This window comes from Colossoma macropomum, unplaced genomic scaffold (genome assembly GCF_904425465.1).
Source record: "Colossoma macropomum unplaced genomic scaffold, Colossoma_macropomum, whole genome shotgun sequence".
Taxonomy (NCBI): domain Eukaryota; kingdom Metazoa; phylum Chordata; class Actinopteri; order Characiformes; family Serrasalmidae; genus Colossoma; species Colossoma macropomum.
This window is the reverse complement of record NW_023494808.1, coordinates 5,585,072-5,646,019: the sequence shown is the minus strand read 5'-3', so window position 1 is coordinate 5,646,019 and position 60,948 is coordinate 5,585,072. Positions and strand designations below refer to the sequence as shown.

The following is a 60,948-nucleotide window of genomic DNA, read 5'->3' as shown; positions in this document are numbered from 1 at the left end:
ATATTCATTTATTAAACTAGATTTTCAAGAACTCGAGGAAATAATGATCAATTAATGTAATCCTTTTTTTTTTTTACTGGTAAAAATCTTCTCTTCTGACTGACCTCTGATGGAGCTGCCGCCTCTCGACTTCCATCCACTCTTCCGTCTATCTGTGGAATCGAGGGATATAAAACTGTGTGATCACCTTTTCACACAAAGCTGAAGCTTCTTGGTTGAATTTTCCACCTCAAATGCTGCAGCAGTTTCATTCTGGCGCCTCACGGCGGGAAAATTCGAACAAGAGTCTGGAGAACAGGAAGCTAATTCAGTCTCGTTCCCTTTTACTGACATTAACTTAGTTTAAACAGCAACATTTGACAAAAGAGAAATCTGAAAACAAAGACGGTAAAGAGCTGTCAGTGACGTTATTTCTGTCCCTCTTGTTTGTTTACACTCTCGCACTCACTATGAAGTGAGGTTAAACTAGCTTGTCAGCTAGTTTGCTAACGTTAGCGTTAGCCTAGCCTCGTTTATTTACCTCACTTAAACCCAAAGCTAACTAAAGTTAGCTAGACAGAGTTAACAGCCGTGTAAAACGCAGACATGCTGACCATAATGTGCCACAGATCCGCACTGTAGGTGGAGATATTCACTGTTTTACGCTGTTTCACTCCGTATATTACAGATTTTGAATAAAGTCTAAAGTTTATTTTAGCGCTTTTAGCCCAAAATCCTCTCTACAGCTCGACTAACGGTCACTTTGCAGTGCGTGGACAGAGCCCCGCCCCCAGGTCTGATATGATTGGCTTACAGCGTATGAGGTCTGATGTGACTGGCTGAACGTTACGTTTGTCAATTTCTGGTAGTTCAGTAGAGGCAGCGCCTCCTTCAGGTTGCACCCTGCTATTAGAAGGACGTTTGCCTTTTTAAAGTCAAAAAAGCAGTGAATTCAAAGCGAAGAATTTCAGAAAGAAAACATTCAAATATTCATAGTAAATAAATGAAGTCCTTCCACCTAATTCTATGCATAGTATTGATTAAATCAATGAAATGTAGCCTATTTCAGGTCACAGTGGCAAAGGAGAGAAACAAGACAGAGACACAGAATAACAGACGCAGAGAGAGAGAGAGAGAGAGAGAGAGAGAGAGAGAGAGAGAGAGAGAGAGAGAGACCATCAGACCAAACCACATTATAACACTCCAAAAACAAAACTACATCACCCACTGAAACACAGACACACACAGAGCACAATGCAGTGCTATCTGGCCCTAAAACGTCAGTACACTGTAGCGGAGTACCTGAACACAGTGACTGACACTAAACACAGAACCACGCTGACAAAGTACAGACTCAGTGACCACAGCCTGGCCGTGCAGACCGGCCGCTATAAGAGATCCTGGCTGCCTAAAGAGCAGAGACTCTGCCAGCAGTGCAACAGTAACACTGTAGAGACAGAGCTGCACTTCCTCACTGAGTGTAACAAATACAAACAATACGGAAAATATACTTTAATAAATTTGAGAAAATTCACCCCCAATTTAGCCCCTCAGCAATGATGAGAAGCTGCCCATCCTGCTAGGAGAGAGGAGAGAGAGCAGCGCCTTAGCAGCACAATATATATCTGCCTGCCACAATATGAGGGACAGTGAGTGACCCACCCAAACACACACACACACACAAAAACACAGACACACACACACACACACACACACACCACACACACACACACACACACACACAATATCAAAAACTGCCCTGTTTGTAATCTTTATGTATCTATTTAAATTTCTAATATTTATTTATTAATTTTCTTGTTTTGTTTTTTTTGTTTTTTGTTTTTTTTTCTTTTCCTCTGAATTTCTTTACAACTTAATTCCAAACGACTATCTTTACTGTTCTTTTATGTGATTCTTTCATAATTATTTTTACATCAAATGAAATTAAGAGTTTGTATCCTCTGTTCTAAATGTTCATTTTTCTTGTTCTTTTTTGATGATGCTTTGGCAATACTGTAACTAAATATGGTCATGCCAATAAAGCTTATTGAACTGAACTGAACTGAGAGAAAGAGAGAGAGAGAGAGAGAGAGAGAGAGAGAGAGAGAGGGGGGGGTGGAGAGACAGAGAGAGAGGGAGAGAGAGAGAGGGAGAGAGAGAGACAGAGAGAGAGGGAGAGAGAGAGGGAGAGAGAGAGAGAGAGAGAGAGAGAGAGAGGCGAAGACTCGTAGTTACTGACCTGAGAAGTTTTAAATGCATGAATTAAGGAGCTGTTTCAAAAGCACGACAAAATCCAGGGCTGTACATTTTTGTGTAGAAAGAAAACATCTATGAAAAAAACATGAAATCGAAATCATGTTTTGTTACGTCTTTTGAAATATTTCACTTACCAAAAAAAAATAAATAAATAAATAAAATAAATTAAAAATAAATAAATAAATGAAACAAAACAAAATAAAATAAATAAATAAAACTGTACTGTAGTAATAAGAAACTCTGTATAATATTCCTGTAATGCTGTCTTATTCTTGTGTAGTATCATGTGGTCGTGTTACTAGAGGACTTTTTTTCCTATGCAGTGGAATCACTTTTCACAATGTGTGTCAGGTTTGTAATATATTTTCATATGTGTTTCACATATAAATGAAAATTAAAGTCTTCTCTGATGAAAAATTATTGCATACCATTTATGCACATATTTTTAAAAAAACTACATATTTTTGCATATATTTAAATATTCAGAAACGTCACAGTTAAATATAGTTAAATACATACATGTATTTTAAATATCACATATAGAGCACATATTATTTTTAAATATGAAAATATATACAGAGTTTTTCTTTCATTCTAATCACCTTGACAGCTTTTTTGTGAAAAAAAATAATAAAAATATTTCTGGATTCATTTTTAAAGCTTTTGCTTTATTTAGTTTTGTGTTTTTACTGCTTTGAGACTTTTAGTCATATTTTCCTAAAATATCTGAGTGCCAACGCAACTGGATGGATCGAGCTTCCGGCTACATCAACCCTCCTCCAATGACGACGCCGTCTTCTTCTGACGGATAGCTGTGTTGGCCAATGGCCGCGCGCGTTCGGCTGAAGAGGGCGGGGTTTGTGAGAGTCAGTGTCGGTCGCCTGACCGGATAGAAGTTGTTTCTGTTTTTTCGCTCCGTCCAGCCGCGTTAGTGTTTCAGAGTAAATTAGCTGGCTGATTTATCTCCGTTCAGCTCGGGACAGACATGATAAACTCCCGCTGAACAGCCGCTCCTTCATAACGGAGCTCTATACCGGACTTTAACCGCGTCGGTTTGGGTGTGAACCGCCCGTCGTTGGCTGGTTTAACGGCTCTGTTGTTGTGGTTAATCTGCGTTACTGGACACCGGCTGGGGGTCTAACTGCACCTTCTATCAGGTCAGTCTGTTTAAAACCCACATTTAAGGTGTTGTTCTGTATTTAAACCATTTAAAGAGTATTTCCATGCCTCAGTAACGCTGAATAGTCGATCTTACGCTGTGTTTTCAGACAAACACTCAAGAATTTGGGACTAAAAGTGAAGATAAACGTTTCTAAATCATCACCGGTGAGTTTTGGTTTGTTTACAATAAGCGATGTTGTGTAACTTCCGATATACTGTAGTGTTTTCATTGTTTTTTGGGGATTTTTATTCATAGGAAGTGATTCCCATATCCTCCACCGCAGCAAACACTCCCTGATGGGACCCAGGCAGGGCTAGGGGTGCACGATGATATCGATATCATATCAGTATCGGCCGATAAAACATTATCGATATCAGACAGATGGTTGTATTTGAGCCATATGTCAAATCAGTCTCTGATGATGTGTTTATTGAACTCATAAAGAGCTGAGTGTTTAGCTGACGCTGGGTTACTGTGCTAAAATATCTAAAATATCTGCATTTATTAATTTTACTACATTTGTAATCCTTTACAAATGAATATCTCTCTGAAATGGTGATCCAGATGGATTTAGTGCCAGTTTCTACACTTCTATAAATGCATATCGTTGCAAAGAAAAACAAATGTCTCCAAAACAATAAGTTTACAGTAGAGGGCGTAAACGTTCTTTAATTTTAATGTAAGTTAATATAAAGATATTTTATTCCCAGTGCTTTTGGAGCTTTTCTATTGGTCCAATCATTATGAAATTCCCACACAGTGTAAAGGACATCTGCTGCACCCCAATGACATGGAAAATGATTTCAGACCTGTGAGAAACACTGTAGAGATATGATATTTTTCATGCACATATCCTCACCGATACATATTGTTGCTGTCCAAGGAGAATGAATGAATGAAATGAACCTTTTAGCCAATTAGAATTAGACCTCTGCATTTAAACCCATCCGTGCAGTGAAACCACATACACACTAGTGAACCCACACACTAGGGGGCAGTGAGCACACTTGCCCGGAGTGGTGGGCAGCCCTATCCCGCGGCGCCCGGGGAGCAGTTGGGGGTTAGGTGTCTTGCTCAAGGGCCCTTCAGTCACGTACTGTCAGCTGAGGGGATCAAACCGGCGACCCTTCCGGTCACAAGGCTCGTTCCCTAACCTCCTTTTTTCGTTTTTCAGGGCGTGGGCGAAAAATATTGTAATATACGGATATCCATTTCGTATTACGCAAAGTGTGGCGCTATTTATTCACACCAGAATAAATATTTGTTTGGAAATTGTTCAAATGGAACCAAAAATGTTGTGGATTCCGGTCAGTTTTCTTGGTGGGGCAGCCCAGCTGTAGTCTGTATGTGGGGAAACAGTGTCATCATCAGCACACGATTCCCTTATTGGTGCATTTTCGATGACAGTAGTGCTGAAATTTAAAATAAGAAAATTTTCCCCAAACAGATTTTTCCCATTTGACCATGGCAGCCATATATTTCACACTGTATGAAAACGTAATGATGAATGGACCAATAGAAGAATGATGAATGGACCAATAGAAAACGCTCCAAAATTCACTCTGAATAAAATTACCTTGGATTAGGCTGCGGAGGTTTTTGCCTTCTCTTGTAAAGATACCATTTTGGAGATGCTTGTCTTTTTCAGGACAGTGATGGTATTTAAGATAATGAGTCAGTGTGTCTTGAGTACTGCTGTGCTACACATGACCATGACCTGATGCAGCTTGTTTTGATTAGACTGTTTTGTTCTCTGCAGAATGACTCTAAAGGAACGTTACACAATGCTGTAAATGCTAATCAGACAGAACTCACAGCTACAGAACAGCTGCTTACTGTTTATTTACTCATTCTTTTTCATGTGTTTTACTAAACTGATTCAAGACGATCTGAAGTTTTACGATCTGAACATTATGTATGTATGTATGTGTATATATAGGTATGTGTGTAAAAAAAAATACAAAAATAAAAAAATAAAATATATATATATGTATGTATGTGTATATATATATATATATATATACACACACATAAGTATATGTATTGCTGCTGTGCAGTCGGAACAAAACCTTGTATCCCCACTTTGTCGTTTTTCAGTTTTGACATAATTTGAAAATGTCTGTTTTTCTTTATATTGTGTGTAAATTTCATGATCAATGACTTGGAAAAATGTCTGGTTCCATTGACTTACATTAAAAGTGAAGTATGTTTTTTCCTTCTACCTACCATTTTGGAGATACGAGGTTTTGTTCCGACAGCGTATGTATATATATATATATATATATATATATATATATATGTGTGTGTGTACGTATCTCAATCACAATCACTTTATTAGCCATAACACATACATGTAAGACAAACTGCTAAAATATCTAATTGCGATTTTTCTGGTCAGCGTTGTGACTGATTTAAACTGCGACTACTGTCTTTTTGGTTGTATTTAAATTGAGGTTCGTGTCTGTTATTTTGGCAACGGCGACCAGAATATCCACGTTTTCTAGCTCGAGGCTTGATTGCTGCTTGTTTGGTTGTGATGTCACTGCACGTGGGTCTTTGGCTGCTTCTGATTGGTCGGACTTGTAAAACAGGCAGCTCACAGGTTCTGTGTTATAGGGTTAAATTTCCTCACTTAAACCCAAAGACTAAAGGATGTACAAAGAGAAAATTAATCTGTTTGACTTCTGTTTTCAGATTTGTGCTCAGAGACAAAACAGCTGTAGTTAGGAAATGTAAACAGTCCAAGTCAACAGTGTTGATAATGCAGTATATAAAATGTGTTTAAAATCACAGCTGTCGCAGCTCTTGCACTCTCGTATTTAACCTTTGACCTAAAACAATTGGTCCCACTTTATATTAAGCGTCTCTAATAAGTGTGTAGTTACATGTGAACAACATACTAATGATTTAGACACTGTTACAGATGGATTACAGACATACACCTCATGTAGTTACACAAGTGTATTGTAACAGCCTATTCTCTCTCATGTAATTACACAATGGTAATAACATGAATATAATTACAGTTGTAATCAGACTGGACCAGCAGTTTAATACACATATAACCACTCCATTATTACACAGTACCTATATAACTGTCCTTGTGTAATTACATGAGGCAAAACTGAAGTTGATACACATGTGTAATTACATAGGCTGTACTTCTGTAATCCATCTGTAACAGTGACTAAATATCAGTAGTTACAGTGTTGTTGCATATGTTATTCATGTGTAACTACACAGTTATTAGAGACACTTAATATAAAGTGGGACGGCACAATTCATATTATACTTTTAACTATGATGGTTTTGGACATTTCTTCACTGCTTATTCATGTGTTTTTCTCCTCTCCAGCAGTCATGGGGAACCGGGGAATGGAGGAGCTCATCCCTTTAATCAATAAGCTGCAGGACGCGTTCAGCTCCATCGGGCAGAGCTGTAACCTGGACCTGCCTCAGATCGCCGTGGTGGGCGGACAGAGTGCAGGGAAGAGCTCTGTACTGGAGAACTTCGTGGGCAGGTAACAGCACCAACTATCCTCGCTGTAGTTTTATATCATTCACTGTATATTGTTAATATAAGACATAAGAGATTTCATCATCTGTGGACCTGAACGTGGGGAATGTGTAGATGCTGCCACGTCAGTTTGTTTTGAAAAGTTCTAGAGAAAAGGGCAGAACCATACTACCATTTTCTAGAATTGTGACTATTGGTTCTAGAGTCACCCCAGGTTTTGTTCGTAAGACGTGAGTAAAACATGACCAAACTGAGCCTGAAACTCGCACAAACATCTCAGCACGTCAGGCCTTCAGTGTGTTGAGATTTTTGTACACAGCAGTGGGAATAACTTCACTGAACAGGAAGGGAGGATCTGAAACGGTTCATCTTTCATGTTTCACTTCCTCTCTCTGTAGAGGATGTCATTGTCCTATTAGTCTCAGTCCGGTGGTCCAGTTTAGAGCTCCACTTGTCCGAACCTGACGTTCACATCTGATTCAGCCAGTGTCTGTTAAAAATGTCCGTCCAGACCAGACTGATGTCCGTCCTCAAGTCCATTTAGCATCAGACACGGTAACCACACCAGCCGCAATACACTCCTTTATTAATCAGGGTAGCCTTTCACACTGGCACCGCAGTGGGAAACTGCGCAGTACGCTCCTATATTAATCAGGGTAGCCTTTCACACTGGCACCGCAGTGGGAAACTGTGCAGTACGCTCCTGTATTAATCAGGGTAGCCTTTCACACTGGCACCGCAGTGGGAAACTGTGCAGTACGCTCCTGTATTAATCAGGGTAGCCTTTCACACTGGCACCGCAGTGGGAAACTGTGCAGTACGCTCCTTTATTAATCAGTGTAGCCTTTTCCACTGGCACCGCGGTGGGAAACTGCGCAGTATGCTCCTATATTAAATTATGTAGCATTTCACACTGGCACCGCAGTGGGAAACTACGCAGTACGCTCCTTTATTAATCAGTGTAGCCTTTCACACTGACACCGCAGTGGGAAACTGCGCAGTACGCTCCTTTTATTAAATTATGTAGCCTTTCACACTGGCACCGCGGTGGCAACTGCGCAGTACACTCTGATATTAATCAATGTAGCCTTTCACACTGACACTGCACAGTACGCTCCTTTATTAATCAGTGTAGCCTTTCACACCGGCACCGCAGTGGGAAACTGCACAGTACGCTCCTAAATTAAATTATGCTGCCTTTTACACTGGCACCGTGGCGGTAACTGCGCAGTACACTGCTATCTTAATCAGTGTAGTTTTTCACATTGGCACCATGGCGGTAGCCATGCAGTACACTCTCACATTAATCAGTGTAGTCTGTCAAATTAGCACTATTAATCAGTGTAGCCTTTCACACGGGCACAGTGGCAGTAGCTGCGCAGTATGCTCCAATACTAATCACTGTAGCCTTTCACACTGGCACTGTGGCGGTAACTGCGCAGTACGCTCCTATATTAATCAGTGTAGTCTTTCACACTGGCACCGCAGTGGTAACCATGCAGTACACTCCTATATTAATCAGTGTAGCCTTTTCACACTGGCACGTGCATGTAACTGCGCAGTATGTTTCTATATTAATCAGTGTAGTCTTTCACACTGGCACCGCAGTGGTAACCATGCAGTACACTCCTATATTAATCAGTGTAGCCTTTTACCCTGGCACTGCGTTGATAACTGCGCAGTATGCTCCTATATTAATCAGTGTAGTCTTTCACACTGGCACTGCAGCGGTAACTGCGCAGTACGCTCCTATATTATCCAGTGTAGTCTTTCACACCGGCACCGTGATGGTAACCATGCAGTACGCTCCTATATTAATCAGTGTAGCCTTTTACCCTGGCACTGCATTGATAACTGCGCAGTATGTTCCTATATTAATCAGTGTAGTCTTTCATACTGGCACCGCGGTGGTAACCACACAGTACGCTCCTATATTAATCACTGTAGCCTTCACACTGGCACTGTAGTGGTAACTGCGCAGTACGCTCCCATATAATCAGTATAGCCTTTTACACTGGCACTGCAGTGGTAACTGCGCGGTATGCTCCTGTATCAATCAGTGTAGTCTTTCACACCGACACCGAGGTGGTAACTGCGCAGTATGCTCCTATATTAATCAGTGTAGTGTTTCACATTGGCACTGCGGTGGTAACTGCGCAGTACGCTCCTATATTGATCACTGTAGTGTTTCGCATTGGCACCGTGGTGGTAGCTGCGCAGTATGCTCCTATATTATTCAGTGTAGGCTTTCACACTGGCACCGTGGCGGTAGCTGCGCAGTATGCTCCTATATTATTCAGTGTAGGCTTTCACACTGGCACAGCGGCGGTAACTGTGCAGTACACTCCTATATTTATCAGTGTAGCATTGCCCACTGGCACTGCAGCAGTAATTGCACAGTATGCTCCTATATAATCAGTATAGCTTTTCACACTGGCACTGCATTGCACATTTTTTATAGATTGAGGTTCAGGCCTGTTTGATTTTGGCCAAGAAGACAAGAATATCAAACTTTTTTGGCTTCAGGCTCGACCCCTGAACGTATTGTCCAAACTGCCAGTAAGCTGTGGTTGTGATGTCACAACACATGGAGGTTTGCTTGCCTCTGATTTGTCTAACTCATCTACAAGCATTTCACAAAGTCTTATTAGGTTCAATTTCTACTGTGACAAGAACATCATAACAATGGCAGAACCCTTTTTGGTGCTATATAGAACCCCTTTCAAAAAGGTGCTGTATATATAACCGTATACAGCACATTCTCCACCATTTCTACACCATGCAAAGAACCATTTAAGCATACAAAGACTCCTTTGAGTAGTTATGGTTCTACATAGAATGATTGTCTTTACTAAAGAACCATCTTTTTTAAGAACCTTGAAGAACCTCTGAAGATTGTAGGCTATAATTAAACAAAATTGCAGCTCTTGCGATTTGGAAATTGCCATTTGGTCTTAAACTGCGATTTCTTTATGAAACCGATTGATCTTCCAGCCCTCCTGATCTCTCTGTCTCTCTCTCTCTCTCTCTCTCTCTCTCTCTCTCTCTCTCTCTCTCTCGTGTGTTTCAGGGATTTTCTCCCCCGCGGTTCAGGAATCGTCACTCGCAGACCCCTCATCCTCCAGCTGATCAACAACAAAGCAGGTACAGACATACACGCTGCGCCACACTCGCATCGCTGTGTACTGTCAGATGTCGGCCGCGAAGTAAACCAGCATCGGCCACATATGGGGACTTGTTAGTTTCAAAATAAAAGTAAGAAAAAGTCTCTATAAGTAATTGCAAATGAATCAGTGTTTCCATCAGCTACAGCTATATAATTCCATAAGATTCCATAGCGACACGCCAGCGATAAACACTGAGAGATGAGCGGCGCTCCATTTATCCACCGCAGTAACAGCAGAGAAACCCGTTTAAGCATCGGCAGCACTTAAACCACATCTTAGGTAAACCGTTGCGTAGCCAGTCAGCAGTTAAAACGAATGTCACCTTCAGGTGTCATCCCTAACCCCTTAGAACTGAGTTACAGGGGTAGTGGTTGAGATCTTCCCTCTGAAATGGGACAAACCTCAAATAAAAAGAGCATCACTTCATTAACAGCTACCAGCGCTGCTGCCAGTCTGCAGTGACAGCAGAGGAGGGTGAAGTTCAGCTCCTCACTGCTGGGCTTTAGTTACATTTAGGGAATCATATATCATATCTTCAAAGAGGGGGGCAATTATTTATTATTGCCTACCCCTAATTCTTCAGTGATATGAAGGATGTGACATTAAGATAAAACAGTGGTTATCGGAATAATTTAACAGAAAATTCTCACATTTGTGGGTTTCTTTGGTCTCTTGTTCTCCATCTTGCCGGTCTTTTCTTTTTTTCTCATAACTCTCTGTTTGGAGTCTCTGAAAAACCTCCGTTTGGAGGGTCATGCAGCCCCAACACTTCATCCTACCCTTCTATCTCAACAACAGTCAGGACACCCTACCCCTAGACGTGAACGCGCAAAACAGAGGGCTAAGGGTAAAGTGGTAGGGGCGAGGGGTGAGATGGGCCAGAGAGTCTGGGTTTACAGAGTGGAGAGATATTTAACAGGGACGAACATAAAAACAGGCGATGCTTCTGAGACAAAACAAAGCAAGAGACGGTACTCAACCAAAAACCGAGTCAAGATGATACGACGCAGCCTGTCTTGGTCTCGGGTTCACAGTGAATGTGGTGGGAGATGAGGAGAGACCAGTGTGTGTTTGATGTGGGTGTTCAGCTTCCCTTCGCCACGTCCTTCAGTGGTGCTCGAAAGTCTGTGAAGCCTTTAGAATTTTCTATATTTCTGTATAAATGTGGCCTAAAACTTCATCAGAATTCCTAAAAGTAGAGAAAGAGAACCAAATTAGACAAATGAGACACAAATATTGATAAATAATAATCGGTCCTGACTCGGACTCGGCCGCTACAGAGTCTCGGGCCTGACTCTGATTCAGGGTGTCTGTGTGATCTGGACTGCTAATATCAGCACTTGTTTAGAATATTGTGACATTTGCTCCAGTCTAACTTATATCACTGTTTATAAAATGACACTGTTCTCTCTCTCCCTCTCTCTCTCTCTCTCTCTCTCTCCCTCTCTCTCGCTCTCTCTCCCTCTCTCTCTCTCTCTCTCTCTCTAGAATACGCGGAGTTCCTTCACTGTAAAGGAAAGAAGTTTGTTGATTTTGACGAGGTTCGGTTGGAGATCGAGGCCGAAACGGACCGTATCACAGGATCTAATAAAGGAATCTCTCCCATTCCCATCAACCTGCGGGTCTACTCCCCTCATGGTAACACACTCGTCTCAGACTGTGTTCAGCATCTCTGGAGACCTGATTCTGTGGTTTCTGTGGTTTCTGACCCTGTGTGACTCACTGTTATCTATAAACATGGACTAGATTCAAGACGACTGCTGCTGTTTTTAGCTGTGCTGTGTACTTTTGTTCCTGTGTGTTGATATATGCAGTTGTTAATTAATGGGTATAAGCTTGCATTACCTGTTAGCTGCTTGGGCCTCATATAGACAGGGTAAAAAAAAAAACCTAAAATTAAAAGCTATTTTTTTATTATATTTATTTAATGTATTGAATAAGTGAACAATTCTGTTGTTTTCAAATGATTAAATAATCAAATTTAGCAAATTCTGAATTTTTTTTTTTAAATAATCAAATTTGGCACATTTTCAGATGTTTAAATAGCACTTTTTAGCATATAAATAATCACATTTACTACATTTTGAATTATTGAATGCTAGAGCATGCTAGCTAGTTAGCATGCTTTTGGACTGCACTTGGCCTGAAGACTAAATTTGTTGTCTCATATTAGAGCACTGAAACACATATTTACCAAATGTGTCCTTCATTCATTATACTGTCAGAAAATGGTTCAAGTTTTATATGAATTATTTTAATGTTTTCACTGAGTTGTTCAGTCTCTCTAGTAGACTTGATTATGTGGGTTTTGACACTGTATGACTCACTGTTATCTATAAACATTATTCAGCTGCTGTTTTTAGCTGTGGGATGTTCATTTGTGAATGCTGCCTCTGGAATGCACAGCCAGTCAGCATTTTATAAATGAGTATGTTTGGAGTAGCAGTGGGTACTGGATAAGTTAGATTTTTTTTTGTAAGCTTTAAGGGCTAATAAAACCTTTGGTAGTAGAGATACAGCATTAAATAGGCCTTAAATCAGACCGGTTTAGTTGCAGTTCTCAGCTATGGGGTTCAGTTCGGTTCTTTTTTTGTGAAATGATTTATGGACGTTGTTTACCATCAGTTACCATCAGTTAAACTACACCATCAAACTGCAGACAACTACGAAACACCCTGGTTATTGAACCTGATTCTGGTTATTGGAACTGATTCTAATTAGCAGCTTTTGCCAAAGCAACAAAAAGAATGCACACACAGAGGGTGTTAACTTAAGGCTGTTACAGACCGAGTGTCACAGAAATGCGAAATATTTGGGCACTTTTTTTTAGGAATTTTGGCCAAATTGTATCTCAAATATCTCACATATTCTCACATGTTAATATGGCACATTATTTTAATTTATACGTGATGTCACCAGCAGGGCTTCATAGATTTTGGAGATTCCACTCCACAGAAAAAACAGACTGAATGTCTCCAAGTGCAAGTTAGATCTCCTTTGCTTCCCACAGGACAAGCAAACAGTGACACTGGGCTAAGGTCCATTTTGGGAAAGTGAGAGTGTGGAGAGTCTCATTGCTTCAGTCAGAAGCTGAAACTCTGAGTGCTTCCACACAGGCTGTAACTGAATATTTGAGCCCAGTTTGAGCTTCATTTGAGCAGCTTTGGAGATTCTGATCCTTTTAGCATTTGTGAAAAAGTTCTTTTTGCAGGAACACAGCTGCTGTTTCATCTTGGTTGTCGCCATGCCAACACCAGAGATGATTGTGATTGGTCAAACAGTCAGTGTCACTAGAGAACGTTCTCAAAAATCATACAGAGGGTGTATAAAATAACGTTGCCTTTTTGCTGTGTGAAAAATCACATTTAATTTGCAAGATTTTAGTTAAAGACATGCTGAAGTTAGTTTACTGTTGTCTGAATTAGCCACATGAACGACTCACGACTGGTGTGTAAAGACCTTTACTGTCATTTAGAAAACAAAATGTTAGCTGTTCATATGACTGTGTAACGTCAGTAATATTGATCGTTGTAAACTTAAATTTTCATTGTAAACATAATGCTTAATAATTCATTCTCTCTCTCTCTCTCTCTCTCTCTCTCTCTCTCTCTCTCTCAGTGCTGAATCTGACTCTCATTGATCTTCCTGGCATGACGAAGGTGGCGGTGGGGGACCAGCCCCCCGATATAGAGTTCCAGATCAGGTGATTGGTTCATTCTGAGGTGTTCTCTCATAGGGTTGGTTAAGTCAAAGTGGGTCTGTGAGCTGATTGGTTTAGATGGAGTGTTTAACCCGGATTCAGAAACCGTCATAGTCCATGTTTTTTAATTTGGTGCCGCTCCAGTGCTGAAAGCCCTTTGTCCTGAGTGAGCCGGTGTGTTTTTCTCTGTTGTGCTCAGGGACATGCTGCTGCAGTTCGTCACTAAGGAGAGTTGTCTGATTCTGGCCGTAACTCCAGCTAACACTGACCTGGCCAACTCGGATGCACTCAAAATCGCCAAGGAGGTCGACCCACAAGGTAAGGTCCTCAGACTGTATTAGGAGTTGCATGACTGTGAAGTTTCACTAGTCAACTGGTCACTCGAGTTGACTAGTCGTCATACCATGAGGCATTCTTTGTTAGCAGTTGGCTAATAGGGTCTGGGGCAGCAGATGCTGTGGTTTGCAGTGTGAGATTTTCAATGCAGAAGAGTTTTTGCTGTATTTCAGTGAGTTTCAGTCTCAGACACTCTGCACACAGAAATACACAGACTGTCTGATGTGAATGCTGATGCATACTAAAATCACCACAGCTCCCACAATCTCTCCTCTCACTAGCCATGTTTACCTGCAGCCTAATAATCCATTAATAATCAGACTAATAGCTCAATCGGAATAGAACACGTTCATGTTTACACCTCAATCCGACGAGTCCGACTGAGGCCGTTCATAATACAGTTTCTATCCGACTGATCGAGGTGGGTAATCCTGTAAATAATCAGTTAAATAGAAGAATAATATCTGTGTAAACGCCTGTATCTGATTACATTCCCTATCGGAAAGTTTAAGTCCGTTCTGATCATGTTCGTCACGTCATAGTGAGAGTTTATACCGTTCAACATGGCGGAGCAGAAACTGGTCTGCAGAGGAGAAGTTTATGCTCTGATCTTTAAAAGACGGCGGTGGGACGGACGTCCAGCTTATGTGGCTCAGAACACGACGTCTTCCCCTCGGCCTTCTTTAATAAGCACATGTGAAGGACGTTTTCCTGAGTCTGACATCATTTTAAAGTAATTAAAAACACAAGCGCTGCTCACTGCTGCTCATCTCACTCTGACTGGACTCACGTGATGCTGGTTGTCATAGTAACGTCTACACTAAGTGGTTCTCTACGCATGTGTGTAATTCTGGATCAGATTACTTGTAGTGAGCATGAAAATGGAGATTTTCATCAGGTTGTTGAGTAGAGTGAGAATAAACACCTCAGTCTCAATCTATAATGGGAATGTATTCAATCAGATTGGCAGAACTCTTTGCATGTCAGCACAGACAGTGAGAGTTTAAACTGGCTCTGGGTATCCGTGCACCTTTTTGCCAGCCTGTTGAGGAACAGAAAAATGTTTTTCAAGATAAATACTAGTAGCAGTCAGTTGCTTCTCCTATAGACGAGCTTTTCAGAGTGAGATGTAGTTGCTGACACAGGAAACATTCATGCTAGCCTGTTTTATGAAGTCGTTCCTGAATATAGTTTGAACCTGTTGGTAGCAGTAAGGCTGCATGATATTGACATAAAATGCGATGTTCGATAAAGCTGACGATATCACGAGGACGACTTGAGAAGCGATAAATTACGATTAAAATAATGTGTGTTTGTAAACGAGATATCCTTGTGCGTTTGCCAGCCAGTACTCCACAAAGGTTTCTCACGCTAAGCAGCCTGTGATTGGTTGTTGTACATGTCAATCAGACAGCCCTTTCCTATCAAAGGCAGGGGTTCTCGCTTACAAGCATGTATGATTTAGATTTTAAAGATTTTGCAGAGACCCTGAGTGACCGTAACCTCCTGATCTTCTCACCCGCAGGTCTGCGCACCATCGGTGTGATCACCAAACTGGACCTGATGGACGAAGGCACCGACGCCAGAGACATCCTGGAGAACAAGCTGCTGCCGCTGCGCCGAGGTGTGATACACGTACAGCTATGGTTGCTGTTTATTTAATGATGTACCGCGTTAAAAAACCCAAATATGATCATACGGTTTCAAAATCTAATGATCATCGATTCAGAAAAGTGCGGGTGGACGTAAACACAGCTCTACTGCTACGGTCTCCCTGAAAATCACACCACAACAACACATCAGTTAACAGTGTATTAGTAGTACAGCTGTGGTGACGTGCTTTCAGTGTCTGTTTTAAGGATTTACAGCTTATTTTAAAAGAACCATATTCTGAGTTTTACTTATAGTTTCCTGTTGAGCTCTACTTATAACATCTGAGTGCCTTTATGATCCAAAAACAGTCTGGGCGCCCCTGGACAAATTCTATGTGTTGTTGATTTTCTAAAATGTAAATAAGTGAACACATTTTAATACACGATTACTTGCTGAATATAAAATAAATAAAATGTGGTCTGCGCAAAAGGTACGACACATTCTATATTTAGTGTTTTATTTTTTTCCAACATGTTTGTCCCCTGTAGAGGATGTCTTAACTTATTTTCACCTAGAAAATCAACAAAAACATGTAATTTGACCAGAAATGTTCAAACGTTTGTGTAGGACTGTGTGTAAATGTGACATCACAAAAACTGTGCTCAGTTTTTGCAGCTTACTTTCCGTATATGGGCTGTATAGACTTTAGAGTGAACAGTATGTTTTACTAAAAAAGCAATTTTCATGAAATGGGCCTGTGGCAGGCGCCCGTGGCCCGAGCCCCGATGTTGGCCTCGAGAGCCGGCAGGAAGGCAGGAGTGTGTACAATCCCGCACATCACTGAGGGACTTTGGAGTGATAATTAAAGTTAATGGCCACTGCAACCTTGAACCCTGCCTGCAGCGTCCTTCCTGAGCCTGGGGTAGCACAGGTTGTGCTACAGGGCCATTAAAAATACCATGATAATACCCAGTACTGTGATAGTTTTGGTCACTGATATTTGTGAATCTGCATAGCGTCCCTTCCCACTCTTTTATTCCAGTGACACAGTTTTCACCTTGACATGCTTTGAAAAAGTGTTTAAAAGTTATTGATTTGTTTGTGTCTGTGTTTGTGTAGGATATATCGGTGTAGTGAACCGCAGTCAGAAGGACATTGATGGTCGGAAGGACATCCGTGCTGCCCTGGCAGCCGAGAGGAAATTCTTCCTGTCCCATCCTGCTTACAGACACATGGCAGAAAGAATGGGGACACCTCACCTGCAAAAAACTCTCAACCAGGTACCACGACTGGACAGTCAGAGCTAATCTTATGTTTATATTGCACATTTTATACTCCAGTAGTTTAAAGCTGGGCCTACACTGCACGATTCTTTGCCAGGTTTTAACCCAGATTTGCCCTTTGCGACAAATTTTCACAATCTGAAGCAATTCTCCAGGTCGGGAGCTCAATCAGAAGCGACTGACTGTGCGGATGATCTGGTAGTGTGAGAGGAGAAACGAGTGAATCTTTAGCCCTCCAATCTGCTCTGGAGTGATTAGAGACCCTCCGATATTATCAAACATGTTTGCAGTCAAAATGTTCACGAGTCCTGCAGTGAGAGAAGGTCGGCGATTTACTCAACGAGTGATTCAAACAACAGCCAATCAGAGAGCTGGAAGAGTGGAGAAACAGGAGAAGAGACGCCTGAACAGCAGAGCGGAGACAGAGGAGCTGCGTGTAAAACACAGGCAGATAAGAGCCGATATCATGTTTATAATGTTGACCAGTCGTCAGGTCGCTGTCTTTACAGCTCAGCTGCCAGTTTATAGTGAAATATTTCTCCACCTCTCACTGAATCAGCGCTTCTCACCACATACTAATCCCCGGTTTGAGCTTTCACTGCGCATAAAAGCCCATACAGGTTCAGTAAGTTCAGCTCTGATTGTGTCGTGTGATCTGAGGAATTCTGGGAGTTTGAGTTCTTATTCGTAGCCCAAACTTATGTGTGTTATTCTCGCTCTTTGCCTTTTCGTCTAGTCTGAGCGCCTCACGACAAAGACAAGGAATTCTGCGACGTTAACTGACGTTAAGTTTGTGATGTTCTCCGTTTTAGAGACCTGTTAAGATTTTAAAAGTCGTGTAGTGACGCTCAGCCTTAGTTAAACAGTGTTTTACCTACTGATATGATGATCTGTTCTCAACTAGCAGTCTTATTAAACTCAAATGAACAACAGAAGTAATAAATAAATAAATAATAAAAAGAAAAGAAAAACAATGACAATCAAATGTTAAGAGATTTTTCCCAAGCAGTTTTGGACCATTTGGACCACTGTGAATAACAGCTAGTATTTTCAGATCATTTCGAAAAATGAAGATGTGGAAAAACACGGTTTTGTTCCGACAGTGATGATATGCGTGTATAAGATAAAGCCCAGTGTATGTTTACAGGGGAGTTTTAGTTTACAGTGAAGTTGCTCTGTTGCACATGACATTAAAACCATGCGTACACACAAATTCATTCTTGTGTTTTATTTCTCTTTTAATTCCAGCAACTGACCAACCACATCAGGGACACTCTGCCTGGACTCCGGTCCAAACTGCAGAGTCAGTTGCTGTCTCTGGAGAAGGAGGTGGAGGAGTACAAGAACTTCAAACCAGATGATCCTACACGCAAAACTAAAGCGCTGCTGCAGTGAGTACATGGACCTCAGGGTCAGTCTCTGTAAATATAAACTTAAAATGCCCATAACAAACTATGGGAGCATTTCACGGCTTATCAACGTCAGTTAAAGCACAATGATATCGGATTCATATCGGATATCATTTTGGGCAGATATTTGCATGAAAACAATATCGATCTTGTACAGACATTGAGATTTGGCTGATATTTCAAACTGACATTTGAGATGTGTTTGAACTCCAGAAGAGCAGAATGTTTGGGTTACTGCACTGAAATATCAGCGTTTTATTGATTTTATTTCTGTAATGCTGATCCGGGTGGATCTAGTCCCAATATCTGCGTTTAATAAAATGTTTATGTTTTGGCTTTAACCCCTTTGTTGCCGTATGAAGGCTAGAGCAGAGAGCTAATAGCAGCTTTTACAGTGATCTGGCTGTGTGTTTGAGTTGTATTTCTGGGTTGTGTGATATTGGAGCTGGTTTCTCTCACTCTGGCTAGTGAGGTCAGGTTCCTCTGAGTGTTCTGGTGTGTAAATCATGTCACTGTTTTTGACCTTGTTTATAATATGAAGGCTAAAAGCAGAGATGTAATATAACAGTAGTGAGTGGGGTTTGGGTGATTTTGGAGCTGGATCTCTGGCTGATGGACGGTCACAGGTGGATGAAAACACTCTGGATGGTGAGGCAGAGTCTGATGAGTGATCTGATGTGTAAATCATGCCGCTGTTTTAACCCTTTGTTGGAATTTGAAGGACAAAAATCTGAGCAATAATATCAGGATTTTAGGTGATTTTCCAAGTCAAATTGCTCACTGATGCTGACGTCACAGCTCAGTGACATCATGCTAGCTCGATCTGATCTGCTGAATGTTCTGATATGTGTATCATGTCTCTTAATTAAACCGTTCTGAAGTTATGAAGGCTAGAAGTCAACAACTTTGCGGGCAAAATGAGGGCTTGGGGTTCCAGGGGTTAACAGATATGTCATTAAAACATATCGAGAGATGAGCATCGGCCCACAAACACCGTATCGGTACATCCCTCATTTATTTTTCATGAAGTGGTCACAGCTGTTTCCAAATGGAAACGATCCGATAATAATTGTAATAATAATTATAATATAATTATATCAATATATATCAGTAAATAAATGATGTGATGACATTTTCTCAAAACAGCGCAGATTTGTCCCATTTGCAGAATGACGTCTCTGTGTCTGTTCAGGATGGTGCAGCAGTTCGGAGTGGATTTTGAGAAGCGAATCGAGGGGTCAGGTGATCAGGTGGACACTCTGGAACTTTCCGGAGGAGCTCGAATCAACCGCATCTTCCACGAGCGCTTCCCCTTCGAGCTGGTGAAGGTAATGACTAGGATTTGTTGTTTTGATAGAGAACAAACAGTTTGTGGAGTCAGGAGTTATTAATGTTATTCAGGTGTAATTACTTAACTGTATAATCACATAACTATTAAAAATTGCGTACCAAATAGCTACACATTTACATAATTAATTACATTTGATTATTATGTCCAAGCAGACTCATCCAAGGGCTGGTAAGTCAAAGTCACGTCATGGATTCCATGAAAACATTCAAGCAAAAACAGTAAAAAATAAATAAATAAATAAATATTAATAAATATTAATGTGGACGTTTATAGTTTGCTGGATAAGTTTGAGGGTTTCCATGCTAAAAAATGACAAACAGTAAAAATGAAAATTGTGTTTTTTTTTCTTTCCACAAAACAAGACTTTGCATACGACAGTAACGTTTCATCAGATTCTGTTGACAATAAAATAAAAAGTTTACCTTCACTTCTCAAACAATTTCTCCACCTGTTTCAATGAGCTACACATTTAAAAAGAGGTTCTTCAAGGGTTCTTTAGTAAAGAAAATGGTTTAGTATAGAACCATGAACACTCAGAGAACCCTTTGCATGATTTAAGCGTTCTTTGGCTTGTGAAAGTGATGCTCAGATTGATGGAGGATGTGCTGTAGATGGTTCTACATATGGAACCTTTATGAAGAGAGTTCTATATAGCACCAAAAAGGGTTCTTGTACTATTATGGTGTCAAGCTTGTAACAATAGAAGAACACTCTTTGGGTGCTGTATAGAACTCTACAGCACATTCTCCGTCGATCTGAAGAACACTTTCACGATGCAAAGAACCCTTAAATCATGCAAAGCGTTCTTCAGATTGATGCAGGATGTGCTGTGGATGGTCCTACATAGACATACATGTTACAATGTCAAGCTTGTAACAATAGAAGAACCCTCTACAGAGAACTCTTTTCAAAAAGGTTCTATATGTAAAACCATATACAGCACATTCTCCATCAATCTAAAGAACCATTGAACGATGCAAAAAACCCTTAAATCATGCAAAGGGTTCTTTGAGTGTTCATGGTTGTATATAGAACCATTTTCTTTACTGAAGAACCCTGAAGAGCCATCCTTTTTAAGAGTGTACGGATCAGAAATAATTCATATGAATCTAGAACGTGCTTTTGTTATCTCTGCAGAGACCTGCGGCCTCTAAACAAGCCTGTTTGTGTGTTTTTAGATGGAGTTTGATGAGAAGGAGCTGAGGAGGGAGATCAGCTATGCCATTAAGAACATACACGGCGTGAGGCAAGTAAACAGTGACTGACTGCTCTCAGTTAATCTCCTCAGTCTGTGTGATCATGTGCTGCTTTCAGGACGTGCTGAGCTCCATCCTCTCAGCCTGTACTGCGTTATCACTCCTAAATATCACTGTAGTTGTATTTTTGAATCATACATGGTGTCTCTTCTTTGTCTTTTGACTCATTTTCAATTGATTCTTCCAGTGATGCACCAAAACGAAAAATCTCAACCGTATCTAAAACAGAAATTCAGGATACACTTTGCTGGAAACTGAAAAAGCATTCCTTTAAATATAATTTGCCTTTTTATTTATGCTTCAGAGTTAACGTAATAATGCTGACCATATTTCAAAGGCAGTTTTCACCGTGTTGGGTAAGAGAACTGAGAGAACTGGAGGACAAATTTGATTTTTAATTTTTTTTTTTTAACAGCTTGCTATATAATATTAAATATTAAAAGTTGTAAGATTATAAAAACTTTAATGAATTCATGGCTTCTCCAAGACATCTTAAACTGAATTCATATATTTTTTAAATATAAAAAGCATGTGGACGTGGCTTTGGAGCTCCCGTCTAGCAGTCTGAAGTTATTAATGCTACTAGCGTCAAGTCGATTTAGCGTTCATCATTTAGAGAAGAAACAGTCGTGAACCCACACCAGCAGGATCTAACCAATGTATATGTTTGCAGTAACTTTGAAAACCAAAAGTTACCAAAAGATTTAGATTTAAGGCCAATTTGTAGCACAGCTGCACACCGTGACCACGGCAACACTCCAGAATGTAGAACTTTGAGTTTCTCTCCAGTCAGAGTGTGCGACAGTGTCCGCACCGCATCAGATGTATGTTTTTGATGTGTGCAACAGAAGCAGACAAGCAGACACGAATTTAGTCTCAAATTTAGTCATTTTTTGTAGAGTGGTACTCATTGCCTGGACTGTTAATTGGCCTTTACTCAGTATTATTTATGAGATTTCCATTAAAGAATTTCATTGAATCAGTTAATGATGAAAAGCGTGTAATTTAAAGACCATATAAAAGGCAGCTGCAGGTTTTACTGTTGATCTGCTGCTCAAGCTGTTTGAACCCATCTGTGTATTGACCGGCAAAATGTTTTGCCCTTTTCTCCAAAATGTTTTGCCTCTTTCCTCCAAACCTGAATGCACTGCTTTTTGTGCCATTTTCGGGGGCTTTTGGTGCATCCCTAGACTTTTCAAATCACATATTACCTTGTTTTCGTTCTTTTCTTTTGTCTGTCTTCCTCACAATCATTTTTTTCTCCATGATCTTTATTTTCTTCTCCATGTCCGTCTTCGATGTTTGCTTGTGTCGTTCAGGACGGGCTTGTTTACTCCTGACCTGGCGTTTGAGGCTATAGTTAAAAAGCAGATTATTAAGCTGAAGGAGCCGTGTCTGAAATGCATTGACCTGGTCATCCAGGAGCTCATCAACACAGTGAGGCAGTGCACCAGCAAGGTACCGCATGCTGCCGTGGCTCCTCCCGGCCAGAGGGGGCGCTGTGACAGGGCGGCAAAACAGGCTGGGAAAAGAGGGCCAGTCTGCTCAATCTCTGTGTGGAGCTGGGTTTGCTATGTTTATTGTAGTGATTGATATTCAGATGAGTGGGACAGATCCCAGGATAAAGAAATTGGGGAACTATTCAAAACAAAAAGGTTGACGGATACTAGCAAGGTGGGAGACTAACTGCTTCAACCTCATTATTTGGTGGACCTCTAGAAATGTATTCAGAGAACTTGTAGAGAGGAGAATTCCCACTCTATAATATTTTCTGGGTTTCTCAGACACTAGAGGGCGCTCCTGAGTGAGTCCAAAATGATTAGGTTAAGATGGAGCATTTGAGCAAAATCATAGTTTATAAATGCTTAAACATTTTGAATGTAAAAGAATTCATTAATTTCCTGAACACAGAACAGCAGAAAAACATTTTAACGCTGCTGTTACATTTTTAAGGGCTTTTAAACTCGAATTATAGGAGTTTAAAATGGCGCCTCATTTACGTTCATAATGTCAGTGAGCGCGAACAGCCAATGCGCTGCTCCGCTCGCCAACCAATCAGCACTCAGTAGCAGTAATGCCAACCAATCAGCACTCAGTAGCAGTAATGCCAACCAATCAGCGCTCAGTAGCAGTAATGCCATCCCTCTGCTGTTTTGTAGTCCTGTTTTTGATACAACGAGGGAAATAAGAAGTGGCCAGGCTGCATATAAACTGGCTCCGATCTATTTCTGAATATGAAAGGGCTCTTATTTGCGGCGACATCTGAGTTTATGTAATATTGGGTTGAAATTTGATCTGAAATATGCAGAAAGGATTTGTTGGTGGTCTAGAAATGAAATCATTATTGATTTGTTATTGCCAGAGATTGACAGAAAGCCCCCTTTTCCCTTCACTGTCTCGTCATGTCTCTGAGTGAGCATGCTGGGCTCGACCCCTCAGTGACCACAGCATGTGGACAAGGCCAGTTTAACGTGTTGACTCTGGCCTCAACTGAAGGCAAGCTTCTAACTTCTCTTACTCCACCTACATTCATGTCACACAGAAGTGGGTAATTCTATGATTAAGTGTGAGCATTGGTCTATTATATAAGTGTCAGTGCAGTGTTTGGCATATTGAATCTGGTCTTTACTTTAAAACTGCTGCTCCTCCCCTGAAAGTTCTTTTTATTGTCAAATTTAACACTGAGACCTTATAATTATTCACACATGATTGCTTTACCTTACAGACTGAATTTGTTTTCAGATAAATTCTTCCTTTTTTACTGCTGATTGTCTTTTACGTTATTCTCGCTTACTTTTACCTTGATCGTTACTCCAGTTTACTTGAGTAGTGTAGGTGAGACATTGAGAAATTCGGGGCTTGTCTGATGTGAGAGTGTTTGTTGTGAAAACTAAGTCATGTGCTCTTTTTCTGTCTCTCTTTATTCTCTCTGTTCTCTTGTTTCTTTCTTTTTATTTTATCTTTTTTTGTATAATCCCATCCCCCTGGCCAATACCAACACTTGTACATCCCACTTTTATCCCCTGTATTGTCTCGTTCCTCCCCGATATAAAAACAACCCTCACCTTGCCCCACCCCACTTTCCCATGATGCCTCAGGACAGGCTTGTTTACTCCTGACCTGGCGTTTGAAGCCATAGTGAAAAAGCAGGTCATTAAGCTGAAGGAGCCGTGTCTCAAATGCGTGGACCTGGTCGTGTCCGAGCTGTCCACACTCATCCACAAGTGTACAGAGAAGGTAACGATGGGGAAAAAACAAACAGAATATAGCAACATGTGTAGAGATGCTACTTGCCATCCACTTTATTAGAAACATCTACCTTGTAAGGTCACACAGTGGCCACCTTGAGTTCCACCTACTTTTCACCGCCACTATTTAGGTGAACAACTACAGACTGTAGTCCAGTTATTGATGCACAATTTATCAGACCTCTCTATTCATTTTTAGACAGTTTCTGACCACTGGATTGTTGACCCAGGTTGTGTTTGGGTCAGGGGTGTCCAGTCTTATTAGCAAAGAGCTGGTATGGCTGCAGGTTTTCACTCCAAACAAGCTGAAGGACACCTGATTCTACTTGTTTAATAAGTTGGTCTTAGTCTTCAGACGTTTCATCAGGTGACCTCCTGCTTAGTTGAAGTGAAAACCTGCAGTCACACCGGCCCTCTGCGGATAAGATTGGACACCGCTGATTTGGGTGGTGGGCTATTCTCAGTATTGCAGTGACAACGTAGAGGTCTTTTTGACCACTCTGCATCCATCAATATAGTCAACCACCTGACCCTCCTCACCAGCCACTGGCTCAGCATGGCATTAGTTGAGTCCTATCTGGAGGATTGCTTTTATCAAGTGACATGGAGAGGACCTACAGTGGGTCTGTGCAGACTCTCCTGTGGTGTCCCTCAAGGCACAGTGCTAGGTCCACTTCTCCTTTCCTTCCATACTCTTTTATAGTCTCTTGGCAATGTAGTATCATCAGTTGGCTGCCACAGCTTTGTTGAATATGCTTAACAAATCATCTTCTTCCCACCTGGTATTCGGATAGCAGTGCTGAGTCAGAGGACTCAACTCAGATTTCGTCTAATTGATGATGGTCACGGTCACACAAACCGAATGTAGATCAGAACTCAGAATCCAGATTTCCATTAGCATCTTGACATGTCTGGTTGATCTCCCATTAAGAATAGCAGCCCACTCGTCTGAATCCCAGTAAAACTGAGCTCCTGAACATCATTTTCATCTTCCTTAAGATCTTTCTGGTGCCACTGGTCTGAAAGTGCATAAAGTCTTGCTGTAGTTTTGGATGACCAGTTGTCATTCTTGGCTCACGTCGCAAACTTGACAGTACAGCGAGGTTTACTCGGCACTCCTCCGCAGCGTTGACTCCGGTGGCTTCCTATTTCTGCCTGAACTAGATCTAAAGTCCTGCTGTTCTGCGTACAGAGCCATAAATGGAAAACTTAGAAAATAGCTATGAATTTGCATTCCAACTAATTTTGAGATCCAAGTATCCCGAACAGGATAATTGGTTAACTGAGGAAGAAAATAAACTAAAATTGACATGTTAGTTTATCAGACAATTACATTCCCATTGTTTCTGGAACTAGGTTACATCTAGCTAACAGCTAGAGTAGTTAGCCTAGTTAACTCTAAAGCTGTGGCAGAGCCAGCTGCACTGTGTCTGCCCGCTCAGTAACTTAACCCTCCTGTTATCCTCAGATTTACTCAGAACTTTCTTTGCAAAACAATTTAGAGACGTTAAACATTGGGGTCAGTTTGACTCATTCAAAGATAATACGTTCAGTTGTCCTTTGACTGAACTGTTAAGGCTCATTTATACTCCCTTTACATCCGTTTCAAACAATGTAACCGTCACTGCCCACATACTTCCATGCGTCCTTTACATTGGCATGGATGTTAAGCAGTACATCCACTAGAGGGCAGTCCAGAGTCAAAGTTCCTGACAGCAAACATGGCAGCGGTGTAGGAGCTAGGTAAAAATAATGTAAAAATGTGGTGCTTTGAAATTGGATGAATCTTTTAGAGTCACCCTGTATTACAAAGGAGAGAAATTGGCATTGTCTCATGAACTGTTGGCTACACTGCCCCCTGATGGCCTCCGGTGGTACTGCTTCATTTCGTCCTTATCCGTAAGCTTTCAGAGAATGAACACAAATACAGACGAAATGAACAAGGGTACAAATGAAGGGCTCCGTCCGTGTCTGTATCCATAATTAATGTTGAGCATAAATGGGCCTTTAGCCTGTATAATTTCTCCGACTTCCTGTGATGAAACATAATGAGTGCCCAAATATTGATTTCAGTACTCTGAATAACTGAGTATGAGTCCCTTAACACATCCCTACAATTAACAGATGAACTGAACACTGAAATCACAAAACTCGGCAGGATAAGAATTAAATATTAGGGACCTGCCGATGTGGGATTTTCCGGCTAATGCCGAAATCCAGTGACAACATCCTAAAATGTAAATCCACCTGGTTTGACGTTACAAAGCGATATAACTTTAATTTCTGTAGAGTCAAAATGAATAAAATGCAGATATTATATTTCAGTAACCCAGCGTCACCTGAACACTCTGCTCTTCTGGTGTTGCAGTAAATCATCACATATAAGACACATTTTGGTTTAGAGAACATCTGCTGGTACCAGTATGATGCCGATATCACCGTGCATCCCTGTTGAATGCCCCTGGATCACAGTCTCTAACTGTTCACCAACATGGTGGAGCTACAAGGAGGTTTTTTCATAAAGTGGATGGACGTACAGCTTTATCAGCGAGTAGAGATGAGCATGACGGGTGGATACTAAATATACATACAGCTTATTTTTACCATCTGCTGTCATAGAGGGGTAGACAGAGATAGGTAGTTAGTGTGTGAGTGCTGATATTCATTTGCTTGTTGTTTACGTGTCGTTCTTGCAGCTTCACTCACGCAGTGATTCCCCCCCGCCAAACCCAAATCCCACCTCCTGTCATGTGTTCCAATCAAATAGCACCACCCCTACTGATTGATTTAACCTTCTCCAATGAAACGCTTCAATATTTTATTATTATTTTTCTCTATTGCTTCAGTCCCTTCAGTTGTTCAGGTAACTTCACACATTTCTATCCCCAGCAAAGTCAACATGTGGCCCCCCTCTTCCTTATAACCCTTATTTTGATTTTTATTTATTACTCTTTTTTTTTTTTCTCCTCCTAATGTGACCCTCTGCTCTGCTAACATTCAGTTCATTAGTTTTCTCTAATACTTCATATCCAAATTTAAACAGTCAGCCAAGACATGCTTGGTGTTGCTTCTTAAGTTGTGCACTGGAGCTACGAGGCTGATGTAGGTTAGTGATGGAAGTTTATACCAAACCCATTAGCTTGGTGCTAACTGCATTGCTACGTTATCACAGATTTGTCCCAAACCGTGTGTTGTTCAGTAACCACGAATAAACTTGATCATGTGGTTTTAGACACTTATTGACAGTTATCTACAGTGCCCTTAACAATTATTGCCACCCCTGGTAAACATGAGCAACACAGGCTGTAAAGACATTCTTTATTGCTGGTCCTTTTGATCTTTCATTCAAAATATTAACAAAAATCTTTATTATATATATAATCTTTATATATATGATGAAATTTTTGGCATGAAAAAGGATATTTTTCTCAAATCTATGTGTGGCACTCCTAGAAATTCCTAAGAATCAAATCCAGCTGAAGTATGTTCACATTCATATTTTATATTTTAAAGTTCACCTGTGTGATTGGGAACTCTTAAGCGGTCAGCCATGACTTCCTGTTTCACTGCGGTATAAATATGAGGTGACACACAGGCTAAATCCCCTCAGTCCCCTCAGTCATCCATCACCATGAGACTGGCTAATACAAAAATGATGGGAGACAAAAGGTTGTTGAACTGCAAAAAAAACAACGCACACCTCAGAATCATCACAAAAATGGCCTACTGACCACTGAATCAAGGTTTTGTCATGACCACCCCAGTCTGCTGACCTGACCCCCTTAAGCCTGCTATACGACATGTTCCCCAATTTTAGCCCTGATTCTCAGTCTGGCTGAGTCTGAGCTGGTCGGCTCTAGTCTGCAGATTTTTGGGTCAGTGAGAGTCAACGGAGAGAGAGTCGAGTCATGTTTGAGGGGCGCTGACTCAGATTTACCGCCTCCCGACCAGTCGGAGTTCATCAAACGTTTATTTTTTTCACCTTGACTCTGAGCGTCATCCTAGTAACAGGAGAACGCAAGAGTTTGCGCGAGTTCAGTGAGTTCAGTGAGCTCCATTCAGTTCAGCAACATCTGAAAAGTTGAGTAGTGTGGATCCCCAATGTTTCAGTTGCCCAAATAATCTGACAGTGTGAGACGCTCTTTTATTATCTGTTCAGCCTGTAAAAGTCATGCAGTGAACCCAAGGCTTTAGAGAACCTGTGGGATGAGCTGAAGAGGAGTGTCCATAAGTGGTCCTCTGAATCTGGAGAGCTTCTGTATGGAGGAATGGTCTCAGTTCGCTTGCCATGAGGTCTCCAGTCTCATTAAGCATTAAGAGCTGCTATCTTTGTAAAGGGAAGCTGCACAAAGTGTTAAATGAAGTGGTGCCAACAACTGTGGCACAAATTGATTTAAGAAAAATTCTGATTTCATGATAAGATTTAGTTTTTTTCTTTTAGTCATTTTACTTCAAATAAAAGTTAGATATTCTAAACGAAAAAGAAAAGAAGGATAATCAATAAAGAATGTTTTTTTTATGGCCTGTTTGGCTCATGTTTACCAGAGGTGCCAATATTTGTGGAGGGCACTGTATAAACATGGACTTAGCATTGCTAAAACAGTGGGAGCTCCATCTAGAAGTCTGGATTTTGTCTGTACTTCTGTCTTGGCTGATCTGTGTTTGGTGTAGGAGGTAAATTTGGTAGTTCAGATTCTTTAACAGACTCCCTACACGTCCACTATCAGACCTAATCTCGCTGCCTTTATTAACGCCTGCATGGGCATGCCTGACCTCTGAACACCTGCATGCTGCACACCTGTTGATCCATAAATCACCTGCATTACCACACCTGCTGTGTGACGTGTTGGTTCTCTGCAGTGTTGTGTTATTTGTGTTCACAGCAGGGCTGCACAGTGTACTCTGAGTTAGTTGCTATTGCGTAATTGGCCTCTATTGATATATTGGACTATATATGATCTCTGTATCAAATTAAACAGTGTGCTGTGCTCAAAGTGTAATATAACATGATTTTCGTATAAAATGACCTAGTAATGTGGTGTAGTAATATAATGTACTTCATTAAAATATAGTATAATATAATATAATTTCCATTTTGGGAATATATATATATATATATATATATATATATATATATATAGATATATAATATGTGTGTGTGTGTGTGTGTGTGTGTGTGAAAGCAGGGTTCCTACATATCCCAGTAAGCCTGAAAACAATAGGAGAGTAGGAAAACTGATGAAATGTCCTGGAAAAGTGTAAATCTGGGCCTTTTAGTCTCCAATATTTCTTACTGTAACATGTTGTTTCTTGCATATTTTTAGCTGCTAATGCCCAGTTTGCATCCATCCATACCTGTTGTAGTTTGGAACACTGTAATATTGTATTTAGAAGGATTTATTAATGTTGCATCAGAGCATCTGACAGACTGATGCTACACGAACACATAGTAGCTTATAGCATCATGTAACATTTCAATATTGTAGCTGATCAGATTCTGCCTAGTTGAAGAACTAGAAGAAGGTTTGGATTATGCCTGAATCGATTTAAACCCAGGACATTAATAGAGACAGTAATAAGCTAAATATACACATCATCATCATTTATAGGGTAGTTCATAATGGGAGGTGTCTGTCCCAAACCCTAACCCCTAAATTTACACTTGAACAAATAATACTTTATATTTAAAAGATAAATGAATATATTTTTGTTTTGTTTTAAAGTTAAGCTGAAAGATTTGGATTTTTCATGAGTTTAATTTTTAAATAAAAAACCTGTTTTTATGTCACTCCCGAAACAGAGTTTTAGTCTGTAGGCGGAGCCTTGTTTTAGCCACACCCCTGCATTTTAGAGCAGGAAGTGAGGCTGCATCCCTGTCCCTCATGGCCACATGGTGAGCAGGTAGATCCCATTGTTTTGAAGTCTGTAAGTCAGTGTGGAACATTAAGAATCGTCACTACCGAAACACAGATTTTCTGCAGATAAGTAAACTTTTTTGTATTTTACCAGAATTATGATGATTTCCTGTGTAAACAGCTGTTCAAAGCTATGTTTGCTGGTCATGTACTGGCTGTGTTTCTAGGCTCAAAATGAGCTAAACTTGTCACCCCCGAAACAGTCACTACTGAAACATTTGGTGCAGTTTGGTAGAGTTATGATAGGTGTGGTAAGGACAAAATGGAAAATTCGGTCATTTGCTTTTATAAAATAAAATAATTAAGGTAAAATGTCACTCAAAGCAAAAGGATTTTAGTCTAAAGTCCAGATCAGTTAGAAGCCCAAATGTGTTTCAGCTCTGACTTCGAACTCGTTCAGTAGAACCATCCATATAACTCATAGAAACTGCCCTCAAATAGTGTGGGAACCCTGAAACCTTCAGCTCTGATCGCACTGCAATTGTAACGTGTGTAACAACTGATATTTCATTTTGATTAAAATGATTGATTGATCTTACATTGTGCAGCGCTGACTGTGTAACCTGTGTGTGTTATTCACTGTCAGTACTGAGTTTGTGCTGGTCTGGGTGTCTGAGAGAGAATCTGCTGTTCCAGCAGCAGTTTGTACACATCAAAAAAGATGGTTCTTCAAGGGTTCTTTAGCAAATAAAATGGTTCTTTATAGAACCATGAACACTCAGAGAGCCCTTTGCATAATTAAAGGATTCTTTGCATTGTGAAATGGTTCTTAAGATTGATGGAGAATGTGTTTTATATGATTCTGTATAGAACCTTTTTGAAAAGGGTTCTATGTTGCACCCAAAGGAGTTCTTCTATTGTTACAGGCTTGACATCGTAACAATAGCAGAACACTTTTCGGTGCCATATAGAACCCTTTTTGAAAAGGTTTATATAGTGCCAAAATGGGTTCTTCTATTGTTACTTACTAGGCTGGACATCATTACAATAGCAGAACCGTTTTTGTTGCTTTTCAAAAAGGTTCTGTATAGAACCTACAGCACATTCTCCATCAATCTGAAGAACCATTTCACAATGCAAAGAACCCTTTCATTATGTAAAGGATTCTTTGAGTGTTCATGGTTCTATATAGAACCATTCCCACGAAGAACCGTCTTTTTTAAGAGTGTGTATTACAGTATAGTGTACTATAGCGGGACGTTGTTTTCTGCTGCAGCTGCGTTTGTGTGTTTATCCCTGACAGCTGGGTTCTTATCCACGACTGAGAGAGGAAACCGAAAGAATAGTGACCACATACGTCAGAGAGAGAGAGAGCAAGACCAAAGACCAGGTACGTGGGGGGTAAAGGTGTTTACTGTACACATAACCTAGTTATGAACATATCTCAGCTCTTATGAACAGCGTTTTTGTTGTAAAACAATCATTAAATACTGGGAGATACTGGAGATCTGGAAGTGGTTAAACGAACACACTCAAACTTAGAACAATCACAGCTGTTTATAAGGGGTCCAAGCACAAAGTGACCAAAGATGAAGTCCAACTACAGCAGCATTTTAAAGTAACTGGCAGCCAAAATCACCAAATCAGCTCATTTGTACCCCGTCTGATTGTCTCATGAGTCAAATTCAACACATAACAAAATGACCATTTCCAATAAGTAGACGACAAAAAACACATGCACATTAATTATGAACATTTCGTTGTCGTCATATCTCCAAAATGGTAATTTTACAGGAGAAGGAAAAAATATACTTTACTTTTAATGTAAGTCAATGGAACCAGACTTCTTTCCAAGTCATTTTGGGCTGTTTCTTCTGGTCCATTCATCATGAAGTTTACACACAATGTAAAGAGTAACAGGCATTTTCAAATTATGTCAAAAACTGAAAAATAGAGATATGAGATTTTCTTCCGACAGCAGCCATATGAAAGATAAGGTCCATTTACTGCAGTATTTTAACATAAAAAGCTGCATTTGAAAGCCGTAAAATTTTTCAATGACAATTAAAGTTCTTATATATGTATGAATCTTTCCCGACATGCAGCCAAAGAGGGTCGTGGCCAAAAAAGCAATGTTGGGCGAACTTACAAAGCGTGCTTGGACCCCGCAAATCACCGCTTGCAGCTATATTTTTTGTTTATTCTAATATTAGGGTTTGCTTATTGCACTGATAAATAGATATATGTACTCCCTTTACATTATGCAAACACTTCCTCAAGAACGCACCAGTAGGAATTGTCCATAAACTGGACTAAAATCTTGGCTACTAAACAAGCAGGTGAAGGTTTTGCAGATGTGAGGTTAATGATGATATAAGGTGGAATTTGGAGAAAATTGGGGAAAATGTCCACCTTAAGAACATTTCCTGTTTATACAAATCAAATCAGTTTATGATGTACAGAATGATGATGTTCAGATGTGCACACAGTTAGAAATGAACTGAAACAGCACAGTTCTGGTTTTTTTATGACATAAAAAGGAACAGCTTTAAAAGGGCCTCTTGCAAATCCTGTAAATTCCACATCAGTTCGTCATTAAAGTTTTACAGAATCTATAATTTATACTTCGGATCATTTCTAGACTTTGCAGTTTTTTAAAGCTGTATTGTTGATCACATATTTATCAACACAACACAAACGCATATTTTAAAATGAAACTGAAGCCTCTAGCAGTTTGTCTTCAAGAGACCACTTCATTACAGTTCATTACAGTAAAGGTAATAATGTAATGTAATAATGTGGTATTATAATATATAACAAATTTCAGTAAAATAGAAAGACAAATTGTGGTTATAGTAATTGCGTAATGATCTTATAAACACTCATGAAAATTAATTTAATGAAAATTTTAGTATTATCACAACAATAATAATAATAATTTAAACAAAGCACTAGCATTCACGTACAACCCCCCACCTCAACCCCCCACCTCACCCCCCCTTTGACGATTAAAAATGTTTACTGATTCAAGGTGACAGTGAAACTTTGTACCTTTATGAGAAAAATTTAACCAAATACTATCTTAGAGGTAGTACACACTTTAAAAAGGTTTCTTTAGTGAAGAAAATGGTTCTGTATAGAATGTAAATAGAACCACTCAAAAAACACTCAAAAAACTCTTTGCATGATTAAATGATTCTTTGCATCATGAAATGGTTCTTCGGATTGATGTAAAGCGTTACTTATAGTATCTATATAGAAACTTATTGAAAATCTATGTAGCACAGAAAAGGGTTCTGCTTTTGTTAGCTTGTAACAGTAGAAGAACCCTTTTTAAAAAGAACCATTCTCCATCACAGCACATCCTCCATCAATCTGAAGAACCTCTTTACAATACAGAAAACCCTTAAATCCCATTGTCTTTAGTATTAAAAACCTTGAAGAACTATCATTTTTAGGAGTGAATGCTAGAGGGGGCTTTTTTCCTTGTGTTGGGTGGGTGGGTGGGGCGGTTCTTACCCCAAAGGACTAATTTCATACTTTGTTTCACTTAGAAAGAAAAAATAAATCAACAGATGTGCCACAAGCCTTCAATGATAACATATTTTGAACTAATTGTACAAGCTCAAGTGCACAGATCACTGTTTTCTAATGACAAACAAAAATAGAGAAATCTCAGAGATGCAGGGATCCAGATGGAATGTAGTCAGTAAGAGTGTCGAGATTAGATTTGGCCCCATCAAAATAAAGGAGGGTCTTTCGCTGGATGGGCTTCTTCATCCATGTCACGCTGTATAAGAATAGTAGCTGTGAGTGTTACAGGTTTGGGTTTAATGTGTTTTTTAAACTGTATGTGTTGTAGGTGATGCTGTTGATTGACATTGAGCTTTCCTACATCAACACCAACCATGAGGACTTCATTGGTTTTGCCAAGTGAGTGACGTCGTCGTTCACGTTTGACCCTGATCAGTCATGTGTCCAGTTCATTTGTAGATGATGTCTGATGTATTTGTCTGTTTTATGTGGTCAGTGCCCAGCAGAGCGCCAATGTGACGAAGAAGAGAGCCATGCCCAATCAGGTACAACACACACCACCAGTATCACTGATCAGAGCTCACAGTCAGTCTTAGGACTTACAAAATGACACAAAACTGCAGCTTATCTCCTCCACAGTGTTAGATAACTAAAGATCTAGATCTAGAACTAAAGAACTAGCATGTAACCTTGGTGCACTGATGGACTCTGATCTCAGTTTTATCAGTTGCAGTTACTAAATCAGCTTTTTATCACCTTAAAGGGGTGATAAATTCCACTGATTATTCAAAAAGTCTCTATAATTAGTGGGTTAAAATGTAGTCAGAGTCATTCAGAGTGGTTTGTTGTGAAACTCTGTTCTAGAGAAACTTACCGAGTCAGAACTGTTCACAGTGGTGGTGATGGGAACCAGACGTCCACCTCTAAAAGCTCCCTCGCAGAAAGATACGACATGAAATGGTTGTAATTTTATGCTACATGTCTGAGATGTTGCTTTATGATAGATTTGACAATATGTTGGCCTAAAAAACGTATCTATTATCTTAAATATCTCAAATCTTAAATATTATTTGTTTTTCAGTTTTTTGATAATCTGAAAATGCCTGTTGCCCTTTACATTGTGTGTAAATTTCATGATGAATAAACCAACAGAAACGGCCCAAAATGACTTGGAAAAAGTCTGGTTCCATTGACTTGCATTCGAAGTAAAGTAGGTTTTTTTCTTCTCCTGTAGAGTTATGATTTTGGAGATACGAGGTTTTGTTCCGACAGCAGTGATATATAAACTCAGAAGACTCGTGTAGGTTCACTGGTGGTTTTGGATAGTAAATAAAATGTCTATGTTTGTGTTGTAGTCATGGTGACCCCTGGTTCCTATCACCACCACTGTAAAAGAGTCTGTAGGTTTGTCTAAAATGGAGCATTTCACACCAAACGACTGAATGACTTTATCTACATCTCAACAACTTAATTATACAAAAAATTTGTTTGAGAACGTCACCAAGATCAGAGATTTTCTGACTAAAGCAGAGCTGGAGAAACTCATCCACGCCTTTATTTCTAGCAGGATTGATCACTGTAATGGTCTCCGAACTGGACTCCCAAAAAAGACAATCAAACAGCTTACACTGGCTACCAGTCTGTTCCAGAACAGACTTTAAACAGCTGTTACTGCTCTATAAATGTCTTAATGGTGCTGGAGCACGATGATCTGAATGATCTGCTGCAGCGATATGAGCCGAGCAGAACTCTCAGATCATTAGGAACTGGTCAGTTAGTCCTGCTGAAGGTGAAGACTAAAAACGTAGAAGCAGCGTTTAGATACTATGCTGCTCTTAAATGGACCCAGTGGACAGAGAGCATTAGAAGAGCCCCGACACTGGACAATTTAAATCAGCCTGAAAACGTTCCTGTTTGAGCAGCTTTCAGCTCAGTTTAAACACTGTTAGCTCTACTGCACTTCTCTCCTCTAACACCACTCATTTCATCTTCAGTGTGATTTTTAATTTAATGTTGAATTAAACCTGATCCTGCATTTCCTGTTGAACAGCCTGAAAGAGCAGTAATGGACACATAAAGGTGATTGTTTGTGGATAAAGTATGCTGACTGTTGTGTTTCTCTCTCCTCCTCTGTGCAGGTGATCAGACGAGGCTGGCTGACCATCAACATCAGCATAATGAAGGGCGGCTCTAGAGACTACTGGTTCGTCCTCACTGCGGAGTCTCTGTCCTGGTACAAGGACGAAGAGGTGAGCGATTGCTTAGTACTTTTAGAGCACTAAACAACTAATCGAATCATAAAATAATAATAAAGACAGGTTTAGACTCATTGTAGAGAGCCTGCAAATAGGCCTGGCAATGTGACAGTGTCACCGTCACTGTGGGTGTCATCAGTACCTAAAAACACTTTCCAAATGCACTTTTGATTACAAATAGATAATAATCAGCCTGTTTAACTGGGTTTGGTGCAGCGAAGTGTGTGAAGTGTTGAACACAAATCCTTAGATGAGTAGTTTTTGATTGTATTTTAAAAATGTTGCTCTACTTTGTCTGTTCCAACATATCAGATGTCCGAAATGATACAACAGATAGTTCCAGCCACGCGAGCTGATTGGTTGGGAAGCGTTCTAACTGTGCTGTTATTTCACCATAACATCACAGCTTTTTCACAAACACTGTATCACTCCGCTGAGACGCCGTTGCTAAGCCATGACTCTGACAGCTGTTGGAGACGCTCAAGACATTTGAACGTTTTTACTTCTTACTTTGCCACAAACAGAAAATGGACACTTTTAAGATCACATTTTACCGACAGCCGATTTGGTCAGACTCTGAAGATGAGACGACACTAAATTCCCAAACTGTCATCACCACTGAGCAGCTTTTCAGTCGGCAGCTGTGACAGAAGAACAGCTGAACAACCTGGAATCAGCCAGAAATTAACCCAACACCATTCGCCAAACTAAATGGGCTGTAAGATGCTTTACAGACTGGCTGGAACAAAACAACATTAATACTGATCTGGCAAAAACTGACAAAACTGTGCTAAACCTGATATTGGGTCAGTTTTATGGCTCAGTCTGATTTGGTCAGACTCTGAAGATCAGACTACACGTTTGGCGAATGGTGTTGGGTTCATTTCTGGCTGATTCCAGGTTGTTTAGCTGCTCTTCTGTCACAGCTGCCGACCGAAAAGCTGCTCAGTGGTGATGACAGTTTGGGAATTTAGTGTAAGGAGCTGGAGAACGAACTGCCGGCTGTGCAGCGAGTGGGCGGAGCTCGTTACTCTGACGCAGCAACAAGCTGCTCGTTAAGGAACTATAATTTGGTGAAGGAACTGCGAACATTAAAACATATTAAACGCCGCGTTCACGACCCAGTTTATTAATTTATTACTGTATTTATTTAACTGTTGTATAAAAGCAATAGAACCCTCGAGGAGTGTGTTATCACCAATAACATCACGGCTGTGATGATCTACGGCGACCAAATCACAGCCGTGATGTTATTTCACGATAACACACTCCCTCTGTGTTCTATTGCTTAAAAAATAAATATTGTGATACATCATGTATCTTGAAAACCTCCTGAAGTATCATGGTATTACATTTAATCATATGGCCCAGCTCTACCTGCAAACAATGACAACCAGTGGTTTTGTGTATCATAAAATGTCTTCAAGTATCGTGATGGTATCATTTTGCTGGATCGCCCACTGTTAACTGGCATTTCATTACAAACAGAGTGTGTGTGGTTATTTTTAGGAGAAGGAGAAGAAGTACATGCTCCCCCTGGATAACCTGAAGATCAGAGACGTGGAGAAAGGCTTCATGTCCACCAAACACACCTTCGCCATCTTCAACACTGAGCAGAGGTGGGTTTGTGTTCGAGTGTGACCCGTTATCTTTCTGTACGCAGCGCTTTGTTTATAACTGCTCTCATAATGGATCACAATTGATTCGTTTGTGTTTGTGATCAGGAATGTGTATAAGGACCTGCGTCAGATTGAGCTGGCGTGCGACTCTCAGGAGGACGTGGACAGCTGGAAAGCCTCGTTCCTGCGGGCAGGAGTGTATCCTGAGAAAGACCAGGTGTGTGTCAGAAATAGCTGGAGACAAAGTGCAAAAATCCCTCATAATCAGTGATTATACCCCATAAAACAGAAGTACAGGACAACAATCCCTCATATTCAGTGATTATACCCCATAAAACAGAAGTACAGGACAACAATCCCTCATATTCAGTGATTATACCCCATAAAACAGAAGTACGGGACAACAATCCCTCATATTCAGTGATTATACCCCATAAAACAGAAGTACGGGACAACAGTCCCTCATATTCAGTGATTATACCCCATAAAACAGAAGTACAGGACAACAATCCCTCATATTCAGTGATTATACCCCATAAAACAGAAGTACGGGACAACAGTCCCTCATATTCAGTGATTATACCCCATAAAACAGAAGTACGGGACAACAGTCCCTCATATTCAGTGATTATACCCCATAAAACAGAAGTACGGGACAACAGTCCCTCATATTCAGTGATTATACCCCATAAAACAGAAGTACGGGACAACAATCCCTCATATTCAGTGATTATACCCCATAAAACAGAAGTACGGGACAACAATCCCTCATATTCAGTGATTATACCCCATAAAACAGAAGTACGGGACAACAATCCCTCATATTCAGTGATTATACCCCATAAAACAGAAGTACGGGACAACAATCCCTCATATTCAGTGATTATACCCCATAAAACAGAAGTACGGGACAACAATCCCTCATATTCAGTGATTATACCCCATAAAACAGAAGTACGGGACAACAATCCCTCATATTCAGTGATTATACCCCATAAAACAGAAGTACGGGACAACAATCCCTCATATTCAGTGATTATACCCCATAAAACAGAAGTACGGGACAACAATCCCTCATATTCAGTATATATATCAAATAAAACACAGGAAAGTGATTGAAGCTGTTCTGGAGGCTTGTGGTGGTTCAACACCTCACTTAATCACACATTTACTGTATCATATTTCATAGTCTTGCTCTTTACAGGAACACTAAAATTAAAAATTTTAACATTGTTACATCCGTCATATACACGGCTACTGCCCTACAGTGGTGCTGCAGTAGTCCTTTGAGTGAGATTTAAGGTTTAAACTCTGGAAACAACCCTGACCTCTTCATCTGCTCACCCCTTTCTTCTCTCACCTCTTCATCCACTCACCCGTTCATTCCCTCACTTCTTCATTCCCTCACCTCTTGATTTCTCTCTTCATTCGCTCACCTGTTCATCCCCTCAGATGTTCATCCGCTCACCTGTACCCTTTCTCTCAGGTGGAGAACGACGAAAGTGCTCCGGCCGACACGTTCTCCATGGACCCCCAGCTGGAGAGGCAGGTGGAGACCATCCGGAACCTGGTGGACTCCTACATCGGCATCGTCAACAAGAGCATCCGCGACCTCATGCCCAAAACCATCATGCACCTCATGATCAACAGCGTGAGTCCCTCACACCTCCTGATCCACTCCGAGCACGTTAATAACGTAATTCTGTTGATATATATATGAATAACCATGTAGTGAAAAGGTTTCTCTGTCTTTATCGTCCTCCATCTCCTCTCTCTCTTCTCTCACCCCCAGGCGAAGGAGTTCATCCACTCGGAGCTGCTGGCGTATCTGTACTCCTCCGCGGATCAGAACAGCCTGATGGAGGAGAGCGCTGATCAGGCTCAGAGGAGGGACGAGATGCTGAGGATGTATCACGCCCTCAGAGAGGCGCTCAGCATCATCGGGGACATCAGCACCACCACCATCTCCACGCCTCTACCTCCACCTGTGGACGACACCTGGCTGCAGAGAGAACCCAGGTATGTACACGTACACAACCACATACAGACAGGCGACAAAGGAAAGGAAGAACCCGAACAAACGAGTGGAGAAACGTCAGGAGTGCAGATACACGATTAACACAATTAAGGATTTAACGTCCTGCCATCCTCTGCAGCAGGTATATAGATAGATGCAGAGCAGGTCCAGCTGACCTCAGTTATGGCTGGGCAGCGTAACAGTGTATATTACTGTTGTGATAAGTTACATCATAACGTCGCAACATGCTTTCTTTTCTATCTTCACTACTTCAATAACTGGACAGCTACATGTTTCATTACAGGAAGTGTATAATTAGGTATAATTAACTGATGCCGACAATAAAAAATGTTGTCACTGATGTATCATTTATTGTAATAATTTCCTGCTGTATCATGGCATTGTATTTTTACCATATCGCCCACCCCTTGATAAAGGCGTCAACAGGACGATAGCTAAGAGGGTTCATTACTGGGGCATGGATGGTAGGAGCTTGACCACTGTTTTAGCTGGAACAGTGATTTCTGCATTTCTGCAGTTATCTGATAATTCAAATGACCATGTAAACACCATACTCTAGAAATCTGATTAAGAAATCCAATAAAGAGGCTGGATTTTAGCTCAGTAATCAGATTTCTCAGTGCTGTAAACTCTTACTCTGATTTCTTTCGGATTTCTCAGTCTGTGCATGTGCGAAAACAGACGGCGGTACCGGAAATAAGCGAGCAGCGTCGCCGCGAGACGCAGCAAAACACTTTTGGAGCGACTCTGAAATCAAAAACAAAATAAGGGATTTAAATATTTTCATGATTCATATTTTCAGGTAAAGTGTTTCATGTTTTAAAAAAGCTGCTCATGTAGTTTGAGGTTTACGTTACGTTTGTATCACATCATCTTCTGTGAGTTTATTGGCTGGTTGTAAAGCAGAAATCTGATTACTGTCTGACTCATGTAGACCCAGAGTTTCCCATTATCTGATTACTCTTGTGCATGTAAACGTGTTGATCAGATTACTGAAACAATCAGATTTTCTGCAGTTATCGGATTATTAAGTGCATGTAAACGCACTGAGTGACTAAACAGGGCTGGAAACTTGGTGCGATATGTAAGAGCAGCTGTTCTGGACTAAGAACGTCAATGCAGGACATGATCAGACTGTATCAGCAAAAACAGTGACCCTCCTACACTCCTGTACAAAAAAACGAGCCAAGCCCAAAATATGTTTTAAAGGATGGTGTCAGCGTCCAGATTTAAACTCTATAGAGAATATTTGGGCTCACATTAAACACAAACTAGCTCAGCAATGTTTTTCAGTGTTGTCCTGTGACCTGTCCAGGGTGTGTCCGGTCTTTCGCTCAGTGACTGCTGGGATAGGCTCCAGCTCGCCCTGCGACCCAAAAGGATAAGCAGTTTGGAAAGTGTGTGTATGTGTGTGTGTGTGTGTGTGTGTGTGTGTGTGTGTGTGTGTTAATGATTTGTTTATAAGATCACTAAAAGCTTGATGTTTTGCCGTTTTCGTCTTAGTCCAGTTTTTGCATGGGAGCGTACATATAAAGGGATATTATAGTAGACCTGCGGTGTGTAAACCCCTCATTACAAAGACCCTCTGAGAGGTTAGTGGTGTAAACAGCGTCTGCACTTGTCTACAGAGATGAGGAAAACAGTGACGAGTCGTCCTTCACCATGTTCTCCAAGTGGGAGAGAGCATATGCAGTGTACACCAATAGTACAGTACAGGCCTGTATGACTGACCTCCACAGCAAGGGGGGGCACTTTGCTCAGCATGGTTCAGATCCACTCTTCTTATGGAAGGAAGGGTCAGCGCAAGTCAGTAGTGACTGATCACCTTTATCCAATGTTGTAACATTTCTCTCTTGATGGGGGTGGTCAGTGCCCCCAGCCAGTGGACAGTTTGCTAAGAATAAAGATGTGAATTATGCGCTCTGGCCTTCAGTCGCCAGATCTCCAGCTGAGGGGACATTTCGGTCTCCACCACCAGCATCAAAACACCGACTGTGGGAATGTCTTTTATCTCTTGGAATATCTTTTGGGAAAGAGTGTTCCGTCCCTCCAGAGCCGTTCCAGAGACTTGTCACGTGTATGACGAGACGTGATTGAGGCTGATCTGGAGGCTTATGGTGGTTCAGCACCTCACTGAGTTACTTTATGTGTACTTCTTGCTAAAAAGGTGAATCTTGATTAGCTCTATCTTTACTGTTCCCAACCCCCCTCACTCTCTCACCCACCCTCACTCTCTCAGCCCTCCTGCTGTCCGTAAGCCTGCAGCATCAGCGCCCCCTCCTGGTCGTCCTCCTGCTGTTCGTGGGCCCACTCCCGGCCCGCCTCCAGCCAATCCCGTGCCTTCGTTCGGTGCTCCTCCTGTTCCCTCTCGTCCGGGTCCTCCCCCCGTGAATGCGTATGGCAGTGGGACTCTGGAGCCCGTTCAAGCTCCCCCACCACAGATCCCCTCACGACCCGCCAGAGTGCCTCCATCACTGCCGCCGGGAATTCCCAGGTAGGTCTTAGTGTTTCAGAACCGAAAGAATGTGTAAGGCTGGATTTGTTTTACTTTAAATACCCCCTACCTGCAAAAAATATTGTTAAATGGTTAAGTCTTACAGGGTTAAATGGTCTCAGTCTGATTACACAAATTGGTGTTTGTGTTATGTGCAAAATTCATGCTATTTGATTAATTCGGCTTTGTCTGTACTTTGGTAAAATACTGTTATACACTAAGATATGCTAATGCGTAGGGGTTAAATTGGGCTGGAGTAAAAGCTCAGATAAACCACGCTGACAGTTACCACCACAAACAGCAGACGTACTTGAAACATACATTAAAAAGGACAGCAAAGGTTCTTGATACCAGATCATTGTTTGCAGCAGTTCATTTTACCAGTTTAAAGACTCCAGTGTGACTTTGATATTTGCCAGAAAAGAATCAGAAGATATGTTGATATCATTTTAAACGAGGAATACAGCCAAGTAAATTAAATATGGACAAAATTCAGAATTCAGTCTGAAGCTGCTGTTTTTAGCTTTATGATAACTGTAGTCCATGTTTATAGATAACAGTGAGTCAAACAGTGTCAGAAACCACATAATCAAGACCATTAGAGACACTGAACAGCTCCACACGCTTTGAGGCGAGAGTGTAATGTAGGCATGCAGTAGCAACATGCTTAATGGTCTGTATTATTAATCTTATTATTGTTATCATTGTTATTACCTGTAATTAACCAAAAAAATCACTCAGATTTAAAGTCTCTGTTACAGGCCTGACAAAATAGACAGCAAAACATAACAAATCGTTCCCACAAAAATATATCGTACATTAAAAACATACAACAGAAAAATCAAGAAACTTATACTAATGAATTAGCGTGCGCATAGTCAATAAGGACAAAGCTGCTCTTTTGTAAAGAACACAGAGGTGAGTAATTGACTGACAATTAGTGATAAATCAAAATAAATCAGTGTCTAATGTGAGTAAACAGTATAAAGGTGTGTGCATGTAAATGACGTCTCCATAATCAGTTGCTGGTACAAAGGAGGAGAAACAAGCTTTGTTTTAGCTTCAAAAGATAAACAAACACCTAAAGTAAGATTTTGATTTCATCTTCAGTTTCTACATAAGTGGGTTTTCCATCCACCAGTTTTAAAAAAAATTGAAAATGCGCAAAAAAAAGAGCCTGAAATTTGGAAAAACACCCAAATATCGCAAAAAGAGTTTTACGCTAGGACGAGGTGGAAAAGTTAGAATATCGCTAAAGCTGAAATTCAAAAAAGGGTGAAGGAAAAGTGTTTTTTTAAATATATAAACAATGAAGTATCGAGCTGTAAGTGAGAAATGATTGGCCGTACAGATGGTCCAATCATGGTGCAGAGCTGTTTGAAGGTCGCTTTCCACATTCTGAAATGAATGTTTGAAAAACGTCTGGTTTGTTTGGGTTCCCAGATTTCAGCCCTCATTAGGAGGGCAACTGCTCGTCCTGCTCAGCGTCTCTGAGCTGCAGACAGTCATGAAAACATGGCAAATGGCTGTTAAGATTATTCTACTTAAGGCAAAAACCGAGTTAAATCTCTATCGTGCTCGTTTCGATGCAGCTCGTAATCATGGTAGCCTTCGTCATCTAAACTTCCTGTAGTGGACGGAAACACGACTTAATTTCCTTTTCTTTCTGCTGAAATTTCGTAAATGCGAAACGTTTGAATGGAAACCCAACCATAGGCTTCCATTACTTGTTGGCTACTTCAGCCTCGTAGCTCCAGTGTTAAACCAAGGAAGCGCTTCAGACACCAGACCTGCTGTTCATGTCTAGACAGAGCTGAAATGTAAGAGGGACTGGAAAACGAACACAGTAACGTCTCCCCCTTATATCTCTGTGTCTCTCTAACAGAAGACCTCCAGCAGCTCCTAACAGGCCCACTATCATCCGCCCATCTGAGCCGTCTCTGCTGGACTAGAGTGAACACGTACGCAACGGGAACACTCTGTGTTATCATGCTGAACACAGGGAAGTGTGTGTGTCCACCTGTATATGATCATACTAACAGAAACACACACAGATTGTGTCATAAATTGATTTGTCATAATTTACTGATGAAAATTGTTCTTTTTTTATTTATGGTTTTGAAAGAGTTCCTTTAAAACATTTCACAGAGCTTTAAAATGTCAGTGTGTCATAATTTGGGAGAAAAAGGAACAAAAACAAGTTTTTGAAAATATGTACGGCGCCGTCAAATTCAGAGAACATCTTATATTTTCATAATTTCCAGTCAAAACACGCAAAATATACGGGCTCTTCATGTTCAGATGTTTGTGAGGAGATTAGATAGAGATAATAATAATGCGTGGCCACGAATTAGTAAGGCGTGAGAATGAGATCCTAATGCGTGGCCACGAATTAGTAAGGCGTGAGAATGAGATCCTAATGCGTGGCCACGAATTAGTAAGGCGTGAGAATGAGATCCTAATGCGTGGCCACGACTAAGTAAGGCGTGAGAATGAGATCCTAATGCGTGGCCACGACTAAGTAAGGTGTGAGAATGAGATCCTAATGCGTGGCCACGAATTAGTAAGGCGTGAGAATGAGATCCTAATGCGTGGCCACGACTAAGTAAGGTGTGAGAATGAGATCCTAATGCGTGGCCACGACTAAGTAAGGTGTGAGAATGAGATCCTAATGCGTGGCCACGACTAAGTAAGGCGTGAGAATGAGATCCTAATGCGTGGCCACGACTAAGTAAGGTGTGAGAATGAGATCCTAATGCGTGGCCACGAATTAGTAAGGCGTGAGAATGAGATCCTAATGCGTGGCCACGACTAAGTAAGGTGTGAGAATGAGATCCTAATGCGTGGCCACGACTAAGTAAGGTGTGAGAATGAGATCCTAATGCGTGGCCACGAATTAGTAAGGCGTGAGAATGAGATCCTAATGAGTGGCCACGACTAAGTAAGGTGTGAGAATGAGATCCTAATGCGTGGCCACGAATTAGTAAGGCGTGAGAATGAGATCCTAATGCGTGGCCACGACTAAGTAAGGTGTGGGAATGTGATTGGTACGGAGCCCCGCTGGTGACGTCCTGTATAAATAAAAACAATGACCACGACTTAATCATCTCATTCCCATGCATTACTAAGTCATGGCCATGCATTAGGATCTCATTCCCATGCCTTACTAAGATGTGGCCACGCATTATTTTTATTTATACAGGATGCCACAGGCGGGGCTCTGTAGATTGGCCAAGACTTAGCAAGGCATAATCTCGTTTCCACGCCTTACCAAGTCATAGCCGCGACTTCATTATCATGTTCCCACACCTTAATAAGTTGTGGACATGCATTATTTTAATTTATGCGGGATGTCAGCCGTCAGGGCTTCACGGAAAAAAGGAAAAAAAAGAAGAGTTCCCAAAACTGGAGTTCAAAAAACTGATTAAAAGCTACAGAGAAAATGTTCCTCCTAACAACCACCTGGAAGAGCTGGTAGACACCAAAACTGCCCCCATCAGATAAACAGCACTTAAAGCTTTCATCTCTGAGAGAGAGGAGAAAATCAAGCTGCTTCAGATCTGAAAACATCCACAGGTGTTTCTGTCCATCCTTCCACTGTGAGAAGACGACTCAGCGCTGTGGGTCTGAAAGGATGTGTAGCTGATCAAGAAGAACCTCACTGAGAAAAGGAGACGGACACATCAAACAAAGAAGCTGAACAATGGACTGACCACCCCAGAGTCCAGACCTCAACACCACTGAATGTGTTTGATCACTTCAGAAAATGATCAACCAGCTTCTAAGACTGAACTTTGGAGGTGTGTCTGCAGATTCTTTGAGGAGCTGAAAGTGAGACTCCTGAAAAGAATGGAAGCTGGAATAAAGGTGAAGAGAGACTCACTGAACACTGAAGACTCAGACAGCTGAGAGGAGATATTAGATTTACCTGTTGAGGCTGTTTTGACTGGAAATGAAATAAACGAAGGGTCTCTGACTTTTGCACAGTGCCGTACAGAATGTATGTGTTTATGTATGTTGAACATTAACCTTTCTACATATCTTCTCCCAGTTTGATTAGTGATGTCTGGCCATTTCATAACAAAACTGATTCCCATGTCTGAGTGGAATAAGTTTAGTAGCATTGTTTTAAAATATGTATTAACCAAAAAAATGCTTTTGATTATTAACTCTTGTTTGACTCTAATATACTCTAATATTAGTGCCTAATTTTGTAGCTAATACTTTATACCTTTATGCCACTACTCTGCCTGGAAGCTAATTAACATGATGCGATCTAAACTGGAAGCGACTCAGATGGTCGTAACGTCGTAACTGCCTTCAGAATAACACTCCATTTCTCCCGGCGCCGTTTGTAAAGCTTTATTATTACTTTATAACGCGTCTGTACATTTATATGCACTTTGCGCGTCATGTGCTCTAAATCTATGCAGGAAACAAAACTGTTTTATGTATGAATTTCAGTTTTGTGAACGTCTAAAACCAGATACGCTAAAACGCTAACAGAAGACGTGTTGATGTGCCTTAAAGTGCCACTGTTCAAACCCACTACACCAAAATCCAGGGCCTTGTCTTTGTTTCTGTTTATGTTTTGGTGCTTTTTCTCATATGTATTCAAACACTTCATGCCCTAAATCAGTTATTAGTGATAGAAAAGATTCAGTAGACAGAATTTGCCCAAATTCACTACATCACATTTCATTGTTTCCATAGGCCCCACATTAAGATACGATACACACTAAAACACAGTCAGCGCATTCGGTGGCCTTTTCCTGGTTATTATTTTACAGTCATTCCGTTTTTATTTTCTTTTTATCTTTGTTTTTGGCCTTTTGTATGGTGTATAATGTGTTCTGACTTTATAAGTGCCTGCTTTAATATGATATTCCTCGTGGAGAGATGAACGATGCAGTTAAATAAAGTGATAAACTGAATAATGGGACAAAGAACTGAATAAAAAAGGGAATCAAACTTGTTCCTGTCTTCATTCTCTTTATTTGAATTCAGTGTCCTTCAGGATTAATGCTCCATGTATCTATCAGTTTGTTTATATATATATATATATATATATATATATATATATGTGTGTATGTATATTGAACAAGGGACCCAACCCCCAACTGTTCCCTGGATGCTGTGGATAGGGCTGCCCACCGCTCCAGGTAAGTGTGGTCGCTAGTGTGTATGTGGTGTTTTACTGCACAGATGGGTGAAAATGTGGAGGTGAAATTTCCCAGTTGTGGGACTAAAAAGGGTCACTTATAGAAATACAACGATCAGTCACAACATTCTGACCACCTCCTTGTTTCTACACTCATTGTCCATTTTATCAGCTCCACTTACTATATAGGTGCACTTTGTAGTTCTACAGTTACAGACTGTAGTCCATCTGTTTCTCTGATACTTTGTTAGCCCCCTTTTACCCTGTTCTTCAGTGGTCAGGACCCCCATGGACCCTCACAGAGCAGGTACTATTTGGATGGAGAATCATTCTCAGCACTGCAGTAACACTGACGTGGTGGTGGTGTGTTGGTGTGTGTTGTGCTGGTACGAGTGGATCAGACACAGCAGTGCTGCTGGAGTTTTTAAACACTGTGTCCACTCACTGTCCACTCTATTAGACACTCCTACCTTGTCGGTCCACCCTGTAGATGTAAAGTCAGAGACGATAGCTCATCTGCTGCTGCACAGTTTGTGTCGGTCATCCTCTAGTCCTTCATCAGTGGTCACAGGACGCTGCCCACAGGACGCTGTTGGCTGGATATTTTTGGTTGGTGGACTATTCTCAGTCCAGCAGTGACACTGAGGTGTTTAAAACTCCAGCAGCACTGCTGAGTCTGATCCACTCATACCAGCACGACACACACTAACACACCACCACCACCCAAATAGTACCTGCTCTGTGAGGGTCCATGGGGGTCCTGACCACTGAAGAACAGGGTAAAAGGGGGCTAACAAAGTATCAGAGAAACAGATGGACTACAGTCTGTAACTGTAGAACTACAAAGTGCACCTATATAGTAAGTGGAGCTGATAAAATGGACAATGAGTGTAGAAACAAGGAGGTGGTCAGTGTTATGCCTGATCGGTGTGTGTATGTGTGTGTGTCTGTATATATAGAGGACACTTATTTAAACACGTCATTCAATTAGAAGCCCGAACAACTGTACATTAATATATCATTTTAATCTCAGACACAAACATAAGTCGTTAATTTCTATTTTATTTTTTAAAAATCTCTGAGAAAAAAACCAGACATTTGCACACAGATATACAGAACATTCCTTTACGTCCACTTCATCACATTAAGCTCATTTCAGACACAGCAGCTCAGCTGTGATCGCTCACGGCCGCGCCGAAGGAAGACCACTGAGATTACCAGAGAAACGAGGAGCCAGATTTAGGTTTTCAGAGCAAGACAAGAAAAGAAAAAAGCCCCATGAGAAACTGAAGAGTCTTATGACCTAAAAAAATCATCCCTGGCTGAAGTGACGGACTGTCTGACGCTCAAACTCAGACTGAACCGAGAGGTCCTTAAAACCAAAGCAGAAAAACTGACGGATTCTATTATAATTATACACTATATACTCTTTATTATCACAGAGAGTAATTCATTCATTACTCCCTGTCTGAGTGTATTACTTTTATTATGTATTAAAAATAATATTGCTGTTATTCATTATAATATATATTACATTATATTTCAAAGTTTTAACCCCTCAAAACCCCCAGAACTCCATGTTATTCGTGACACAGTTTCTACAGAGAACGCTCTGAAACACACGCTCTATTTTAATGCTCAGTTGCTGTTTATGTGCTGAATTTAATTTATATTGGTGAAAAATATAAATAAATAAACCATAAAATATAAAATGTGCCATAACTTTTGCACAGGCCACATTTTAGGTTTTATTGTTTTTTTCAAAATGTTAAATTCAGCAAATAAAAAATTTCAGTGTGTCTCTGTAGAGGGTGCGTTCACTTATTCACACTCAGAAAATCAACATGGAATTTTACCAGGGGTGCGCAAACTTTTGCATATGACTGTAACCTGGATCGACCAATCATGTAATAACTAATCATTAATGTAATGCGTTCAACATTCAAGTGGGTCTTTTTTCTGCAGTATTTAATAATATTTTAACAGTACTTTAATAATAAAGGTGGAACGTTTAAAAAAAAGTCCAAAAGTTGCTGGAAAATGTAATAATTTATCAGATTATTGGTGAAAATATTAAGTTATCAGGCAGTTTATTATATTATTGTTGTTTTGAGGAGGCTGGCAGTGTAAAAAACAAACAAAAAAGCTAATAATAATGTAATAAACTGCCTGATAATGTAAATAATATTCTGATAAATATCTGAATCGATGATAAAAAGCTACCAAAGTTCATTACATTGTTATTACATTACTTTGCGGAGTTATTACGTTATTGATGAATTATTACTGGTGTGAACAGTGAGCGGCAGCGTTCCAGATGAAATGGAAGACTGGAGTGACCCGCAGGACGTCACTGACGCTCAGTGCGCTCTGCTCTTTTCTGAGGGTCGACCGAAGAGGAAGGTTAAACAAACTTCATCTGAACAGCTGGAGGTAAAGCCAGCGAGCCGCGGCCCACAGAGCCCGTTCAGGGTGAGTAAACGAGTAAACCGAGGAAGTGAAAGTGTCGTACCAGCCTCACATTTCTCCAGCCGCTCTGTGTCGCTGCCTTTGAGGAGTGGCTGTAAGTCCAGCGGTCAGAAATCATGACCAAAGGAGAGACGTTTGATCCTAAAGCAGCTGCTGTGAGCTGAGAGCAAGGCACTTCAACCCAACGCCTCCAGACCGGAGCTCGGCCGGCCTGGTTTAATCTTACTGGGCACAAACATGGCAGAGGAGAAGCGCTTTATTCGCATCGTCGCTGTGGGGGCAGAACCTCGTATCTCCACGGTGGCAACTTTTCAGAAGAAGGAAAAACGTTCGGAGCGTCAATACAAGTTAATGTAATTAGATTCTAATATTGGGAAAAAGTTGCACTCCGGGTCTGATTCCATGTTGTGATTTTCTAAGTAAATAAGTGAACACGTCCTCTACAGAGACACACTTCTGCACATTTTAACGCACCATTACTGTTGATTTACCGAATTATACATACTGGGAAAAAATGAAAACAAACCATAGAAATTGTGCTGTAACTTTTGCACACTCAGCAACTAACATTAAGTGCGTTAAAATGAAGAGGAGTGTGTCTCTAAGAGGACGGGTTCACTTATTCACTTACAAATTCAACAACAACATGGAATTTTAGGGGCGCCAAAACTTTGGCACGCCCAGTTTTGATCCATTCACATTATGTAAAAACTTTTTTTTTCCTTAAAAGGACAACTGGAGCTTTGAAATGGTGTAAAAAAAAGAAGTTATTAAAAAAAAGAAATACAATGTTTGATATGAAAATTTATATACAAACTAATTTAATGCAATAAATATATAATCTCTGTCGTATTAACCTGCATTTAAAAACGTACAGTACTGTGCAGAACTCTTGGGCACCGAGACGCACTGTTTAAAACCATTTCAGCAGCGCAAAAACCCGGTAACGTTAAAACGAATACAAATGAACACAAATACAGTAAAAAGAAACAGGTGTAGTTTGATTTTAAAGACGTAGCTGAGCTACTAACTGTATCATCTACTAGTTATTGCATTAATATTATTCGTATTTATTCTAATATCAGTGTTTTACTGAGCTAATAAGCATTTACTGCCCAAATCTGTTTGCTTTCTAGCTTTTTCCCAGGTGCCTAAAAACTTTTGCATAGCACTATATATATATATATATATATATATATATATATATATATATATATATATCGCTGTTGTTGGAAGAAAACCTCGCGTCTCCATTTTTGTCGTTTTTCAGTTTTTGACATAATTTGAAAATGTCTGTTACTCTTTATATTGTCTGTAAATTTCATGATGAATGGACCAAAAGAAACGACCCAAAACTACTTGGAAAAATTTCTGGTTCCATTGACTTACATTAAAAGTAAAGTAGGTTTTTTGCTTCTCCTGTAAAGTTACCATTTTGGAGATACGAGGTTTTCTTCTGACAACGTTTTATTTATATATATATATATATATATATATACACAAACACCATTTGTAAACACCAGCTGTTCTTCACATTGTATGAACATTTCTTGATGAATGAACCAACAGAAACGCTGCCAAACTTCAAACATTCACATTCAATTTTTTGCCTTCTTCTGAAAAATCAGCATTTTGTTAGAACAGCTGCTATACTGTCACCATCGTTTCTTCAGTTTCAACATTTCATTAAGAACCGACTCACGAATCACCCAAAACCGCCTGGAATAGAATCTCGCTGCGTTAACGCGCTGCTGGTCACCGTCCTGATTGGGAAATAAGAGGTTTTTCTACACTCATCTAAGCTCCTCCTCTCCTCTGCACCCTCCCAAGCCTGCTCCTGTCCGATACTCAGTTCCCATTGGCTCTGATAAGCGGTACGGGGGCGTGGCCTCAGGACCTGACCCTCCTCTTGTCGTCGAAGAGACGGCGCACCGTGTAAACCTGAGTGATGGCCACCACCAGCATGACCACCAGAGTGGTACAGGACCAGAAGGAGACCCGCCACAGGTTGTCCTCCAGGAGGTTCCGGTCTCGAGCCTCGAACGCCCGCAGAACCGTCTGCATCTGCCGGCTGCGCTCCAGGTGACGGTGAACGGAGTCCATCGACTCCTACGGAGAGACGGACACGTTGACGTTACGCATGTTAATTATACAAACTTTCAGTTCTAAAATATTTTACTATAAAATATAATTAAACACAGACATTTACTATAGATACACTCAACAAGATGGTTCTTTAAAGGTTCTTCAGTGAAGACAATGGTTCTATTTAGAACCAAGAGTTCTACATAGAACCATTTCATGCTTAAATGGTTCTTTGCATGGTGCTATGGTTCTTGATATGGATTGAGAATGTGCTGTAGGTGGTTCTATATAGAACCTTTTTGAAAATGGTTCTATGTAGCGCCAAAAAGGGTTCTGCTATTGTAACAGGCTTGAGGTTGTACAAATCGCAGCATTTCACCACACAAAGAACCATTTAGGCATGCAAATTGTTCTAAATAGAACCATATATAACACATTCTCCATCACTCTGAAGAACCATTTCACTATGCAAAGAACCATTTAAAGCAAGAAATGGTTCTATAGAGAACTCTTGGTTCTAAATAGAACCACTGATTTAATGAAAGAACACTTGAGTGTATTTATATAAAATGTGTACATATGTAGTATATATTGTTCTAAATAGAACCACTGTCTTTACTAAAGAACCCCTGAAGAACCTTCTTTTTTTTTAAGGGTGTACAGTGCTGTGCAAAAGTCAGAGACCCTTTATTTATTTAATATCCAATCAAAACAGCCTCAACAGCTAAATCTAATATCTTCTCTCAGCTGTTTGAGTGAGTCAGTGAGTCACTGTTCTGTCTCAGCTGTGAGAGTCAGTGAGTCACTCTTTCCCTTCATTCCAGCTTCCATTCTTTTCAGGAGTCTCACTTTCAGCTCCTCAAAGAATCTGCAGACACGCCTCCAAAGTTCAGTCTCAGAAGCTGGTTGATCGTTTCCTGAAGTAATCAAACACATTCAGTGGTGTTGAGGTCTGGACTCTGGGGTGGTCAGTCCATCGTTCAGCTTCTTTGTTTGATGTGTCCGTCTCCTTTTCTCAGTGAGGCTCTTCTTGATCAGCTACACATCCTTTCAGACCCACAGCGCTGAGTCGTCTTCTCACAGTGGAAGGATGGACAGAAACACCTGTGGATGTTTTCAGATCTGATCAGCTTGATTTTCTCCTCTCTCTCAGAGATGAAAGCTTTAAGCGCTGTTTATCTGATGGGGGCAGTTTTGGGGTCGACCAGCTCTTCCAGGTGGTTGTTAGGAGCCACATTTTCTCTGTAGCTTTTAATCAGTTTTTGAACTCCAGTTTTTGGAAACTCTTGTTTAGTTTACTTTGACTTTCTCCTTCCTAATGCAAGTGGATCATCTATCATTTTCTCAGAAATATCTCCTCAAAAATTAATTACTTGTACTGAATGTTTCTACTGAAAATTATACTGGTGCTCTCTGACTTTGGCACAACACCAAATATATATTATATTTATATATATATATCTGCAAAACCTTGTATCTCCAAAATGGTGGAAATGAAGAAATGAAGGAAAAAACATACTCTACTTTTAATGTAAGTCAAAAACTGAAAACGACAAAAATGGAGATTTTGTTCTGACAACAGTGATATATATATATATATATATATATACACACATATATATACACATATATATACACATATATATATATATATATATATATACACAGAACCTTTCTGAATGAGAAGGTGAGCTGTTGTAGGAATGATTTCTTACCCTGATATCTTCCAGTTTGTACTCTAACAGGTTCTCGGGCTCTCCAAGCCCCGCCCACTCATCGTCCGCTCCCGCGTCATTGGCTGCGCTCTCAAGGATGACCTCGAAGAACACCATCTTCTCCGAGAATCGGCTGAAGCTGTTATCGAAGCAGAGCTGATAGTCGCCCTCCTCGGTGGGCTCCACCCTAAAGATCAGCAGAGAGCATTAAAGCGATATTCACACACTGTCACATTGTAGCTGATCTGCTGAGACGTGTTCAGTGTCTGAGGTTTGCTCCTTTACTTTGGCCCTGGAGCTACGAGGCTAATGTAGCTACCAAGCAATGGAAGCTCATACCCCACCAGTTAGCACCACGCACTCGCCTCAAAGCGTGTGGAGGTGCTCAGCATCTCTAATAGACTTGATTATGTGGTTTGAGACCCTTATCTAGAACAGCAGTAGCCGGACTGTTGAAGCCGGACTTTGGTCTGTACTTTGGTCCATTTTTATAAGTAACAGGAGAAAAACAGTCTGTGCATGAAAAACAGCGTCAATGATTGAAAACAGCCAATCAGAACCAACGGGGTGAAGGACGTACATGTGGACGCCGTCAGAGCGACGGAACTCGGAGATGAGCTGGACGCCATGAGGGGAGACGATGGTGAAGTCCACGTCCATACCGGCCCCAGCAATGACCTGCAAAACACCAACACACACCGCATATTAACACACTGCATTTCATTACCCGTCGCAGTGAACAGCACATGACCACTGTACTGTCGAGCTGAACCATGTGGGGGAAGCATTTCTATAAGATTTCAATTCAAATGCAGTCATTTCATATTAAAACATTCAGATCAAGACTTTTTTGGGACAGAATTAAATTTTTCACTGCAAAGACATCTTAAATCAGGGCTTCAGACCACGTTTAGAGCCTAACGCTCAGGTTATTTGACATACCAACGGTTTTCAATCAGACATTTACTCAATCCTAATCCTATAATTTGTAAATGTTAAATATTAACACAAAAATAAGCATCACTTGCTCACAGTTAGCTAGTTAGGTGGTATGTGCTATGCTAAGCTAGCGAGTCACTGTTTTTTGAATGTTTGCGCTCAAAATAATAAATTATAAAGTCAGTAAAAAAGGCCTTTTTTTTTAAATGACCAATTTAAAAGTGGAATGACCTCAAATTCCTGTTTTAATCTGAAGAACTGTGAGTTGCTATCTAAGCTAGCTTAAGTTTAGCTAACGTTAGCAGGCCGGCTAACAGCTCTGCTGGAAGAGAGCTTTGTAACTTGTGCTAAACTGTGATGAACTTCAAGAATACTGACTAAAATTGAGCGAGTGAAGTCGAGTGATTTTAGATTGTAGCTAAAATAAACATATAATACATGATTACATGATACACATAGTAAATACATCACATACAGACTGAAACTGTGTATATACATACTGTATATATGAAAAATGTATATATACGTTTTTCAGTTTTTGACATCATTTGAAAATGCCCCCCAGACCCCCCCAGTACAGGCTTAGGCCCCCCAGACCCCCCCCCCAGCACAGGCTTAGCCCCCCCAGACCCCCCCCCGAATACATGCTTAGCACCCCCAGGCCCCCCCAGTACAGGCTTAGCCACCCTAGACCCCCCCAATACAGGCTTAGCCCCCCCCTCCATGAACCTCTGGTGACGCCCCTGATTAAACTACACACCTATAGGGCAAAATGACTTCATGATTATGAAAAACAATAATTCAAAACACAAATATGTTCCACACATGAGATACACCTGGAACAGGAACCAGTGATTTAGAGGACACCATAGTGTCCAAAAGTTTGTAGACACCAGCGTTTCTTCTGAAATGAAGGTGTTAACACTGAGTCTGTGCTGCAGTAACAGCCTCTACTCTTCTGGGAAGAAGGAGGAACATTGGAACATTGCTGTGGGGATTTGATTGAGCATTAGTGAGCTCAGATACTGATGTTGGATGGTCAGTCCTGGATCTCTCCAACTCATCCCAAAGGTATTGGATGGAGCTTCGTCACTCCAGAGAACACAGTTCCACTGCTCCACAGCCCAATGCTGGGGGGCTTTATACCCCTCTAACCCACGATGACCTTAGGCTCTAAGAGTGTGTCCCATTCCAGTTGTCAGTGCTTTTCTATGGAGGTCACACAAGCTGAACTCCTGTATCAGCAATAAGGCCAACCTTTAAAAGAGCTGTCTGGATACTGTTGGACAGATAGTGGACATGCAGGTAGTGGAGACCGTGGAGAAATACTGATGCTCAGCATTACAGGACAGGAGCCGGATAACAGTGGGCTGCTGATTACAGTGGAGGAGCTGGACTTTGGTCTGAAGGTCCACAGCACTGCAGAGTTTTCTTTCCTCATTTACTTTAACGCTCCTGATTCACCTGCAGGGAAACCTGATGATGAGCTATCAATGATGCTAATTAGCGTTTATGCACTGTTGTTATGGCGCGAGGTGGGTTTAAACCCGGACATGCAGCGGAATGCAAACATCAGAGCTGCTTCACGCCCGCTGTGCAAACATGTGGACACTCGACTACGTACATACTGCCAGTAATGAGTCAGCTGATCAAACTGATTCATTTGAACCGTCCATTTTCAGTGATTCTTTTTGATTCTGGACTTGACGATCAGCACTAAGCCTCCAAAAACGCTCACTATGTCCTATTATCACTGTATTGTTTACATCATTTGTTTTAAATTTCACATTTTCTCAAAGTATCTGCATAATTAAGTGGTTAAGATGTAAACAGAGTCATTCAGAGTGGTTTGGTGTGAAACGCTCTGTTCTAGATAAACTTACCGAGTCAGAACTGCTCACAGTGGTGGTGATAGGAACCAGACGTCCACCTCTAAAAGCTCCCTCACAGAAAGTTCCTACATGAAATGGTTATGAATTCACTGCCTGATGACTGAGACACTGTTTTATGATAGTTTAGAGAACTTAAACTCCATTCATGGTGGAGGGATACATGCAGGGCGCTGTGAGGCAAAATAGTCCCCAAAGAAAACTTATTATTTCAGATTTTCCACTATTTTCCATCATCAACATTCCATATAAACTCAGAAGACTCGTGTAGGTTCACTGGTGGTTCTGGATAGTAAATAAAATGTCTATATTTGTGTTGTAGTCATGGCGACCCCTGGTTCCTATCACCACCACTGTGAAGACATCTGAACCATTTCACACCAAACCTCTCTGAATGACATCTCAGCCACTGAGCTATGAAGAAAGGGTGGAATTCTCCTCCCCTTCAACTGCTAAATAATACTACATACAGTTAAGGTTACATTACTTTTTGACTGTCAGTGCTTTCGACATAAAACATGACAGTAGAGGAAAAAAAATGGAAATTTAAGACATTTCCACGTAGTTCACTCAAGGCATGACGTGTTCTTACAGTCTAAAAAACACACAACGCTGCAGAAAAACAGGTTAGCCTATCAACATGTCTCTGCAGATGGACTGAAAGATAACGTTTCTGGACTACAACCTCCTTTTCGAGAGTAGAGATGACTTTTTCCTGTGTGGATCAGAAAAACATTCAGAATCGTTCGACCTCAACTGTTACTGACACCGTCACAGTCGTTGCTCTGGTGCACAGCTTTTCCGCGAAGACTCATCATGACCACAGACACGACAGCAGGCCGCAGCCTGAGGACGTTTCACAACGCAGGATTTCTCAATTAGCAAAATACGGCAGGCCGCAAGTCTTGACTGTCCAGCAGCAGAGGAGAAACAATCCTACTAGACTGGACTGATTTTCATATGCAGTGTTTTTCAGGTGCATATCTGTCAAAGCTGATCTACATTCAGAAATGTGGAAACGGGGACTAAACTTAGATTAACATCACAGAAGAATGGAAAGTTTCATCACTGTCCAAATTTGATTTTGGGTTTTCTGCATGATCTGAGCTCAGCCGCCGTCTTTCACGCTGTGTGAAAATTTCATGATGGCTGGACAAACAGAAACGCTCCAAAATTGGCTTCAAATAAATTTCTTTCCATTAACTTACATTGAGAGTGAAGGAGGTTTTTGCCCTCTACTGTAAAGTTCACACGTTGGAGATGTTTTTCTTTAGAAGGTGAGAATGTGTTTCTGTACAGTTACTAAAGCAGTGAAATGAATAAAGTGCTGATATTTCAGTTCCGTGACTCGGCGTCATAGAAACACTCTGCTCCACTGGAGTTCAGCAAACACATCATCACACTGGAACACTGATCTGTCTAATTATGATCACGTTTAGGCAAATATCTGCAGATTTCAATACAATTCTGATATCACTGTGGACACCGGACCACCAGCCTTCAGGTTTACCAAGAAACCCTGCTCTGAGAAATAACGCCCTGAAACTGACCTACTGACCACAGTTAAGTGGTCTGACTGACCACAGTTAAGTGTTCTGAACTCTAAAACTGACCTACTGACCACAGTTAAGTGGCCTGACTGACCACAGTTAAGTGGTCTGAACTCTGAAACTGACCTACTGACCACAGTTAAGTGGTCTGAACTCTAAAACTGACCTACTGACCACAGTTAAGTGGTCTGAACTCTGAAACTGACCTACTGACCACAGTTAAGTGGTCTGAACTCTGAAACTGACCTACTGACCACAGTTAAGTGGTCTGAACTCTAAAACTGACCTACTGACCACAGTTAAGTGGTCTGAACTCTAACGTTGACCTACTGACCACAGTTAAGTGGTCTGAACTCTGAAACTGACCTACTGACCACAGTTAAGTGATCTGACTGACCACAGTTAAGTGTTCTGAACTCTGAAACTGACCTACTGACCACAGTTAAGTGATCTGACTGACCACAGTTAAGTGATCTGAACTCTAAAACTGACCTACTGACCACAGTTAAGTGATCAGTCTGACCACAGTTAAGTGATCAGTCTGACCACAGTTAAGTGATCAGTCTGACCACAGTTAAGTGATCAGTCTGACCACAGTTAAGTGATCTGAACTATGAAAACTGATCTACTGACCACAGTTAAGTGATCCGACTGACCACAGTTAAGTGATCTGAACTATGAAACTGATCTACTGACCACAGTTAAGTGATCCAACTGACCACAGTTAACTGATCTGAACTCTGAAGCTGATCTACTGACCACAGTTAAGTGATCTGACTGACCACAGTTAAGTGATCTGAACTCGGAAACTGATCTACTGACCACAGTTAAGTGATCCGACTGACCACAGTTAACTGATCTGAACTCTGAAGCTGATCTACTGACCACAGTTAAGTGATCCGACTGACCACAGTTAAGTGATCTGAACTCTGAAGCTGATCTACTGACCACAGTTAAGTGTTCTGTACTCTAAAGCTGACCTACTGACCACAGTTAAGTGATCTAACCTCTGAAGCGGAGCTACTGACCACAGTTTAGTGCTGACCACACGTTAGTGATCTAAAGTCTGAAAATTGACTTACTGACCACAAGTCACTGGTTTAACATCTGAATCTGAATGTGCTGACCACTGGTCTGACCTACTTACCATAATTGATGTGGCCTGTATTTACGAGCTGCTCAGACGCTGATCTAGATCTGTTCTGGTCAGTAAAGTCAAATTAAATAAGAGGAACCTGATCCTAAATCAGAACTCCTGCTCCAAGGAACTCGGTCAACACGGACCCCGAACCCTGAAGCTCACCTGACTGAGGGTCATTGATCTGGAGCCTGAAAATAAAGATGCTGACCACAGGTCTGTGAAGCTGCTGACCACAGCTTAACAACCTAGAACAGTCCAACCTTCATTCTGGAGTGCGCACTTAAAAATAGTTCTTCAAGGGTTCTTTAGTAAAGGAAATGATTCTATTTAGTACCATGAGTTCTACATACTTAAAATGATGGTTCTCCAAGGGTTCTTTGGTACAGCTAATAATTCTATTTAGAACCATGAGCTCTATATCGAACCATTTCATGCTTAAATAGTTCTTTGCATGGTGAAATGGTTCTTCAGATTAATGTAGAATGTGTTGTATATGGTTCCATAAAGAACCTTCTGAAAAATGGTTCTATGTAGCACCAAAAATGTTCTTCTATTTTTACAAGTTTGACACCCTTTTTGATGCTATATAGAACCAAACACAACACATTCTCCATCACGTTTCACAATGCAAAGAACCATTTAAGCATGAAATGGTTCTATAAACATTATTTAAAAAGATGGTTCTTCAAGGGTTCTTTAGTAAAGAAAACGGTTCTATGTACAATCATGAACATTCAAAGACATGCAAAAGCTCTGCATGATAAAAGGGTTCTTTGCATGGTGAAACAGTTCATCAGCTGGATGGAGAATGTGTTACGGTTCTATATGGAATGTGTTGCACATGGTTCTATATAGAACCATATAGAACCTTTATGACAAGGGATTTCTATAGCACCAAAAAAAGCCTTCTATTGATATGATGTCAGACAGTTCTAGTGACAATAGGAGAACACTTTTCAAAAACATTCTGTACAGAACCATATACAACACATTCTCCATCAATCTGAAGAACCATTTCACAGTGCAAAGAACCACGCAAAGCGTTCTTTAAGTGTTCTACACAGAACCACTTTCTCCACAACAGATCCCTTGAAGAAACATCTTTTTTTAAGAGCGTGGAACTCACGGTTCTAAATAGAACCATTCCCTTTACTAAAGAACCCCTGAAGAACCATCTTTTTAGGTGTGTAGAGGTCTTGTTTCCTGCAGGTTCTGCCTCCAACCCAAATGTAACACATCCTGTTCAACTAATCTAAGATCTCTGAAGACAATTGTCTGACGCATCGTGTGGTGGAACATTGGGGTTGGAGGTGGAACTTACAGGAAGGCAGATCTCCAGGATGTCCTGTCCAGGGTTGATGACCACTGCTTAAGGCCACCCTGGAGGTCCAGAAGGTCTGCCTAGACTCAAGACCAAGACAAGAGACCTGAGCAGTGCAGACCTCCAGGATCTCCAGAGCTGATGACCACTGCTCAAGGAGCTCCAGGAGATCTGCACTGGCCAGGTGCTGACCACTGTCCTTTAGCCCACACCTGCTGATGTTCCAGTGAAGCTGCTCACCTGGTACTCCACCTCCAGGGTTCCGTTCTTCGAGGCGCTCTGGAAGAAGCACTCGGTGTGTCCGGCCGGAAGTAGAAAGGTGAGCTCGCTGTCCGTCCCCGGGCTGAAAACGGCGGTCACGGCCGCCGCAGAGAGCCACAGCAGGGCGGCGGGGGTCAGGGCCGAGCTCCGGGGGGCCGGCATTCTGCTCTGGAGCCGAAACGACAACGTGGGGAGGAAGAAACAGCCGCTGATCCCGCGCTAGGTCCGCCACATTTCCCGTCGCCTGCTCACTTCCGCCAGAGCCAACTTCTCTTTTCCTTTTGCTTTGGGGCCGAACGGCGGCAGCCAATCAGGACGCTGCAAGCAGTGACGTGTCGTTCAAGAAAGAGTCGGCTCTTTGGGTC

At 41.0% G+C, this 60,948-nt stretch overlaps 2 protein-coding genes across 4 annotated transcripts; one reads left to right on the top strand and one right to left on the bottom strand.

The window, feature by feature from the left end:
• The first annotated feature begins 3,092 nt into the window (after positions 1 to 3,092).
• On the top strand, positions 3,093 to 44,482 carry dnm2b (dynamin 2b). 3 transcript variants are annotated; one of them, XM_036557137.1, is made up of 23 exons: positions 3,093 to 3,392; positions 3,504 to 3,561; positions 6,756 to 6,918; positions 9,985 to 10,058; positions 11,570 to 11,719; positions 13,700 to 13,784; positions 13,981 to 14,099; positions 15,643 to 15,741; positions 16,830 to 16,990; positions 18,242 to 18,384; positions 19,595 to 19,730; positions 20,932 to 20,999; positions 24,108 to 24,246; positions 31,416 to 31,502; positions 33,975 to 34,045; positions 34,143 to 34,191; positions 35,785 to 35,895; positions 37,411 to 37,520; positions 37,626 to 37,737; positions 39,007 to 39,171; positions 39,313 to 39,539; positions 41,798 to 42,052; positions 43,938 to 44,482. In XM_036557137.1, the coding sequence occupies exons 3-23, from the start codon at positions 6,758 to 6,760 to the stop codon at positions 44,002 to 44,004; spliced, it is 2,589 nt and encodes an 862-aa protein (XP_036413030.1). In that variant the 5' UTR covers positions 3,093 to 3,392; positions 3,504 to 3,561; positions 6,756 to 6,757; the 3' UTR covers positions 44,005 to 44,482. The 3 variants fall into 3 exon arrangements, with proteins under 3 accessions (XP_036413030.1, XP_036413028.1, XP_036413029.1); XM_036557135.1 differs by having other exon boundaries at positions 6,753 to 6,918; XM_036557136.1 differs by lacking the exon at positions 24,108 to 24,246 and adding an exon at positions 22,329 to 22,467 and having other exon boundaries at positions 6,753 to 6,918.
• A 6,611-nt stretch (positions 44,483 to 51,093) lies between these two features.
• On the bottom strand, positions 51,094 to 60,867 carry tmed1b (transmembrane p24 trafficking protein 1b). The gene is made up of 4 exons (XM_036557825.1): positions 60,563 to 60,867; positions 54,063 to 54,160; positions 53,483 to 53,669; positions 51,094 to 51,791 (listed from the first exon to the last, which is right to left on the bottom strand). Exons 1-4 carry the CDS (start codon positions 60,743 to 60,745, stop codon positions 51,573 to 51,575), a joined length of 687 nt encoding a protein of 228 aa, XP_036413718.1. The 5' UTR covers positions 60,746 to 60,867; the 3' UTR covers positions 51,094 to 51,572.
• Positions 60,868 to 60,948: the final 81 nt, after the last annotated feature.

Coding starts and splice junctions, on each gene's coding strand:
- dnm2b (XM_036557137.1), top strand. CDS start 6,758: ATGGGGAACCGGGGAATGGAGGAGCTCATCCCTTTAATCAATAAGCTG. Junction 24,247..31,415: donor TCCACAAGTGTACAGAGAAG/GTAACGATGGGG, acceptor TATCCCTGACAG/CTGGGTTCTTATCCACGACT. Junction 37,738..39,006: donor TGTATCCTGAGAAAGACCAG/GTGTGTGTCAGA, acceptor CCTTTCTCTCAG/GTGGAGAACGACGAAAGTGC.
- tmed1b (XM_036557825.1), bottom strand. CDS start 60,745: ATGCCGGCCCCCCGGAGCTCGGCCCTGACCCCCGCCGCCCTGCTGTGG. Junction 54,161..60,562: donor CCCTGGAGGTGGAGTACCAG/GTGAGCAGCTTC, acceptor GGTGTTTTGCAG/GTCATTGCTGGGGCCGGTAT. Junction 51,792..53,482: donor ACAAACTGGAAGATATCAGG/GTAAGAAATCAT, acceptor GTCTCTCCGTAG/GAGTCGATGGACTCCGTTCA.